The sequence below is a fragment of the Anabrus simplex genome, chromosome 9 (assembly GCF_040414725.1).
Source record: "Anabrus simplex isolate iqAnaSimp1 chromosome 9, ASM4041472v1, whole genome shotgun sequence".
NCBI lineage: Eukaryota > Metazoa > Arthropoda > Insecta > Orthoptera > Tettigoniidae > Anabrus > Anabrus simplex.
In genome coordinates, this window is record NC_090273.1 from 55758570 (window position 1) to 55830658 (window position 72089).

Here is a 72089-nt window from a genome sequence, read left to right on the forward strand (position 1 = left end):
AGGTTATTCAAGCTCTTTATATGTTTGCAAGATCATTAGTGTTTAAGGACAAATTCTTGATTAACTTTGTGTTTCATTTTTAAGGCATCAGGGCAACAGGAAATTGAGCACAGCAATATATTGTGTAGTATACTCTGGGATTTATAATGCATAACATTATTTTTAAACATTTGAAGTATTTTGATTATGCCTCTAATTTCAAAATTATAAAACAGTAGACTATAAATTATCCAAAGCAACAACAATGATTTTGTCATAAAATGTGGAGGTATTTAAAATAATTTTACATTTCATGTCTTAACCATAAGTCAAAAGAAATATGCGAACATTTTTGTGAATTTACTGCAGTAATGCTATTACATATTTTATGAATATTACATATTTATTTACATCCTAGAGGACCCCTGCTGCTACGCAGCATTCGTTATAAATAGGTGAAACAATTCGTCTTGATATGCCGGCCGTGATCATATTATTTTTCCTGCCCCTCTCAATGGTTTTATGAACATTTAATACGAAGGGCGTTATGATATGCCTCAGTTCGTAGTAGGAATTCATCCGTTATGACGCCATCATGCCGTCTGTTTGGTAAAAATCTAACCATATATTCTCTTTCAAATCCTGCAATTCTTCCATATAGTACGTATGTCTTGTGAGCTCATAGGTTAGTCTCGAAGGAGCGTTTTCTCCCACGCAGAGCAATTCTTTATGATTAGTGCTTACACTCTTTCTAGTGCAGCTAGGTTATCTTTCGATAGGTGTTCCCAGAAAATGTCTAAGGCGTATGTCATGATGGGGTCTGTTTGTACGTAGACTTTTTTCTCTTAGCAGTATGTAAGTTATTAGGAAAGCTCTGCCATCTGTTGAATATACTTGGAAGCTAGGAATGGTCGGAGAATCAAAGAGTTTCAAGCCGGGAATAGTATTATTCCGTGATCAGAGGAAGTGTATACTCTCTGGCTTGACAGGTAGTAATCAAACATGGCTGCATGCAATGACAATAATAAAGATGAAAAACATATGTCATAATGTTAATGAAAGTGTTAGTCGGTTAGCAACCTTGCGGGTTCGGGTAAGCCTTTACCTGCAATTATTGGAGTGACCATTTAATCATTTTATTTTATGATTACTCAAAGCCGGCTGAACTTAGAGACCTATCAATGTCTCATAATTCACCGGTAGGTAATTAAAGAGTGAGTAAAGCAAAACTGAAAGAAACCGGTCCAGTAGAACGGACGTCCGGATTTGCCAAAGCGGTTTTTAATAAACTCTTTTAATATATATTTTGTGGATGTGACATATTTAATTACATATTCCACTAATATTTACTACATTTTTATTTTCATATTTGGCACTTTTGCACTATATATAAATTGGGGCCCTAGACATGAGTTGGCCCTGAGGTTCACTCAGCATACACCAAAAATGAGTACCAGGTTAATTCCTGGGGGCAAAAGCGGGCGGGCGTAGAGCTAACCACTCTACCCCATAAAGTGCCGAGGTTACGGATAGTGGAAGCCTTTACCTTCCACCCCTCCAAGGACCTTCATGGCCTGTACGGAGATTGCTTAACTTTGTTTTTTATAGACATGAGTATAACAGGAGAGATAGGCCTAAGCCTGCAGTATATCATTCCTTACACAAATCAGCGACGGCAGACAGTTCTAAAATTCCTCCTATCGGGAATTGAACTTCGGTTCCTTTCGGTTCTGTTACTGATTGGGCGCTACGACTCGTGACTGCTACCCACTAGTCCACGCTTGTTCGAGAAACGAACTCCACCTGTCCTTGTTCATTTGTCTATATAAATATTTTTATTCAGCTCCGCCCCCACAGAATTCCATCTCCACTCAATCACTACCTTGACTTTGATAACCACTATGCTCTCTGCATGTAATTCATGTTCAACAACTCGTAAATTATTAGAACATGTTTATCTAGGATCTTGAAGGCATGTAATTTATTTAGTCAATCAGTGTGTCCCTGTTAATCTAACAGGTCTACACATCCATCACCAACTAGGAGACAGCATTGCATGTAAGAAGAATTTCACATGCAATGTGTCCCCTTCCAATCGAGGGGGCGGAATGTTGACTTTATACCTGTCATCTTGTTGAAGTTCATACAAACCTCGACTCTATGGTTCTCCATTGATACGATTTCCCAGCATCATTTCGACGTACTGATAAAAAACTGGACTTGTGTGGAGGCATTAAACCGTTATTGATACATTCCATATAAGGATCTGTGTTCATCAGAAACTGGGTTGAAGCTGTTGTATCTTCGTCCAGTTAAGTGCTCTTTGTGGAAGCGTCGTGCTTTCCACGCATTACCGTACGCTTCAACGTACAGTAATATATTCTCCCCCCTCCGTTCCCGGAAAAGAGATTCAGTGTGGTTTTATGTACGTGTTGAAAGTGGACGATTTGGTTTTTATTTCCTATACGTACTTTGCAGTGACAATTCATATTTTTGTATATGTGCTGTGAGTGTTCATTGTTCATGGAGGATCATCAAATGTTGTTACAACAAAGATCAATTAAATAATAAAAAGTTCAGTAATATATTGACGAACTCGTCGACGGAATACTTAGTGGTTGCAGGTGTATAAAGTTGGGGCCTGCAAAGATTGCAATGCAGACAGTCCCGGGGCTTAAATGGGCCCGCACAGACTTCGCCCGCAAGCATGCATGCATGCATGCATGCATAAATAAATAAATAAATAAATATTTAGGGTCAGGGTATCGGTTGCATACAAAACTACTGGCTTTAGAACTGTTTCATAGTGACGTACTGTACCCTTCTTGAGTTCCTCCGTTATTGACTGGATGTCATATGTTGCCACGGCTGCCCTAAAAAATATATATATACTTACCGAAGGTATATGAGATCCTCTTCTCAGGAGCGATCAGTCCCCCTTCGTCTAATAGGGATGCATAGGGGTAGTGATTTAGGAGAAACTACTCACTATGTTAATTACGACACAGACTGATTTCAATTAAATTGTGTATATAAAATTTTAATGATAAAATCAAAAAAATGAAGATAATTTTATAAAATGTTAATTAATGTGAAATAAATTCTGTTGATAGCATGTCATTACATTATGAGACTATATATATATATAAATATATTTATCTTAATACCACACATGACCACTTCATTAATTAATTACAAAAAAATTTAATTATTTAAATTTTATATCAAATATTAATTACCAGATTTGTTTATCAAATTCCTAGATACCAGTGTAATTGTACACATTACCAGAATAATAGTGTACATACACTGACTGACAGAGCAAATGCAACACCAAGAAGGAGTGGTCAGAACTTTATGCCAATTGCAGGTTAGACTGACGTCACTGAGGTATGCACATGATGTGAAATGCGCCGCTGTGCTGCGCACGTAGCGAACGATAAATGGGACACGGCGTTGGCGAATGGCCCACTTCGTACCGTGATTTATCAGCCGACAGTCATTGTAGAACGTGTTGTCGTGTGCCACACGACACGTGTATAGCTAAGAATGCCAGGCCGCCGTCAACGGAGGCATTTCCAGCAGACAGACGACCTTACGAGGGGTATGGTGATCGGGCTGAGAAGGGCAGGTTGGTCGCTTCGTCAAATCGCAGCCGATACCCATAGGGATGTGTCCACGGTGCAGCGCCTGTGGCGAAGATGGTTGGCCCAGGGACATGTGGCACGTGCGAGGGGTCCAGGCGCAGCCCGAGTGACGTCAGCACGCGAGGATCGGCGCATCCGCCGCTAAGCGGTGGCAGCCCCGCACGCCACGTCAACCGCCATTCTTCAGCATGTGCAAGACACCCTGGCTGTTCCAATATCGACCAGAACAATTTCCCGTCGATTGGTTGAAGGAGGCCTGCACTCCCGGCGTCCGCTCAGAAGACTACCATTGACTCCACAGCATAGACGTGCACGCCTGGCATGGTGCCGGGCTAGAGCGACTTGGATGAGGGAATGGCGGAACGTCGTGTTCTCCGATGAGTCACGCTTCTGTTCTGTCAGTGATAGTCATCGCAGACGAGTGTGGCGTCGGCGTGGAGAAAGGTCAAATCCGGCAGTAACTGTGGAGCGCCCTACCGCTAGACAGCGCGGCATCATGGTTTGGAGCGCTATTGCGTATGATTCCACGTCACCTCTAGTGCGTATTCAAGGCACGTTAAATGCCCACCGCTACGTGCAGCATGTGCTGCGGCCGGTGGCACTCCCGTACCGTCAGGGGCTGCCCAATGCTCTGTTTCAGCAGGATAATGGCCGCCCACACACTGCTCGCATCCCCCAACAGGCTCTACGAGGTGTACAGATGCTTCCGTGGCCAGCGTACTCTCCGGATCTCTCACCAATCGAACACGTGTGGGATCTCATTGGACGCCGTTTGCAAACTCTGCCCCAGCCTCGTACGGACGACCAACTGTGGCAAATGGTTGACAGATAATGGAGAACCATCCCTCAGGACACCATCCGCACTCTTATTGACTCTGTACCTCGACGTGTTTCTGCGTGCATCGCCGCTCGCGGTGGTCCTACATCCTACTGAGTCGATGCCGTGCGCATTGAGTAACCTGCATATCGGTTTGAAATAAACATCAATTATTCGTCCGTGCCGTCTCTGTTTTTTCCCCAACTTTCATCCCTTTCGAACCACTCCTTCTTGGTGTTGCATTTGCTGTCAGTCAGTGTATATAATAACAGGTGGATCAATAAAATAACAATAATAATAATAATAATAAGAAGAAGAAGAAGAATGATAATAATAATAATAATAATAATAATAATAATAATAATAATAATAATAATACCGAGCTCGATAGCTGCAGTTGCTTAAGTGCGGCCAGTATCCAGTAATCGGCAGATAGTAGGTTCGAGCCCCACAGTCGGCAGCCCTGAATATGGTTTTCCGTGGTTTCCCATTTTCACACCAGGCAAATGCTGGGGCTGTACCTTAATTAAGGCCACGGCCGCTTCCTTCCACTTCCTAGACCTTTCCTATCCCATCGTCGCCATAAGACCTATCTGTGTCGGTGCGAAGTTAAGCAAATAGCAAAATATTAATATTACTGATGTGAAATGAAATTTATGTTTCGCTAACTCAAATTAATCCTTGGAATACTATTAGTCATCTATCGAACTTAATATAAGATAATAATAAATATTTCTAAGATATGTAAATAAATAAATATATTGATAATAATTAATTAATAGAATTAATGTTATTACTAAAATGCATCGTAAATTGTTTAAAAGAACTTGTAAATATCTCCACAATGTATCACTAATGCCTGTATTTAATTTTGGAAAGCCAAAATGAAAAAATAAAATAGTAATAATAATAATAATAATAATATTATTATTAACGGAAATAATATGACGACTATCCATAAATCAATGTTCAGAAATGCTATTAATAATTCCCCCAAATTCAAAAAAAGAAATTTACAACCAAACATACTAGAAGTTACAGTAAAAAATATTATTGTTTAACTAATTAAATTGCAATCAAATTAATTAATTAATTAATTTCGTAGCTGACCATTATAAATCATGAATATTATAGTTCCAAATCTTCCAACCCCACATTATCAACTGAATTGGCAACGCACTGAAATCATAATAATATTGCAATAATAATAATAATAATAATAATAATAATAATAATAATAATAATAATAATAATAATAACAATAATAATAACAATAATAATAATAATAATAATAATAATAATAATAATAATAATAATAAATGAATATTTTTAGTGGCTATCATTAAATTGATCATTAAGAATATTAATAATTGTTGTCCACCAAACTCAATATTGTTGATAACAAAATATTTGATAGATTACATAAAAATATAAATGTTAATATTGAAATAATTAAATTACAATTTAATTCTCTATTTCTTTATTAAATCCACAACTGACTGTCTAAAATGATTAATATTATGCCTCATTAGGCCTTCCAAATAGCCTGTGAATTACACCGCGGAGATACTAAAATAATGATAACAAATATTAATAATAATAATAATAATAATAATAATAATAATAATAATACTCATAATAATATTTTATCCCGACACAGAAATATAGTCACTATTAATCCACCATACTTATAGACCATTATATGTACGTATCTGGTACCTCAGAACATTCATATTACAACCATCCATACCATTGATAACCAAATTTCATTAATAGAGCTTACTGAATTTCAATTTATAAAACAATATTTGCCATGATAGATAACAAATCAATGAATATAACTGATTCACTGTGTAAAGGCGTAAACATCATTCTTCCAAACAGGTTTTGTGACATTAATACTAATAATAACAACATTGATCTGAATGAAATTGTTACTGACTTCTCGTATGCAATTCATGATTTATAATATGTTCTTTACAAAGTACAATAAACGTTAATTTTAAACCTTAAAATTCAGTAACAGCTATGGTATTTGTTGTTGCTGTATGAGAATCTAAAACTTTGCTTTACGATACGTGCGAGTGTCTATCCTACGTTAACTTAAATTAATTTGGAGAGAAATATACTCTCCCACTTGAAATAAAATAGTTTCTAAACTACTCTACTATATACACCACGCGAGATGCACAGCCAAAGCAATAACCTAGTTCATAAATTAGTGTTAATATATACATAACATATACATTGAAAAATCCTCGTATCGTTAGCCTCACACCAAATTATTGGTTTATTCCAGCGTCCAAATGATTATATTTCGCTGACCATGACAGTGTAATAAAAATGCACCAAGTAATACCAATAAGGATCGTGGCAAAAATAAAATATTTTCCATTAATAATAATAATCATCATTCGTAGTGATCAACGAAAGTAGTTCCTACTAGCGAGCCCTAGCAAGCATTCACAATAACTCAATTGGGTGTTCACTGTTGCCAACATAATATTGAAATTGCAATCAACGTGTATAATAACTTCTATCTCAATAAGCGATATTGTGTCACAGTTAAATAGTATAAACGTCATTTGGTCCTCTCAAATCATATATTATCTTTGACTGGTTTATTTCCCCACTATATTTATCAATATGAAGTTATTTCCACTTCAATCTGCCTGTATTCATTAACATCTCAGCTATCACGCTGGATACCTTTATTTCCAGTCAACCTACGGAATATGTTCACCATATTTCTTATTTTTCCTTAGCAAATAACGTCGTGTATCACTCTATTATCTTATATATGGACCTTTCAACATCTCGAACATATTGCCGTCACCCAACATCGCGTCTCTTGCTCAACAGCACTTTAACTACTCGGAGAGAAATTAAATATTAGTATTGACCACCCAACGGTTTAATATGGTGCTTGCTGTGACCAAAATTAAAAAAAAAAATATTTTCGTCACTGTCAGCTAATCAGAATTTTTGACAGTAACTCATAGACGTGGTTTCATCATTAATTAACTTCATCATTCATATACCACGGTATCCCCGTCTGCATTTAACAAATAAAATACATGTATATATGAATTAATAATAATAATAATAATAATAATAATAATAATAATAATTATAATAATAATAATAATAGTACAAATGTACAAAGCCGATCATTTTAACTACCTCTAAATAAATGTATTTTAGACGATGCAAGGTGATAAAACGGTACTTCCAGCCTATATTACACCTGATATTAATAATAATAATAATAATAATAATAATAATAATAATAACTACATTGATCATGAAACAAATTACCCTAAATATCTGGCTGTGTTCTCGGGTCCTTTTTTTTACATTAATCACTCGCACATTTACATTTTTACATCTAGATAATTTATTAAAGAGAAGCTTTGGATTCTACAATTAATATGAGATTGGTACTCACATTATCAGCACCATTCGTCACCCACCACTCGAAGCGGCCATGATGGTTTATAGATTCATGACAGACATACTTATTCCAATCTTCATTCTTCCAGTATCCATAATTTGCTTACGTACTAATTATCACCAGTATTACCACATTTGAACACGTATTCTCTTGATGATAACACTGATATAAACAACTTATAGTATCACTAAACATTTACAATATATGCAGCTTACACAGTGCTCAAATGCCTGATGACACAAGCATGATTTACTTTGCTGGGCGCTCGTTCAAGTTTACTTCTGGTGCAGTGAAATCTCTCGCGGTATCTGCTCTCCCTGTGCCTTTACGATACAGCTGTGTAGGGTCTCGCACCCCCGACCTAAATTCCTGGTAGATAGTGAAAGTATGTCCTTCTCCGCACACTGTTCTAACCACTAAATGTCTGCTCCCAGTAGCAGGCAAAGATATTCTCCCCTCAATTACAGTTCCGTGCCTATTTGAATGTCAAGCTTCTCTTACGGGCCAGCACATTTACAGTCATGTTATACGTGATGTAACTATTGTACAATTTCTTGTCTCATTTCAACAATACGTAGATTGAACATTATAAAATATGTTGATATGTTAATCAGCTCAATAATATGATTATAAACACTTTCCAATACAGCTTGTACTATAAAACTTGATTTCACCTATATAATTTGGTGAATACACTTAGCTCACTGCTACTTTACCCGAAGACAGAGCAAAGGCTAAAACACGTCTGGTCACGATGACACTCCGGATGCTGACTGATAGCAGAAAACTGCTTCTCGAGGTTGCTTGGCGCACTCATGGGTGGAAGAATACTAATTTTGACACACAAAAATCCCAACTGACCAGCGCTAGAGTAGCTCCTAAATAAAATTTACTCAAAAGATGAAATGCCTTGTACACAAAATTTCCATAGTTGCTTGTTACCACCGTAATGCAGCGTGATCGTAGAACTGTTCGTAATTTATCTCACAGTATCGTTGGCGTTACCTGGACTATATCTCGTTCTACGCTAAACTCCACACTGGCAAGGGATGCCCACTGTTGTTACTACCCAGTATCTGAGTACGCAAATGTTTCAGTTTATTTCCAATAAGACATTAAGTTAGTCAAGAATTATTTCAGTAAATATTGATATCCTATTGTGACACAATCTTCATTAATTATTGGCCTGGATTGCTAATGAGCTACATACAATTTTGTCGCGCTACTTTGGAAAATATTTGAATTCAGTGATCTGATTGGAGCACACATTACGTTATTCAACAGCATGGACGGGTCTATTCCAAATCAAGGGAATTCAGGTAGTTAGGACCGCGATTTTCTGTCTCTCTCATTCCCAGTACTTTTCCATTACTGCTGCGTAATTTCCAAAGCCTGCGCAACAGCAGATGTTCTGGAGATAACAACTTATTTTTTGAGAAGAAAGGAAGCGAGGGCTTCTATTGAAGCTTTGTTCTCATGCGCTGGCTACTAGAAAATTCTAATGCTGTCCTCGTCTTGACCTATCTGACTATTACTATTCGTTAATAAATATAATTAATAAAATCAGCCAATCAGACTCATCTGATGGGTGCAGTACCTTAATATTTTGAGAAAGGGATTTTTTGTTTGTAGATCGTGCGTGACGTTTAGTAGGCTATTTCATATTTACCTATTCCTTCCCTACGTGCTTCATTGCCTAGTCCATTTTTCATAATGATTGCATCCAGATACCTAAGGGGAGTCGTAATTCTGTATCTCGTCAGTGTTAAAATAGCCGAATAAATGAACTTTTTTCTCTATAGCCATTGAATGTAGAAAGGTGTTTTCAATATAATGTTAACTCATGTCTTTTGCAAACACTGATCTAGAACAGCTTTAAAACATGTGCTACAAAAATATTTATATATTTTTTTAAATATTCCAAATTTTATTTTTTATGCAGATATTTTATTGTAAAAATAAACTATTTGAGAAATGTCAACCAAAGTAGATCCACACTGCCACATCAGTATCACAAAAAAATTGGTAAACATTTCATGGAAATGCACCCAGCAGTTTCGGAGAAACGGGAGCATTTGTTTCGGAAATAGTCATTTTGAGTAAATTGCATTTAAAAGTAAAGATTCCGGTCAAGCTGGAGAGTAGAAGCTTTAAAATCCTTCGTCAAAACAACACTGCGTCTTTCGATAGCAGCTCAAACAGGGTACCTAAATAATAAAACAGATATTTCTCTTTAAAACACTCGAAACCACAGCCTTCTAGAGTGAATAGTCCCTGAAATATGTGTAAATCAGCGATGCTTTGCACAAAACGCGTCTCGAAATAGAAGTGTAACAATATATTATTTTAGTAAATATTCGAATTTTCGAATGAAACAAATGCCACATTAAACAGAATGATTCACATGTTAATAAAATGTGAAAAAGTGAAAATGTCAAAATTTGTCGATTTGGGCCTTTACGGCTTCCCTTACATTTTTCTACTTTCCTCTAGTGAGAGAACTTTGTTTCCTAGCAGGTTGCATGTGTTCAAGGAAATTTAGGCTGATTCATCCGTTATTTTACATTCGTGTTACGTTAGATCTTGAGCTGACTGGCGTTATGACACTGAAAAGAAGCGGGGGCGAGTGTTTAGAACAATTTCTTGCTGATATTTTTAAAATAACTTCGATTGTAAATATTTCCCACAAAACTTACTTTAAATATTTAAAACTTTTTAAGCCATTAAGTTTTTTTTAAAAGAGCCAACGCTGAATGACATAATTGCGGATAACATGGAAAACTCAGTTCAGAACCTGTGATCTTGGGATTCGAAAACTGACAGTCTACCGTTAATCATTAATGGAATCCCGTGGTACTAATCAACGATAACATTAGACTGATTGATTTCTGTACATCGACGTGTGCTGTTCTCTCTTCTGCTGCCACTCATATCTGCTATATGGCATTACTTTGTAACTGCATAAAGACCAGCTCGTCAACAATGGGCCCAAAGCTACAACAGGATTTATAAAGAAACTTCATAATTTTAGTTTTAAAAGCCATGGCGCAACAGCCCGAAGGGCCATCGCCTCCCAAGCGACTGCTGCTCAGCCCGAAGGCTTGCTGATTATGAGGTATCGTGTGGTCAGCACGATGAATCTTCTCGGCCGTTAGTCTGGGCTTTCTAGACCGGGGCCGCCATCTCATCGTTAGATAGCTCCTCAGTTGTGATCACGTAGGCTGAGTCAACCTCGAACCAACCCTTGGATCCCTGACGTAGCCGTGAATTGAAACCTGGGCCTCCGGGTAAGATGCTGGCACGGTACCCCTACACCACGCGGTCGGCTTCATAATTTCATACCATGAATATAAATGACTAAAATTCGCCTTATATTTTATAATAACAACGTCAAGCTTTAACGAGATGAAGTACAGAAAAATTCCGAGATCTCTGACTTGTCTGAGGTTATACGCGACGCATAAAGGGCGTCTTTTAGTGAATTACCGTAATTCTTATGTTATTTCCTTTGTGCTCTCGATTTTATTACCCTTATCTCTATTAATGTTAGAAAGAAACAATTCAAAGTTCAAAGCGACATTTGGAAGGATGAAAGGAGCAATCAGGAAGAAAAACTTACTTGTTCCACTTAAACGACGTTCGGACGGTATACGTCATTAATAGAGGAAGACATAAAGATGTGAATTCTCTTTTACTTTCTTCTGGAAAGCTTTAGTAAGTAATTTTATTTTACGGTGAAGAGTCAAAATAATTACTTCTTCGAGAGAGGAATATCACAAATTAACTGTTCCCCTGGAGGCTGGACTGTATTACATTCATTTGTAGCTCGGTGAGCAGAAAGCTGTGTATCTCTGCGGGAGAGACGTTAGACTTTTCAGAACTGGGTGACATTACAGAGGTAGCCTACTGCTGTTACTTCTATTCATGGTAGACGGTGATCAAACGTTCCATCGACGTCAACATTGGTTTTCAGTCGTAAAACTGATCATTTGCCGTTAAAAACATTCCAGATCATTCTGTTATTTGCGGCTTCCTTAATCGGTTCATAATGTTGTGCCTGGATTTCTTTTAGAATTTGTTTGAGGAAGGTATATCCTCAGAACTTCCCCGTTGTAGTTTCCCTTCATTGAAGCCATAGTTATTTTTAAATTTGAGTGGCGCATTGTATGATCAGACTGTGAGGTACTCCGGACCTACAGTCTGCAAAGGATTGACCATCGTTGGTTCACAGTGTCTAGAAACCTAGCTTTCGAAATTTTCTGTTTTCATGTCACATTTATCATTTTACGACACCACTGCATTTCTAAGGCTTCAAGACGACTTTTCATTTTTGTTCAGTGTCCATGTTTCAGAGGCATACGTTGAGCCTGTCCATACAAAGGCATTCTCAGTCGGAGGAAAAGACTAAGTTGACTGGCTATCAGTAATTTCTGTCTTTTTTGCTATTGGGTTTACGTCGCACCGACACAGACAGATCTTATGGCAACGATGGGACAGGAAAGGGCTAGGAATGGGATGGAAGCGGCCGTGGCCTTAATTAAGGTACAGCCCCAGCATGTCTGGTTTAAAAGTGGGAAACCACGGAAAACCATCTTCAGGGCTGCCGACAGTAGGGTTCGAACCCACTATCTATCGAATGCAAGCTCACAGCTGCGCGCCCCTACCCGCACGGCCAATTCGCCCGGTCTCCTAGATTTTGAGCAATAGTGATGACTCATTCGCTCCGTCTATGTCCCCCTTCCTCACTTAATCAGCAACGCTCCACCATCCGAGCAGAGTTGAGCCGAGCTTAGCCGAACCTCCCCGAGACAAAACGCTGCTCCGAACAGAGACAAGTCGGACTGATGACGGTGCACAGAACCTCTGGGCGTTTGGGCGTTTGAGACGCTCTGTTCTAGACCCCATGTCATCAGTTTTCCGTCGTACCGGGAATAGTGGTCTGTTCAAATGGGTGTGCAGAATTTCACGTTCATACTCATGTTCTCCCTCCTGCCCTCTTACTCTCTGCGTCGTTTTTTCACGTGCACAAATACGCACATAAATAGAATAGCAGACTTACCCTTCGATCAGCTGTTGACAATCCCTGTCTAACGGTTTAGACTATATGGTTCTATAGACTCAGGATTTTTAAGCGGTAACAGTTTTTAAAGGGTTTGCAAGGTAAAATCGAGCAGGTCAGGAGTTTCAAAGCTTGGTACTGATGTTGTGGTTTTTCATTGAGAGAGGAGGAGACTTGTTGCACTTTGTCCACTTACTGTGCAACCTATCCCAGCTTTGCAGTGGAGAGATATCTTTTGTAGGATGATCACTTCGGTGAGAGTGGGATAGTAACCTACTGCATTGTGAATTCAATCCCTTAAATGGGTTTCAAATCCATGGCACAAAATGGAATCTAACGAAGGTCGAACGATTTGGATGTTTCTTTGCCATCAAATGTAATACAGTTTATTGCGACATAGCTTTTAACTGACGTATTGGATATAGCTACGAAATCTGACGGCCCCGTATAAATTCTTTATAAACACTGTATTAGAAACATCGCTTATTTACAGACATGTCGTATAGAGCAATGTGTTTTTTAAAATCACATTTTCGGATAAATGTATCGACAAATACGCGCAATATTGATTTTTGTGTGTTACGCGTTTGGAGATATCTGACAACAATGTTAAGCTCTTCAAACACTTTCAGATGTCGCAAAAGAAAAGTCGCACATAATACAGCGATCACAATATGGGGGCAAAAACGACAGCATCGCATAGGAATTGGGTGTATTACACTCAACGATTACTACACTATTGATCAATTTACATAGTTGCTACTTCTTTCCTCGTTAAAAATAAATAATAAAAATAATCTATGACCTCAGCTACCATGTGCAGACATTTCAATTTGACGCCATCTGGCTGTCTGCTCGTCAATTTCGACATTTCGTTTTACTCTAGGCCCACTAGATGGCATAGTAAACCAAATCTCACTTGGGTGTCTAAGGATGAGATTTAATTAATGTTGTCAGGTAAACACCAAATATGACACCAGATATCTTTTACATGCCGACATGCTGGCTTCCGCATCTAGAAAACTGTGTCAGCCTCACTGCACATCAGGGCAGTGCAAGGCGTTCTGCAAAGCAAGCCCAAATTCAGACGGCTTCACTGCAACCATTACCGCAACTCTAAATATCATATCATCATCATCATCAGCATCGACTCAGAGGCCCTTAACTTGGGAGCGTGGGTTGGTGACCACGGGGCCCATACCTGAGTTCTGACATTGCTTCCACTTTCTTGCGTCAGCCTCCTCATTTTCATCTGTTCTATCAGACCACCCTTGGTCATTTCTACTTCTTTTCCGACCTCGACGGCATTCGGAATCTTTTACTTTCACGCCCGCCGTGACCCTTATCCTTCTTAGGCCGATACTTTCATTTTTCAAAGTATAGAACCCTTTCCATTTTTGCTCTCTGATTACTATTGATAGATCATCATCATCATCATCAAACTAACTTTCTCGCTGAAAACTTCTCAAAATCAAATGAATTAAGCTCTAAAAATCAAACGAACATTCCAAACACACCTGAGAATTGTTATTAATACGTCACATTAAAAAAATATCACTCTCACATCTATTTTAACAAGCCGTCCACCGAGCTCGATAGCTGCAGTCGCTTAAGTGCGCCCAGTATCCACTATTCGGGAGATAGTGGGTTCGAAACCCACAGTCGGCAGCCCTGAAGATGGTTGTCCGTGGTTTCCCATTTTCACACCAGGCAAATGCTGGGGCTGTACCTTAATTAAGGCCACGGCCGCTTCCTTCCCATTCCTAGCCCTTTCCTATCCCATCGTCGCCACGAGACATATCTGTGTCGGTGGGTCCTAAAACAAATTGTAAAAAAAAAAAAAAAAAAAAAAAAGAACCAGCAGAGGAGAGTGTACGCGCGCCTGTATCGGAACCTTAATTAGGCCTAAACAGCCCTCCACCGAACAAGTTCGCCGTGCGGTTAGGATCGTGCTGCTGTGAGCTTGCATTCGGAAGATAGAGTTCGAACCTCAATGTCGGCATCCCTGAAGATGGTTTTCCGTGGTTTCCCATTTTCACACCAGGCAAATGCTGGGGATATACCTTCATAAAGGCCAAGTCCGCTTCCTTCCCATTCCTAACCTTTTCCTATCCAATCGTCGCCATAAGACCTATCTGTGTCGGTGCGACATTAGACAGATTCTAGAAAGGAAAAAAGGACAAATTGGGGCAAAGGTATTCGGTTATATGAATAATGATGTTATTGTTTCTACGTCCCACTAACTACTTTTCACGGTTTTCAGAGACCCGGAGGTGCCGGAATTTTATCCCGCAGGAGTTCTTTTACGTGCCAGTAATTCTACCGACACGAGGCTGACGTATCCGAGCACCTTCAGATACCACCGGACTGAGCCAGGGTCTAACCTGCCAAGTTGGGGTCAGATGGCCAGCGCTCCAGCCATCTGAGCCACTCAGTCCGGCGTTTGTATGAGGAGGAATTAGGGATTGGAATAATTAACCAAAGGAGATGTTCGATAAATTTCGAACTTCTTTGAAATGATTTAAAAGAAGACTAGGTGAACAAATGATGGAGAATATGCCACCTGAGCGAATGCCCTACATGCTGGACAATGATGAATTGTAACAGCTCGAACAGGTTCTTTAAGCGTGTGCGGATGAGTCGTGGACGTATAATCTGTCCCACCGTGGCAGAAAATTCAAATGCTATTTTTCCTAACTCATCCGTCTCATAGTTTTGTCGTTTGTACGAGGGCTGTGAATCAAGTACTGGCAACGTAGTCCAGCCTGCCCTATAATACAAAGTCCTGAAATGCACTCATGGAAACGGGCTGCATCCTAGTTCACCATTCGCCCACTAGGATCGCGTTCTTGCCCCCTTGTGTTCGCATGCCCGTATATGTCAATAAGTAAATTATATCCTTAATAAACGGAGATGAATGTTTTTGCGAGTATTGACGGTACTTCATTTATAGAGCGGTGCTTGGATATGTCACTGAAGTTCCAAAATTTTCCTTTTGAGAGACTTCTTATCAAGTTCCAAAACTTTCTTCTACTGGAGAGGCTCGAAGCAATGTTGTCTACTAGAGGTCTCACATATTTTTGAAGTAGAAAAAGAGATGATTTATTGTCTTTACACTTCTTACACTTAATTTTACTGATGAACATGTCTTTCGGAGAAAACATATACGTTTTAGTAACTCCTTTCGGGGGAAGTACTGCACAGCAGAGGTGACAAATTCCGTTGTGCACTGCAGAAGTGCTACAAACGATAATTTTGGATATATGGGGGCTCCTCGATCATGAAAACGAATAATACACAATTTTAGACTTTGAGTACCTGGAGAAGAGAAACATTCTAAACAGCCTTCACAGTCCGTTCTTTCTTCTACCACAGGCACTAATTATAATGGTACCATAGCTACAGAAATACCAGCCATTTTAGCTGATGATCTTGAAACAAATTAATCATAGTATAGTAGCCAACTCTTTACAATCAAGTATTGTTCAGGCAGATTTGATGTAATTAACCTTGCACGGGTTTTGTAAAAAAACCAAACCAAACCCCATGGCACTACAGCCCTTGAAGAGCCTTGGCCTACCAAGCGACCGCTGCTCAGCCCAAAGGCCTGCAGATTACGAGGTGCCGTGTGGTCAGCACGACAAATCCTCTCGGCCGTTATCCTTGGCTTTCTAGACCGGGGCCGCTATCTCACCGTCAGATAGCTCCTCAATTCTAATCACGTAGGCTGAGTGGACCTCGAACCAGCCCGCAGGTGCAGGTAAAAATCCCTGACCTGGCCGGGAATCGAACCCGGGGCCTCCGGGTAAGAGGCAGGCACGCTACCCCTACACCACGGGGCCGGCACGGGTTTTGTAATGATAGATATTATGCGCTCAGGAAGCTGGTGAATTTGTACATAATCGTGACTTTCATGCGTTCTATCCTTTTCATCCATCTGGGACTCACTTGATTCTACTAAACTGGTTCGTACAGTGTGGGTGTTCTCTTAATCCCTCTGCTCAACGTTGCCATGTTTTGATGCCGCATTAATCCTAGTATGGAGCGTTGTTTCGATTGCGTCTTTAACTGAAGAAGGGCTCGATGTTATAGCTCGTTAGGTTCCTCGTCAATACATAATGCAAATGTATACTTATGAACTATTTTAGGCAGGCCACAGTGGATTGGGTAGTCAAGATCAATGCCTGATAATTTCCCTCGTGTATCTTTTCACTTTCTCTGAATGCATTTGTATTTTCCTAATATATGACAGGAAATCATTAATTAACCAACTGAGGCGTTCATCTTCAGTGCAAAAAAATGCTCGTTTGTTCTCATTCCTGGAATATGTAGCATTTGAGGTGCTGCAGACTTAATGCGCATAGAACCATTTCATAAAATGCTCCATAAAACAAATGGTTTATTTTAAACTATGTCTGTCTTTACTGCCCTCGGGACAAACTCCATACTTCTCAAAACAGAGACTGTTTACGGGAAAAATACAATATTTTTCGCCCTTGCTACAATAATTTCCTCCAAATTTGTTGGGAAAATTACTTTTCAGGTTAGTTTCCTTATCAGTTTCATAACTGAAGATTTGTGAGTTTGAAGAGGCCTCTCAAATAATCGCCGGTCACGGTAGCATTATTTACAAAAAGAAAAATGGTCCAGTGACAAATTTTGGGATCACACGATTTTTATGACGTAACTGACATGAAAACTTAGGAACAGATGCCTAGTTTCATCAGCTGGAAGTCGTATCTCATGCGTAATGTTTCCTCTGTATAAAGTTTCGAGCAATGAATATTCCCTGGAATCTTGTGAAACGAAATTTCTCGTGAATAAACCATGACTGAAATTGCGAGTGCTTAACATCAGACGAATACACACATTCAGAATCAACTCACTTCATAATCACGTTTCAAGGCGCGAAGCTGCTAGACAGGGGGCAAGAAAGCGATCCTAGCGGCCCGGCATTGAACTTCAACGTGATCACTTCGATAGCGTCTTACGGGCTCTGTTTCAAGGCCTTGTATTATAAAGTAAGCAACGGTGCAGACACTCGCAGGAGATCGGGCATGCGCAAATAGGGCATGGATGCGGTTAGGTGGCGCTGTTATCGATGTGTAGTGTGCATTTGACCATCGCCCTCTACTATGGCTGCACTAATACGCCTTCCCAATACAGCGATATGAGCGATATGGGCCTAGAGCCCATTTTAACCGCGGAGCGCTGTTTCGCTGGCATTCAAACAAGATTGTTCATTACAGCACATGTAAAGTAATTTATATATATTTTCTTAAATATTTAGCCAATCACACGGTGAACATATTTAAATCACACCTTACATTAATAAATAATGCAGTGATGAGCCTGTCTTTCCGCAGCGGAAAAAGCCATAAAAAATAACGTCAACGGTACCACAGGAAAGATACAAACACCTGTCTGTTTGAGAGCTACATACGCAGTACCTTTCTGTTTAAGGGTTTTGAGTTCAAGTATTTCGATCTTTCAAAGATCTCTGTTGTTGATGTGGCTATGTTATTTAAAAATACAGGAATAACACACACGCACATAACTTCATTAATTAACTGTGAATGTGCGATTTCAGGGCAACTGAAGTGAGGAGAATCCCGCAAAAAAGACACTAAATAGTCGCACATAGACGCACCAGGATTTTTATGCACATACGGTTGGGCTTTCAGTGGAAAACAAGGAAAAGCCAGAGAGGAATTCAAAGTTTTACGGGAAATGATAAAGATAAGGGATGAGCAGTGACAACATTTATTATAATCTTTAAGAGAACAACAATAAATAATTTAAATGATTTAAACAATGATTAAACTTGAAAATCAGGTAGCGTACACATATCCTTGAGCCAAACCGATCACCGGCTGTGCACATAAATGTGAATATAGATTAAAGCTGACAAAATTCAGAATATCTGAAAATTATGTTAACTTGGAAGGCTGGTCAAAGCCAGACCAATATTAAAATGTAACAGCGTAAATAGATATTAAAGGCATAAAAAATGACATAGTTAACTATAAAAGTGATTTGCGTAAACAATAGATTAACAAAGACTCGAAATTTAATGACGAACTTGAAGCCAGACTTGCAGCATTAACTTCTCCACCAGGGAGATAACAATTGAAAGAAATGGTTGCCAAACATTAAAACTGGCAAATAAATAGTCCAACACTGCAGTGCTATAGAAAAATCTTCGAAGGCAAACATTTGAGTAAAATATGTCGTCTTCCAAAAACAGACATGCTGACAAAAACGTAGATTGAAATATTCATAAGAGTAAGGCACGATTTTGTGCAGAATGCTAAGTCCAAGCTGGCATTAATGGAATTCAGTAAAATAGAAGTGCCGGACAGGCCAGCTGCAGTAATGTAGAGAGTGCTCGGCTTGACATGCTTTCGTTCACACAGGAGAGCAAGCCCAGGTCAACGGCCCCAAGCAAGACGAAATGTATGCATGTCGTCAAAATGCCGCCTCCAAATGCGCGGCGAAACTATCAGCCTGGACGAGAAGTCAGCATAGACGTTGCCGCGTATCGGCAGTTATGGTGAGCTGCTCGTTGAGAGTGAGGAGCCGAATCGTGGAGAACGTGATGAGTGGCAGTCCTTAAGAAGCACTGCAGCAGGTTCCAGATCCGACAAAATGTAGCGCTGCAAGACTAACAGTAGTAATTACTAGAAAGTACATGAAAAACCTTATAAAAATACAAAATAACGAGAAAAGAGAAGTCCAGAGCACATCCAGAAACTATTCGACTTATCCTAAGGAAAAGTAACACGCATGGGTGAATAGCTGGGAAGAAATAGCATTTGTTAGCAAGATTGTCAGGAAGAAAAGGTTGTTGAGCTTTGTTGAGGAGTATATAGAAAAATATTTTGACATTTGGAAGACCGTTATTTTTGCAGATGAAAAAAAGCAATGTTTTCGGATCAGATGAAAAGTTTAGTGTCTCGAGGAAACCAAGTGAGGAGTTGAAACCTAGCAATCTATGTCCAAGTGTCAAACATGGTGGAGCTAGTGTAACTATTCGGGGGTGCATGTCAGCCACTGGACCAGGAGAGTTGACTTTCATTGATGGGACCATGAAAAATGTGCATCTAAATATACTAAAAGAACATTTACAACCTAGTGCTCAAAGGGTTGGAATGCTTGACTGATGTATTAACAAGATAACGACCCGAAGCACAAAGCTCATAAAGTACGGATGTGGCTGCTGTATAATTGCCCAAAAGTACTCGTGACACCTCCACAGTTACCAGACTTAAATGTGATAGAAAATCCATGGCATTACTTGAAAGTAGCGATAGGAAAACGCCAGATTTCGAACAAAGATGATCTGAAAATGGTTTTATGTGAAAAATGGAAGAAAAGTTGGTACAATCTATGCCTAACAATTAATGAGCCATGAAATATGCTAAAGGTGTCCTACAAAATACTGACTGTTAAAAGCATTGTGTTATCAGAGATCGCTCAGGAATTACTTGATGGTATATGCGTTTTATTTTGTCCTGTTTCATGTATGTTTAAGAATAATGTGTTAATTTTCTTTGGAAGAAGAAATAGGAGTTAATTTACTTTGCGCCTTAGTAGAGACTAAATTATATTCTTTTATATTACAATTGATTTCATATACTGGCTCTATTTTTATTACGAAGACGATTGCAAGTGGCTATGGGGTTAAGATATTGATATTTTTCTGGCAGTCTCGTGTGTGGCGCTGAATACTTCGAGTGTCAAGTATTAAAACTAACATTACCTTACCTAAGCTAGCTGGCCTGCCGCCGTAAATTGCTATTGGGGGAGGGCCTACAGCTCCGCCCAGCTCCCAGGAAAAGGAAGCTTCAAGTGCATGCGTCACCCAAGCTACCTTCAATTTCGCTGGGGTAGCTCTCTTTTGCGTCGGCAAGGAAACCCAGCCCGCTGGAGAAGCTGAACTGCGGTAGTAAGAGCGGATTTTCCAGACAGTTGTACTTGGCTTGACTTAGATGTTCGCAATTTTTAAACATTATAAGAAGCGGTCTAAGGAATAATTAGAAAATGTTAATACAAATTTCTTTACCCCAGCAGCGCTGGGGTAGAGAGGGTTCAGTGCACGCTACTGGTTTAGACGTATTATGTTCAGTCTTCAGCCCTAAGGCTGGTTGGATTCTCAACAGCTCCACCATCAGCTGTCATAGATGGCCTAGGCAACACTGAAGAGGCGTACTAGGGAAATGAGGAGTGAGGTAATTTCTCGTTGCTTTCCTCACCGAGCAGGAAGTTGCTATTACATATCAATCTGCCAAGCCCACTGAAAGGCATGCACCAAACGACCCTATAAGCAATGTTTTCACACCATTCATAGCACGGACTGGCTGCATAAGGAATGGCATTACTAGCATCGCTCATACCTCAGCCAATTTCGTATTTTCAAAGCCAAGGATAAGACTGAAACAGATCAGTGAAAGTAACAAAATTACTCTAGCCCATACCAGAAGACATAGTGCACTATAAACACAAGGTCCTGCCAGCAAAGGCAAGGTTTAGGCATAGGAGGAATAAAGAGCTATACACGGAAGAAGAAAATGAAGGGATGTCAGATACAATCAGAAAGAAGAGAATTAAATTTTCGGTCACATAATGAGGATGGAGAACAGCTGATTGGCAAAACGAAGATGCAACAAGGGCAGGAATGGCAACCAGTGGATTCAAGGAGGAAGGAAGCAGATATGACAGGGATGGAATATAATACAAATCAGAAAATTTTTAGTAGATGGATATAATATTCCAAGGGTTTTCAGGAGAAGAAGAGAGGAAAGGAAATAGCATATGGACACAAGAGAGGAGGAAAGAGTAAAGTGAAAAAATGAACTATTGGAAGTCAAGAAAAGAAGGATCAAGATGAATGCAGAGGATTACATCTCGTGTTCGTTAGATGGACGAAATTGATTATGGTGATAATAAGAATTGTAATAAGAGTTATGTCTGTACATTGTTCAGAATGTAAAAAGAATGGTATTTCATTATCGGCCGTGTCCACAGTAAGAAGGGAATGCAATTCTTATTTGTCTGTCTGTCTGTCTGTCTGTCTGTCTGTCTGTCTGTCTGTCTGTCTGTCTGTCTGTCTGTCTGTCTGTCTGTCTGTCTGTCTGCCTGTCTGTCTGTACGGGCATGACGAGAAAACGGCTGAAGAGAGATTTATGAAAATCGTTACGTAAATTCTAATGCGTAAAGGCTATGAATAATTTTCTGTACGCTGAGTGAATATTCATGTTATTAGTGGTCCTATCGATAAATAGGCCGTATCATAGAAATATACACCGCCGGAGTCCACGGCTTCTACACCCTTGAAGATTAAAAGGGACAAATCCTAGTATCTAAAGGCTTTACATCCAGTTTATTCAACGTGTACGATCCCCTTTCAAGTTGCTGCAAACGTGTATTCCCAGCATTCGCAATGATTTGCACATGGGAAGAATTTTGCCACACAGTGAATTCACGGACTACTGGGGAATTAGCTCATATATTACCATTACTTCTTCTTCTTCCTTCTTCTTCGCCCCGTCTACCTCAGGCATTTCTATCGTCTTCGGTACTCGTTCCAATTGTCTTACTTCATTTGAGTCTTTTCCTCGGTACTTCGCAGTTTCTCTGACCATCTGAACCCAATCCATCCGTGGACGTCTTTTTCTTCTGTTTTCCTCTCGTCTAGCCTCAAACACTTACTTAGATTTCCTTTCGACATCTATATAGACCAGGTGTAACGGACTCTTCACTTCACCGGCAACTACTGTTATGAACCTCGCCACGCACATAACCTTTTTCTACTATTAATATGGACTTACCCTCATCAGGATACACACCGCATTTTCTCTTGAACTGGAACTTACATACTTATGTGAATTTGCACACATCATACCTTGCACGAACTCTGCTCTATCCACTTTTACGATCTATGATAAACTAACTTCCTTTTCGCTGCCTGACGTCATGTGACATCGCCCGCCTTGTCACGCATGCTCCACTAACCTCTGGAATTTTCCAGACATATTTCTCATTATTCCACACTATAAATACCCGGCCTTCCTCTGAATGTGTTGAGATGGACGTTGGCCTGTGTGGAGGGAGGAACCTTTAACGTCATCTCCGTCCTTAGCGACATGTGCCCTGGACTCTCCATTTTCGGACAGAACTACTTGGTTCAAGACGAGGTATGACAAACTGATAATGTCCTTATTGTAAATACTTCTATGTTGCATTTGGAGCTATTTTCTTTATATATTCTAACTGGGAGCAGTGCATTTCCAGGCCGAGATTTCACTTGTATTTTCTATATCTAAGCCTCTATTGACTAACTAGTGACAATTTGCTTTCCAAATGTGCGTGTGGTATATCGGCAACTCTGCGACTCCTATACACACTTGTGCTTAATCAGTGCTTCACCATTTATGTTTTTGCATACCTTGAGACTGTTTCATTATAGTATACAGTGACTTACGCCAGTATGACAACGTTAATTTGTGCCTATTCGGGTGATAATTGAAGAGGTGGCAACTTTCATATTACCTTTAGACTTTTGCTTAGAAGACTTCATGGTGGTATACTCCAATCTGGTAACTGTGTACATCCTTTTCTTATTCTCGTTGTTCAACATTTCTCTTTATACCCTACTCATCCCTTTCTTGTCCATCCCTTTCCTCTCCTGGCCTATTTTCTTATTTGCTTTCATTCTCTTGGATATTTTATTCTTGCTGTAACAAATTTGTATTACATGTGGTTGGGAAAATTCCGTACTTGTACAGACTTCTATTTATCTAATATTGTAAGAGCTTGATTTAATTCTTCTAATATATCTATTTCCAAATTTTATCTTGGTTTCTCATCTATTTTCACCCGTCATGTCCCTTATTTCTCCTGCCATTTTCTTTTAATTTTTTAAAATATTATCTAGTATAGTTTCCACTCCGCCATCTGTGGTTATCCTGGAATGCTTATTGGAGAACTTTGTTTTTTTACCACGGCCTCCATTCTCAATTTGGCGTTTTACTCGCTGCGTAAATTTACTGTCTACCGTTTGAAAGTACTCGGTGTCACCGATACTTTGGATTTCCCTCGGCTGGATTTATGAATATATATATATATATATATATATATATATATATATATATATATATATATATGCATATACCCCCATAAAAGGGGTTACACAGGTGACCAAACTACGTTGACCATTCAGCCAGTGAGTCGGATAAAAATAAATAAATAAATAAATAAATAAATAAATAAATAAATAAATAAATAAATAAATAAATATTACGACATTAAAATTTAAGGCCGTCCTACCAAACTATTAGGGCTTGGCCTGCCATGGCGACTGTTGCCCAATCAGATTGCCTGTAGGTCCTAAAGTACCACGTGGTCATCTTGACGATATCCTGAGTAGCATCGCTTTCTTGACCGGTACACTGTCTCATATGAAGTAGCGCCGTAGTTGCTTTCACGAGGCTGCATAAACCCCGTTCCATTCCTCCGTCTAGAACTAGAACCTCGAGAATTGCCGAGGATCAAAACCAGGATCGCTAGATAACACACACACACACACACACACACACACACACACACACACACACACACACACACACACACGCACGCGCGCGCGCATTATGTCATTTACAAATCTTAGTACCGTTAATGTTCCACATCGCCTATTAATTAGCGAAAATTACACCGTGCTATTCATATTTGTAGCTTTAATTTGATGCTTTAATATAGTTTTCAGAAACATATGGTTTACAATTTCAAACAAAAATTACTCATATGTTTTCGGTTTCCGGCCTTACTGAATTACGATTTCATCAGAGCAGTCATTTTTCCGTAATTTTTGCTGTTGCTTATTTTCTTAACTGATAGGAAGGAAGGTTCAAGGAGAGAAGTTCTCACAGTTATTTATTTCCCGTCTGCCGATACCGTGGTACCCTACTGACAGTGGTGAATAACAAACACTTGCAATAGCTAAATCTGAAATTTCATAATATAGGAGATGGGTAGAGCTGTGGAATTTAGCATTGTAGGGACTAGGAGCAGACCGTTACAACAGGAAAAACGAGAATGACAGATGCTCATATTATTATTTTCTACCAAGGCACATTACAATACTTGAATGGTATTCCTAATTCAGGTATAATGATTGTATTGTGAAAATGTCTCTAAGACATATCAGATCTTATCTTCGCATCAATCCAGTCTCTGTAGCCTGAAACACGAGTGTTGATCGCTGTAACATTGACAGGACGAGAAAAGGATTTTAATGTTCGTGAAAAACTCACAATTCCAACCTGCAGTCCGTCCATGAAGATAGGTCCGCCGGAATCGCCCTGAGGAAGAAAAAAGAATTTTACTAAAAAGGTAAGGGATCAAGGTACATTAAATACTTATCAGTTCTACATTTAAGGAAATATACCGTACTAACGAAGGAACACATACATGTGTTACACTCGGATTCGGTTGAAATTTGGTAGGAATATTCGTGGGAGGCAGTAGAATGCTAAGGTGAAAACTGCATGTGCCCAGCGCAAGTTTAAATGCCAAAATTGAACAAATAAATAGTCGTAAAATTAGAAGTGCCGCGGGAGAATCGGGGTGTGGCGGAGAGGTAGGGAGGAGCGAAACAACGGACGTGAACCAACCGGGCTGCGTCGAGCCCATAATGTACTATTACTAGAGCCCAGAAGTTCAGGCATTTATTTTGGCTAAAGTAGGCAGGCCAATAATCACTTAAACTTAAAGAAATAGTCGGTAAAATGATTAAAATAGGCATTTATAACGACAAAATGGGTCCTAAAATAATAAATATGGCTTAAGTCACTTAATGCACATCTGCATCCCATTTTACTACTTAATCTTACGTCCCCCTGTGGGTGGGGGTGATAGAATAACAACGGTATCCCCTGCCAGCCAAAAGACGTGACTAAAAAGGGGAACAGGGGCTCTCACTTGGGAGTGTGTATTAGTGACCAAGGTGCCCCTAGCTGAATCTGGCGTTGCTTCAACTTGTTTTTGTCAGGTTTCTCTCTCTTATCTTTCATACCCAAACTCATTTGGTCAACTCTTGTTCTTTTCCGACTCCGACGGTATAGCCTAATGTTTTCGCCTCTTAGGGAGTTTGTTATTTTCACGCCCTTCGTGGCCCTTTCCTTTCTTTTGCCGATACCTTCATTTTTCGAAGCGTCAGACCTCTTCCATTTTCCTTCTGATAGTGTTATTTAGTAACAAAATTACTTAGTAGGAAATGTCGACTAGCCCACTCTAAGGTAATGTAGTGGGAGTAATATAAATTCTAGGGGTTCTAATGGGCCGAACCCCTAATGTTTATGCAAATCTCATAGCATTACCGTCGTGCAGGTAGACTCCAGTTATTACTCGCTTCAGCAAGTTTGCATTCTAACCTATTACTGCATAAACATCCGGGCCCTAGTCATGATGAGGATGAGTTCAAAGCCAAGTTGATTCCTACGCCCGTTCAAGAAGATGCAAAGAAAGCAGCATCAGTCGGAGCCATTTAGGAATAGAGACTTACACTGTGTATTATGAAAAAAGTAAGTTCCCAAGATAATGGGCAACCACCTACTTCCTTTGACATTCAGTTGTATGCCATTGCTTGACTATAAATTACGTTCGGCATGTTGCTCACTGCAGATCCGGCCCAGCAGCTTGGGTCGTGTGTAGGGCTTCTAGGGAGCATCACCTTGTGTAGGATGTACTGAATTTATGAAATACCAAACTAGTAGGCCGTGCGGTTAGCGGCGCGCGGCTGTCAGCTTCCATCCGGGAGAGAGTGGGTTCGAACCCACTGTCGGCAAACCTGAATATTGTTTTCCGTTTTCACACCAGGCAAATGTTTGGGCTGTACCTTAATTAAGGCCACAGCCACTTCCTTCCCACTCCTAGGGCGTTCCTATCCCATTGTTAAAATAAGGCCTATCTGTATCGGTGCGACGTAAAGCAACTAGCAAAAAAAAGGGAAAAGAAACAGTTACTCGCGGGATGGTTTAGATTTACGAGAACTTTAAGCAGTAGCTTAAACGATCTAACTAGAAAATAGCCGTAACAACTTGGTACGCAATTAAGTTTATTAAACCAGTTCCCTTTCTCTCCTATCCGCTCCCAAAATGGAATACCAAGTTGTTGCCCTTGTAGAATGTTGCAATTGAGGTGAAATTCTTTTCTATGTGCTAATTTTTTAATGGTCGATCAATTCCCTGGTATCGGCTATTCCCTAGGCGATTTCCCCTTTCGTGACTATAGCCTGAAATTTAACAGAATGGATCCTGAAAACATTTTCCTTAATTTTTAAGTCAGAACATTTTTCTTGTAGGTAATAGCTGAATTGGTCCGTATCTACCACAATATGTAACAGATATTCCAGTGATTTCCTTTATTTCTTTTTACAATTTGCAGTCACTTTCTTAGTCATCTCAGCACTTGCTTTAGACTCATATCTCGAAGGTTTCGTTTCTTCGAGGTTGACTCATCCAACGAACGTGTCTCCACGCCATAGAGGTGAAACACATTACGAAACCAAATTTATTTTTTCGGTGTCTGTTTAGTTCGGAACTCAGTTTTATAAGGGATATTCGTGCCCCATTCACGCGCGTGTGTGTGTGATCCAAGTCATTGCTAACCGTAGTTCCCAGAAATGTATAACCTCTGCTCATTCCAGGTATAAATTCCCGTATTTGATGTGCTGCTTCTTCATAGACTGCAATGTTCTCTTATTTGCAACGATATGTAAAGAGTAAAATTCGCTTACTTCTGATATCTAGTCCTTTGTTTGTTGTATATTGTCCAAGGAGTGAGCAAGCACAATCGTGTCGTCAGCATGACAGATGTAATTTAGACGCTCATTAACAACCACTCACTCAAAAAGCTTCTTAAAATAACGCGTCCGACGGCAAAATTTAGGAGTAACGGGAAGACATACACCCCTTGTGGACAACACGTTGAGCGGCAAGTGTTTCAAATTTTACTCCCACACTCCAATCTGCAGCAAATTCTTAATATGTTGTATATCTCAGAACTATATTTTTATTTGCCTGAGTATAACAAAGTAATCCTAGGCTTTGATTTCCTCGTCCATTGCCCGCTAAGAAAACCCTGAGCTTATATCGAAAGGATTCTTGTTGGAATTCATAAGTGGCCACGAACGTTTTCCTCACATCACAAAAGACAATATATCAATATATTTTGTTTCGTATTCCTCATAGCCCTTTTTCTCTATAAGAATGCCTCAGGTATCGACTGAGTGGCGTGTGTGCTCACGAAACCAAGAGTAGTAGACTATTATGGGCTTTTGGCAGTAACTACAAGCCCTGGAACCACATAGGGCCCTCATGTTGAGGAACCAACAGAAAGCTAATGATCTATGTGAATTATCTTAAACCATATTGTGAAACATGCAAAGTATGTGTTGGGTATTGTACATTTTCTAGTTAAAGTAAATGTTTTAGTGACGTTTGGAAGTAGCAGCTAGCGATGCGTGTCCTTTCTGAACGGAAACCCATCCCAAGTTCTGATAGTTCACTGTGGTATTAGGGATCAGAGTTATTTATGGCAATGTCAAATTTATCGAAGGAATTTTATTCTATATTGTTGATTCACGGAGTCTATCACAATTTTAAATACTTTAAGGAAGTCGGATGTAAGCGACAAGGCAAAATACTTCATCTATATTGATCATTCCCCTGATATGCTTACTGAAGTGGCAGAGGTTTGTACGCTTTCACTAAATTGGGTAAAAATACAGTGAGCAGCTTAGATTGCGCCGATGACTTAGACTTAAGGATGGAGTGTGACTAAGTTTGTAATGTTATATCTTGGAACAAAGTGTCAGAGTACTGATCTATTAATGAAGACCAGTCGGATTGCAACAAACAACAGGGAACTACCCAAAGAGTGCTCAGTTTCTGAAAAGATACTTACCGGGCACGCAGTTCCTGTAGCACGAGTGGGATAGTGGCACAGAGCTTTACTTGGACTGAATCCTTCTTTTTGGCACAGTGTTTGGTCGACTGGAACGTGCTCCAGTTTTTTAAGATATGGTGCTGAAAGGTCTACTTCCGTCTGAAAAAGAAGTAACAGAACAAGAAGTTGGACGTGCTGACAGTTCTCAGTTGATAAATAGAGTTAACATCACTTAAGTTAATTTGTCAAGTACAGTATCTTCATATGTTGTTATTTGGTGATGGTGTGGTCTGCTTAAATGTAATAATTTATCAAAAATCCTCACTTATCAGCTTTCTACGGGTATAACCGCTGTCAAGTGAGACAAGTGGCGGAGGTAACGTTACCAAGACAGCAAAAGACTCGTGAATGGAGATACAAATATGCGCTGGTTACACCGCAATGTTGTGAAGACTGAGATGTTCGGCATGAGATGTACTGTAATTGAAATACGGTTTGTTCGTTCAGCATGTGACAGATGTGTTCACTCTTGGCACAATATTATAACCTCCAGGTTCAAAATGTAATAATAAAATGTCGATGATGAGCGTGTATGTGTCGTCTTCATCATCATTTCATCTTCATCACGACGCGCAGTTCGCCTAGGGGAGTCAAATCTAAAGACCTGCAGCTGGCGAGCCAAACATGTCCTCGGACTCTCCCGGCACTAAAAGCCATACGCCATTTCATTTCAGTACTCCTTCATGGGACGTGTATACTCGTGATCAGAAGAACTCCAGGTGGAAAGGAAAACGGGTAATTTTTGAGCGTAGATTTTGGCCAACCCTGAAGATGAGGAAGAGCAAGCGAGGCAACATCACAGGTGTTCGTCTTCCAGCAACTGTGGCTTGTAACGTTACGTACTCAGAGGTCACTCCCAACTCCATTTTCTCTGGAAATGATTAAGATGTTTCTATGGTCAAACATTCTGGCTATTCCTAATAAATGAAAATAAGTAACTGTGATTTGATTTGAAGGAATGTGCACGATGTAAGCCCGCTCCAATACATATTGCATTTAAGTGTTTGATCAGCGCTGGAAATAACTCCATAGGAACGGTTTTTCAAACGCAACTGCATCTCTGATAATCATTATTATTTAATGCCAGGTTATTTTTACTTTGGTTTTTAAGGATGAAATGCGATGATATTATTATTATTATTAGTAGTAGTAGTAGTAGTAGTAGTAGTAGTAGTTCACCCTATGGGAAATATTCTCAGTAGTTACTTAAAATTCAACGGCTGTATAAAGGTTGAAAAAGTGGTCAAAATAAAAAGGAATATTTTTATACAACACGACAGTTGGTGAAAAGAAAAGGAAAGAAAAGACTAACCTACCTAACACGTTTTCCCCTGTGAATAACTTCTGGACCTGTAATATACTTTCGGCAATATAGAACAGCACACGGCACCTCGATCCATTCGAATACTCATCATGATCAGTCTCGCATAAACATGGTTATCTCATGTAATTCAGTGTTTCCAAACTGCTAAAACAACGAAGTTGCATATAGATATTAAAATGCTTCAGTAGTCGGCGCTTGTTATAAGTTTTCAGTGCTTTTACTCTACCGTCTTACTCCCGTCTCTCTCTTCACTCACGTTGCGCAGGGGAAAGGGGTGTGGGAACACAAGGACACATCTGACCGCGTGAAAAGTGCATGAACAACTCATAACTCCACAACGATTGGAAGTTTGATAAAACACTCCTTCCTCCTTCAAGTGAAGGGAGTATCCTTGCATTACACTTACCACTTCCTACACATCATCCGTCATGCCTTACACATCAGAGGTGAGGAGGGGCCGCATTGTAGGTATGTGGGAATGTAGTCATCATGTATTGTTGAAGCGGTCAGTCCCTCAGAAGACACAGTTCGGTTTTCGATAAGAACATACCAGGAAGAGGGCACGGAGGGCCTTAAAACTCTCAGACAATCGGGGCAACCTGGGGTGACAGCCAGGGAGCAAGACAAAGCTGTTTTAGAAGCCAGAAACGAAACTACTTTCCTTCTAGCTACAAAGCACACCAGAATCTTAGGCCTGCCGGTGAGTGCATTGAAAGTCCACCGGCGTTTTCATGCTGCTGGCATCTATCTCCGAAGGCCTGCCAGAAATGAGTCCTTACTACTGAGCACCAAGAATCACGCGTGGCTTTCTGCCGTCAGTATCTTCCATCGCAACAAGACTTCTGCGAGTCTGTTGAGTGGTGCTACAAGGTTTTTTCATCAGATGCCGATGGCAGGCTATCGATGTGACGACCAGACAAGACGTGCAATTCTCCTCAACATTTTGTTACTGAGTGGAAGAATTAGCGTGGGATTTTGGGGGTGGATGAAAGCCAATGGATTAGGAAATTTGGTGAAAGCCTTATATAGAATGGACTCCGAAGAATATAGTCTAATTCAAGACGAGTTCTCTACCCCACGGAGCATAAGCACGAAAACAGCAGCGTGTATACATCCCACACCACCAGAACATGGTTGTTGGAACCACCGGAAGTGTCAACATAGGACTGTCCCGCTAAGTCACCTAATCTCAATCCCATAGAATACATATAGTCGTTGATTTATTTATTTATTTGCACACTACAGGACTTAGTGTCCCAATTACAGCGGCAACTACGACAGATAAGCTACAATCAATATGGTGAAACTTATATCTAAACTATATTCTACAATTTTATCTAATCTCCTATAATATTGATATAAAATATGAAAGTATTCTTCTGAAGACTAAAGAACCCTATGTTAATGCGGTGGAACAACACACGACAGAGTAAAATGATAAAAATAAATGAAGCATTATATTGCGTAATATTGATATAAAATATGAAAGTATTTTTCTAAAGACTAAAGAACCTTATGTTAATGCGGTGGAACAACACACGACAAAGTAAAATGATAAAATAAATGAAGCAATACATTATATTGCATTATAGAACTTCACCTTACAATTTCCCCTATTTTTAGGACTTTATACAATTGCGCGATGAAGTTCAGTTACAAACTCACTCAATGGCAAACTGAAGTCAAGGCCATTATTTTTCTGAATGGCACTGTTGAAGATACTGCAGAGTCTGTTTACCGGCGATTTATCATGGGCACACGTCCTGGATTTTTCATTTAAAAATGTTATGTTATTTCTGGAATTGAGGCGATGTTCATGGAAATTTAGGAGAGAAAGTAATTCAGGATTATCAATAGCATAGTTTACAACTTTAAAAAGAAATTTTACTGCATCCTTCCGTCTGCGAATTTCTAAACTCTCCACTCCGAAATTTAGAAGGATATCACTATAGGGTACCATACGAGGATAGCAGCCAGTTTTTTATATTGTAAGTATTTTAAAAATCTTTTTTGTAATTTTTCAATCTGATAAACATATGTTTGACACCTAGGACTCCAAACGGTGCTGGTATATTCTACTTTTGGTCTTACTATGGTATTGAACAGATGGATGCAAGTTTGTGTGTTTTTGAAGGATTTTATATTCCTGATAATGAATCCTAGGATCTTGTACGACTCAGCTACCACTTTCAGTATATGCGAATTGAATGTAAGCTCGTGATCGAATAAAACCCCGAGGTCTTTCATCTCGCAAACCGATCGCAAATCACTGCGACCTAGCTTGTAAGTGTAGTGGACGGAAGTTTTCCTTCTAGTGAACGACATCGATACACATTTTCAACATTTAAGTACAGTTTATTTTCAGTCACCCACTCCAGTACACTTTTCAAGTCACAGTCGTTTATGTTTTCAATGACTTTGAACACTTTGAAATCGTCGGCGTATAGCAGACAGCTGGAATATTTCACTTGTTCAGGCAAATCATTGATGAATGCGAGAAAAACTAAAGAGCCTAAATTTGACCCCTGAATTATTCCTGAATTTACAGGGTATTCCTGAGAAGAATGTCTCTGGAAAGAAACGAACTGCTTCCTGTCACTGAAAAAATGCAACAGTTGTTTCGAGAAACCGAACAGGTTTAACTTACTTAGTAGAGCATCGTGATTAATTTTATCGAATGCTTTTGCGAAATCTGTAAATACTACGTCCATTTGTCCGCCCGTGTCAAGTTCTGTGGACACTCTCTGAGTGAAGTTAACCAAGTTTGTGACTGTGGAACGTCGTGAAAGGAAACCACGTTGTTTGTCTGATATAAGAGGTCTTATATATATTGTTAGTCGATTACATAACATAAATTCGAAAAATTCTGCTATCGCGGATAAAATAGAAATAGGCCGGTAGTTGTTTATTAGTGTGGGATCCCCTGATTTAAGTATGGGCCACACTCGTGATAACTTCCAGACGGATGGAAATATAGAGGTTGTAATAATCAAATGATAAATAAATAGAAGTGGATGCTTAAGAACTTCTGAACAACCTTTTACCACATAAGATGGTACCTGGTCTGGTCCAGCAGATGTTTTAGGTTTCAACTTCTTAAGTGCTACTTAAACCTATTCTAAAGCAAAGTTGTTAATATACAATGTATCGTTAGTGTAAGATGGAGCGTTAGGTAGGCCTATGCGATATTGTGCCTTATGCGGGGAATATACTAATTGGAAGTAGTCCGCAAAGCCTTCTACAATTTCATCTTTAGTACCTAGTACGTTATTTTCATATTTGTAAGTGTCGCAATCCCTACTATTAATTCTCCTATTTTTAACGTATGCCCAGAAAGATCTAGTGTCATTGTTGATACCTTGTTCCACTGTCTCAATGTATCTTCTGTGTGCGGACTTAATTTCAGATTTAATTTGAGCTCTCAGAATTTTATATTGACTATCATAATGTTCCGTAATGTGCTTCCGCTTTCTGTAATATTCTTTTTCTTTCAATTTTCGAATTATGCTATCTGTAAACCAAATGGGGTGTGTTTTGCCGTTACCTGTTTTTTTTTCGTGGGAACCGATTCGTTTATAGCTGAATAAAGGTTGCCGTAAAAACAGTCTACTGCAGCATCGACTTCAGTGCATTCATAGAGAGAGTTCCAATTCCTCATGAATAGTCGTTCGTAGTTCGCTTTTTTAAAATTATATGAAGTCTGGGGCGTAGTGTTAGGTTTAGTCCGACGCATTGTAATTCGTAGCTCTATTTCTAAGGCCGGGTGGTGTACATCCTCTGGCAGTAGCGGGTCTGTGCTCCTTGTGCATTCAATATTTGAAATATTTTGATTAGTCATAACTAAGTCTAAAGTTTTTCCGTTACAGTTTGGAACTGAATTACATAAGAAGAGATTATGAAGATTAATAAAATTTCTTAATTGCTGACTTTGCGTATTTGTATTCAAATCACTGTTCATGTTACTTATTGATGGTATGTTGAAATCGCCGACAATGACGACATTACTGTTGTGTAGCTCGTAATGAGATTCTAGCCATCCAAATATTTCACTGTAGACAGCTGATTTTGAGGAAGGAGGTACATACACATTACCGAAATACCATACCTTTCCTTGAATGACAACTTTCAGTAAGAGCCCCTCAAAACTATTTGTGACCTGTTCGGCCTTGAACACAGTTAATCGTCTCCTTACAGCAGTGAGCACACCCCCCACCCCTCCTAGTGCTACGGCCAGCCCTGTACACTATAGAACCTCGTTGAAGATGTTGGTTTCAGGAAAGTGTTCAGCAGTGCTTGTGTGCACTATCACGGGAAGCTTGAATCGCGAAAAAATCTTAAATCTACGACTTTAGGTTATAGGTAATCCCAGCATCCAGCGCAGGTACAAGAGGATGATCATGTACATTTATGAGCAAGAAACTATGTTCATCAAATTCGAAGAGGACTGCGTCGTGGGTAAAGTTACTAGGAAGGGTGGCATAGGACAGAGTGGTACCACCTCATCACAATGTTTCATGTTGGTGCTGGTAGTTGCGTTCAGAAGTTTATTTTGGGATAAGAAAGCCTTAACTGATGGCATTTTCGTCTTCAGCACTGTTGCTGGTGACCATGAAACAATCCTGCAAGAATTTAAAATTTCGTACGAAGTTTTAACACTAAAAAGTATGAAATGACGTATGGGTTTTAGTGCCGGGAGTGTCCGAGGACAAGTTCGGTTCGCTAGGTGGAGGTCTTTCAATTTGACGCGCGTAGGTGACCTGCGAATAGTGGTAGTGGTGGTGGTGGTGGTGATGATGATGATGAAGACAACATATTCACCCAATCCCCGTGCCAGTGAAATTAACCAATGTGGTTAAAATTGCCTACCCTGCCGGGAATCGAACCCGGAACCCCTGTGATCAAATGCCAGCACGCTAACCATTTAGCTATGGAGCCCGGTGTTTTAGCACTAAAAGTTAACCAGAAGAAAACTAAAAGTGCGATCCAAGACAGGTTGTATGTATTACGAGCTCACGCTGTTCCAGAATCATATCTGATTTTGTTTTTCAGGATACGTGTCATACAAGGATGTTAACTACATGTGAGATGCGCTGCTGGCGAAGTTGGTGTCCACCAGCGTAATGCTCTTACTCCGCTCCTTTCAATCATTGTCATGATTTTCCTGGCATCGAAAATCACAAATGATCTTCATGAGGCATTGCTGATAGTTGATGGCGTTGCAGTGATTAGTGACTACGTGCTATTTAAAAAAATGTGAAAATTTTTTGGACACAAAGAAATCAAAGAACGAACATCTTCATTGCACTTTCGGGAGTCCAGTTGTACCAACGACAAACATTTTTCTGAACTCCCAACCACTGCTGAACTCTGGCAGTTTACAATACCTTAGCAGTTTAGAATACCTTGGCAGCTTAGAATACCTTGGCTGCATGATGGAAAGATAAGGTGGGTGTAATGAGGATGTAAATGATACAACCAGTGTAAGGTTAGCTGAAGTGGAACAAAATTCGCCTGTGCCTTGCGATAAGAGCACCTAAAATGCCAGCAGGGGATTCAAAGAAACAATACATCTGATCGGGGCATCCGAAGTGGAGAAGTTTCAGGGTGAGCAGGTAAGATGGTGCACGAGAGTGAAAGAAAAGGGTGAAATCCATGGCATCTGAAGACCCCTTGAGCCTCTACTTACTACCCGGGCTACGAAGTGCAAAAGGGCCCAAGATATGGGGCAATAACAGGAACTTGTCGGGTCCAATGATGTTGACAACAAAATACGACTACGTTCCGCTAATCCTGGAGGGACTACAGCAGGAAGACGAAGTGAGGAGGGAGAAGGAGAATAATATATTCTGCTTGTAAGCTACTCACACCCACATCATCAGTTCATTAGCTTCGTGCAATAACTGGAAAAGACCTCATTGTCTGAGATACAGTAAAACTTTCGTCTTCGGTATTCGAACTATTCCAAGCTTCCTGACGTTTCCAATATGCCGTCCGCGGGTCACAGGAAAAGCTATTACTTATCTTCAAAAACATTAAAGGTACTAAAAAGAACATCACTAGACTGTTGATATAAGCACACTCAAATAATTTGGTATGAGGAAAACTTTTCACCACCTAGATATCGTTATGACCTCCTTTTAAGTTGTTTGTGCAAGGAGTTACAAGCAGTTATCAAGAAACCAGACAATTTAGTTTAAGGAGCCAGCCTGCTGAAATCCAATATTACAGTGCGGACGATACTTACAGACGTTACTCCCCATCCGACCAGAGTGACTTCAGTGTTCGTCAGCTCCTGATCTTGTGCAGGTATTGGTGTGATCTTGCTGTGAGGGTCAATGACGGACATCGGCATATGCAGCTGTAAGTTACGGTACATATTAATTTCTCTGAAAGAAGTGACGTCATAGTACTCTATATTCATTTAACAAAGGTGAAGTTTACATACATACATACATACATACATACATACATACATACATACATACATACATACATACATAAAAACAAAGAAACAAACATAACATACATATACTGTACATAATGCCATCTTTTGAAGATGAACAACTCTAAACTCATTCTATGTTAAGAAAACAATATTGCTGTTATGGTCTTACAAGGAGTGAAATCACCCCCTCTTAGACGCTCATAATACCTCGTAATTAAGGAATATTATAGTGTATTTTATATTGTATTATGAAAGGAAGAAAATGGATCAGGTATGTTTTTGGCCGCAAGTTATTAAAATAAGTACTGTTTAATAAGTACATCCGCAGGGAGGAAGCACAATGGCAGGAACAGCCATCACGTTGTTGCCTTCCTTCATTTTCCTTCTGAGTTGCTCTGGTACATGTAACGCGTAATCCGTTACGCTGTGAATAGCCGTAAGCTTATCACTGTTGAAGAGACTTCATCTATTTATTTATGTGTGTGTTCTAATATTCTTGTACTGTTCAGCAGTTGGGACTGAAGATTTTGATGCTGTGCTGTACAGCGATACATCACGGCATGACTTGTACTGATATAGAAATTCGCTATGATGTTTATCTGTGCTTGGTTCTGTTATTTAGCTTTTGTTCTTTAAGCGCATTTTATTTTTGCCACATTTTTACCACTTTTTCGAAAGCGCATTTAATTGTTCACATTCTTTTCGTGGGTCGATTCGACGGCACAGTGGTACCCGGTGTTGCCTGGGCAAATTTATTAAAAGCAATTAACTGCACTGCCCACCCCGAGCATATAAATATATCTATTGTCTATTTTCTCCCAGACTGCCTTGATTTTTAATACTGAGGTTTTGTATGTGCAATAGTTTGTCCATGTTGCTGTAAAAAAACCTAAATAAGCTATCTCCCGCTCTATAGCCCTGCACCCTAGATTTCAAAAAGTAATTTACAGCTTCATCCTTTTATTTTGAAATTAAGTACTGAGTTTCACCAATATATAAGCAACGGTTTACCCATAATGCTGTTGAGCAGAGCCGTTCGATATGGCAACATTGTTGTCACAAGAGCAATAATGTTTTCTTAACATGGAACGAGCTATACACGAGAAAGAGAACAACCAACCTGGACACCGGAGTTAGTAAGTGAGGCTCGGACTGTCACGAGCCAGGGAGCGGATGATAGATATTTGAGTAACACGTACTTAAGACAGTTTTCATGGAAATATCATAGTTTAAATATTTTACTTGTCATAAAGGACTGAGACATATATGTAATTGAATTGTACTTTTTTCACTTTTTTTCTTCCTTTTTCGCTGTTTTTAGAGGAACGCAAAGTATAATCTGCCGATAAATTAAGTTCGGATGTTATTATTTCATTAGGAGCTGCCTGGCTGAGGCAGTAAAGGACAGCGCGGTTCATCCGGAGTGGCTTGGGTTCGATTCCCCGTCAGTAAGTCGAACAACCCAAGAGACGAGTGTGTCACTCCCGGAGATGCACATGACCCCTGAGTTTCACCCAGTCTACGCCAGTTTGTCCTCTTGAAATTCAGCTTTATCTTCATACTATGAGCTTTCCTACATTTACAACTGAATTCAAGCTTATTCATCTACTAATGACATTCCACGCCATTTTCTCCACTTACAGTTTGAAACTTACCACTTAGTGGAACAGCTTGTTTCCTTACTCCCAAGTATTCCCAGGCCAAAGTTAGCAACATGTTCATAACACTACTCCTTTGTCGGAAATCAACCAGAACAAATCGTGCTTCTTTATTTTAGCTGCTCTGTTCTCGAATCAGTTAGTACTTACATGGGTCCCATAGTCTGGAACCATACTCTGACTGTGGTCTTACCAGAGACATGTACGCCCTCTTCTTTATGTCCTTACTATCCTAATAACCATGTGAAGAAACTCACTAGAAAATTGAATCTAGCGAAGAAGTCAAGCAAGCATAATTAGCAGTCATACAAATTTAATTGAAAACAAGAAGGCCGTTTTAAGGCAGAAGCAGGTTCCAAAAACTACATTCCAGGAATCATTAATGAACAAGGGGAATGTGTATGTGAGGATCTAGAGAAAGCATAAGTATTCCGTCAGCTGTATGTAAAGATTGTTGCTTACAAGGATAATGTCTGGATAGAGGAGGTGATTAATACTAACGAAGTATTGAAATTTACGTACGATAACAAAGACATTTGCGATAAGATACAAAAGTTGAAAACTAGAAGAGCAGCTGGAATTTGTAAGATTTCTAGGAATAATCTTAACACAATGGGTAGGGATATAGTGCCATACCTGAAGTACTTATTGATTACTTTTTGCACGAACAAGCTGTACCAAATGAATAGAAAGTTGCTACTGGGCGAGTTGCCCGTGCGGTTATGGGCGCGCGGCTGTGAGCTTGGATCCGGAAGATAGTGCGTTCAAATCCCACTGTCGGCAGCCCTGAAGATCGTTTTCAGTGGTTTCCCATTTTCATGCCAGGCAAATGGTGGAAATGTACCTTAATTAAGGCCACGGTCGCTTCCTTCCAACTCCTAGGCCTTTCCTATCCCATCGTCACCAGAAGACCTATCTGTGTCGATGCGACGTAAAGCCACTAGCAAAAAAAAAAAAAGAATGTCGCTATAGTAGCTCCTGTATATAAAGGAAAGGGCGATAAACATAAAGCTGAGAACTACAGACCTGTAAGTTTGACATGTCAGCTTTGGGAAAGCATTCTTTCTGATTATATTAGACATGTTTGAGAAATTAATAACTGATTCGACAGAAGCAGCATGGGTGTAGGGAAAGTTATTTCACTGAAGCTCAACTTGTAGGATTCCAGCAAGATACAGCAGATACCTTAGATTCAGGAGGTCAAAGGGAAAGTGTCACGATTGAGCTATCTAAGGCATTTAATAAGATAGATCATGGGAGAATACTGGCAAAAATGTGTGTAAGTGGACTAGACAAGAAAATAACAGAATGGGTGGCTATATTTCTAGAAAATAAAACCCAGAGAAATAAAGTAGGTGAAGCATTATCTGATTCTGTAATCATTACGAGGAGAATTCCTCAAGCTAATGTTACTGGACCTTTATGTTTTCGTATCTATATATCTATATCTATCTATCTATCTATCTATATAAAATAAGAGTTTTGTCTGTACATTGCTCAGAATTTGAAAAGAATGGTATTTCTGTATCGGTCATGTCCACAGTAACAAGAAAATGCATTTTTTACTTTTCCGTAATGTCTGTCTGTCTGTCTGTCTGTCTGTCTGTCTGTCTGTCTGTCTGTCTGTCTGTCTGTCTGTCTGTCTGTCTGTCTGTCTGTCTGTCTGTCTGTATGTACACGCATCACGAGAAAACGGCTCAAGAGAACTTAATGAAAATCGGAATATAAAGTCGGCTGATGAACCGCTACAATCTAGGCTATAAATTATTTTAATCACGCTGAGTGAAATGGTAGCTTAGGGGAAGGCCTGAAATTTAATTCTCAAATATTTATGTTATTAGTGGTCGTGTCTTAATGATAATCGTTAGACAAAGATGGGAAATAAGTCGCTACAATATAGGCTATACACGCTGAGAAAGATGGTAGTTTAGGGGAAGGCCTAAAATTTAATTTTCAAATATTTATTTTATTAGTGGTCGTATCTTCACGAAAATTGGTATGCAAAGTCGGGGAATAGGTCGCTATAATCTAGGATATCAATAATGTTATTCGCACTGAGTGAAATGGTAGTTCAGAGGAAGGCTTGAAATGTAATCTATATATAAAATAAGTGTCTTGCCTGTGCATTGCTCAGAATTTGAAATGAATGATATTTCTGTATCTGCCATGTCCACAGTAACAAGGAAATGCAATTTTTACTTTTCCGTAATGTCTGTCTGTCTGTCTGTCTGTCTGTCTGTCTGTCTGTCTGTCTGTCTGTCTGTCTGTCTGTCTGTCTGTCTGTCTGTCTGTCTGTCTGTCTGTCTGTCTGTCTGTCTGTCTGTCTGTCTGTACACGCATCAATAGAAAAGGGCTGAAGAGAATTTAATGAAAATCGGTATGAAATGTCGGGTGATGAACCACTGCAATCTAGGCTACAAATTATTTTATTCACGTTGAGTGAAATGGTAGTTTAGGGGAAGGCCTGAAATGTAATTCTCAATAAATAAGTTATTTATGTTATTAGTGCCAACGGCCGTAGCCGTGTTGAAACACCGGATCCCGTGAGATCTCCGAATTTAAGCAACATTGGGCGTGGTCAGGAGTTGGATGGGTTGCCACGCGCTGTTGGTGGGGGGTAAGGGAATGGAGGAGCCGAAAGGAACTGGTCACCCTACCGCACGCAAACTCCGGCTCAGGAACACCTCTGCGAAGGTTCGGACCTGCCTTCGGGCAGAATAACCCTTACCTACCTATGTTATTAGTGGTCGTATATATAAATACTACATAACTAACATAACTTTAGTTATGTCGTAAGTTAGTAGTACTTATGTAAGAAGTTATTAAATTTCCGATCACTTGTCTTATACATTGTTAGCGTACCTCATATAATCAGAGATATTCATGAATTTGGATTTTTGTTACTAGGTCCATATCAGCGCCGAGTCACGAGAAAATGGGTACACAGAATTTAGTGAAAATCGGTATGTAAAGTCTGAGAATAAGGAACTACAGTCTATGATATCAATAATTTTGTAAGACACCCTAATATCACACAGTCGAAAGAAAACTAATGTGAAGGCCTGCAATATAGAAAGCTCATAAACTTTAGCAACAATAACATTACATTGACCATTGTTTGTTGTGATGTGCTTTTTGTCTTCTGTTTCCTCTCATCCCCGATAGATAGGATTACTGCAGCGTACCGAGTTTTTTTAAATTGGCTTGACGTCGCACCGACACAGGTAGGTCTTATGGCGACGATGGGATAGGAAATGAATAGTGGTGTGAAGGAAGCGGCCTTGGCTAGGTACAGCCTGGTGTGACTGGTGTGAAAATGGGAAACCACGGAATACCATCTACAGGGTTGTCGGCAGTGGGGTTCGAATTCACTATCTCCCGGATGAAAGCTCACAGCTGCGCGCCCCTAACCACACGGGCAACTCGCCTGGTCATACTGACTGTAACAGCCTGCCTGTATAATGGCGGGAAGTAGCTGGGGAGTAAGATAACTTTCTTCTTTAGCATGCCATTCCTCTGGTTCATACATTTTCTGATATATCTGGTACATAACACACTGGTTCATCATAGTATTCGAGCTATTCCATCCCTACTCTGAGGCACTGATTGGAATGAGTAGTGTGCATATTTAACGGAATAATGATAGAGGAGTGTTCACGGCAGTCTGCGACCTGGTTATTCCAGCTCTGGAACTTTGGACTCTTAGATCGGCACCGTAGTACTGGTCGTTGAAAGTGAGAAAGTGTTAGGCTTTTCATTTGATCGAGTATTTTATATGATAACATTGCTTTCAATCGCTACATTCCTACTGACGTTTTTGTAATGACCTATGTTCAATTCAGTTAGGAAAACCACAAAGTCAGTCTTTTTGAGAATTCCGTAGCGAAGCACGGGTACATCAGCTAGTATATATATAAAATAAGAGTTTTATCTGTACATTGCTCAGAGTTTGAAAAGAATGGTATTTCTGTATCGATCATGTCCACAGTAACAAGAAAATGCAGTTTTTACTTTTCCGTAATTTCTGTCTGTCTGTCTGTCTGTCTGTCTGTCTGTCTGTCTGTCTGTCTGTCTGTCTGTCTGTCTGTCTGTCTGTCTGTCTGTCTGTCTGTCTGTCTGTCTGTCTGTCTGTCTGTCTGTACACGCATCACGAGGAAACGGCTGAAGGTAATTTGGTAAAAATCGGTATGTAAATTCGGGGGGTGAACCGCTACAATCTAGGCTGTAAATCATTTTATTCACGCTCAGTGAATAGTTTAGGGGAAGGCCTAAAATTCAGTTCTCAAATATTTATATTATTAGTGGTCAAATCGATAAATACTACATAACTAAAGTGATATAGAATTAAATTTCTGATCATTTATGTCTTATGTATTTTTACCGCACTGGCTATGATAACACAGATAGTCATGATTTTGAATTTTTGTTCCTAAGTCCATATCAACGCCGAGCCCCGACAAAATGGATAAACAGAATTTAATAAAAGTCGGTATATAGAGTCGGGGAATAAGAAACTACAGTTTAAGCTATAAACAATGTTATTCACCCTGGGTGAAATGGTAGTTTAGGGGAAGGCACCTAAAATTTAATTTTTAAATACCCATGTTCTTCGTCCTATGGAAAAGTACTACATAACAAAAGTTATAGGGAATACAATTTCCGATCATTTATGTTTTATTCAGTTTCACCGTACCGACTATGATAAGAGTGGTATTTCAAAACCGAAAGACAATTAATAATGTGAAGGCCTACAATATCGAAAGCGCGTAACATTGATCAACAATAATATTACACTGGCCGTTGGTTGTTATGTTCTTTGCCTCTTATGCTGACATTCAACTCCGATGGATGGGATTACTGCTGCGTACCGAGTATAATAGCCTAACTGAATATTGGCGGGAAATAGCTGAGGAGTTAGATAACTTTCTTCTTTAGCATGCTATTCCTCTGATTCATACATTTTCTGATACTGCTGGTACGTAACACACTGGTTCATCATAGTATTCCAGCTTTTCCATCCCTACACTGACGCGCTGTTTTGAATGAGCAGTGTGCACACTTTAGGGCAGAGGCTCACTCAGTAGTAGTAGTAGTAGTAGTAGTAGTAGTAGTAGCATACTTAGATACTTTCTTGCAGCTCCCGCCAAAACAACTCTTTCCATTCATCACATGCAATTTGTCGTGCGTAGCCTGAAAAGATGTGAAAAGGGCGGGATGTTGTGTTAATGATAAATTCAGCGACATTATTTAGCACGTTAGCACAGACTACGAGGGGGGGGGGGCATGTTTTTCAGCTGGCCATTCCTTGGTGTGTGAGCTAATAACCATCCCCCATTTCACGAGATTTCTGCCCTTCCATTGAGTTGCATACCCTCAGGAAATTTTCGCTCTCCATTTTTTGAGCTCCCTCACGACCTCGCCGCCCGTACCCAGCACGATTTTGATTGCAATGTGCATAATGCTTTAACTGTCTACGTCAATGAGCCATCGGTAGCAATCATAACTATGTGAGACTTATACCCATGCCTCACTCCCATATATAAGCACCGGTTTAATTATTGTTTTGTAGAGAGTCAGTTTTAATTTCCTGCTTAAATTTTTACTTCTCATAAGGGGATTCAGTGCCCTGTAGGATTTGTTGGCAGCCTTAATTCGATTTACAATATCTGTCTCAACTTTATTTTCTGATGTTATTACTGAGCCAAGATATGTGAAGCGATCTACTGCTTCAAAGGTGTAACCATCCACTTGGAGTTTTTCAGTGTTCCTTCCATTTCTCTCCGTTACCATATATTTAGATTTAGCCTCACTTATCTCCAAGACCAAGGGCCCAGCCGCATCTTTCAGCTCCCTCAAGGCAGTTGTAAGTGCCTCGTTACTTCTAGCAGATATCACCACATCATCTGCATAAGCCAAAATTTGAATCAGTCTAGTGTAAATATTACCACCCGGATTAGTAGTTACTGATCTTACAGCTTTCTCCAACACTAGATTAAATAACACTGGTGATAAGGGGTCTCCCTGCCTTAGGCCTTCTTCGGTTCTGAAAGATCTTGACAGACTTCCCTGCATTTTTACCTGACTTCTGCTGCTCTCCAGGGTCATCTTAGTCAATTTTATTAACTTCTGTGGGAATTTAAACTTCATTGTTTCCCACAATGTCGATCTCTTAACTTTGTCATAGGCTTGTTTAAAATCTATAGAAAGATACCCTAGTCGAACGCTGTATTCATATGTCTTTTCCAGAGTCATTCTCATGGTGAAAATATGGTCCATCGTCGATCTTCCAGGTCTGAAACCAGCTTGGTACTCCCCTATAACTCTGTCTGTTCTACTACTAACTCTCTTTGTTATGGCTGTAGAGAGGATTTTGTATACTATACTCAGTAAGGATATACCTCGATAATTTTTGCATTGCATGCGTGACCCCTTCTTATGTATAGGACATACTATATTTGCTAGTGTCCAGTCCTCCGGCATTGTACCTGTTTCCCATACCTTTTTAATTATCTCGTGTATTTTCTTCACCAACACTTCTCCTCCATGTTTTACCATTTCTGCTGTTATGAGGTCATTCCCTGGGGCTTTACTGCTCTTCAATTGTTTTATAATATCTCTTATTTCTTCAATCGATGGTGGTCCCATATCGTCTTCATCCTCATCTCCATTCTCCTCATCCATCTCTTCCTCCTCACACTCATCTCCATATTCACCCTCCTCATCTCTCTCTGAAGTTTCCATACGGTCTGATCCTTCTTTTTCTTCATTTATTGGCTGACAGAAAGTAATGTTTCAAAATGTTTTGCCCATTTTTCCAAAATTCGTTCTTTCCCAACAATTAGTCTATCAGTCTCATCCTTAAGTATATTCACTCTGGGTTGATATCCCTTCTTTACTTGTCCAGCCCCATGGAAGAATTTTCTGCCTTGTTTGTTTTCAAAATTCTTCTGGATTTCATCCACTCTCTCCTTTTCTTCTATTCTTTTCTTGTTCCTTATCAATGTCTTTGCTATTCTCCGTTTCTCTTTAAAAACTGCCATATTATGTCGAGTGGGTCTCTGTAGCATTCTTTGTCGGGCAAGATTTCTCTCTTCCAGAACCTTATCCACTTCTTCGTCATACCATTTATTTCTACTCTGTTTCCTTCTCTCTCCAAGTACTTCCTGCGCCGTTGTATTTATTGCTAGACTTCGAGAGAACAGCCGAACAATTACTCTGGCGATCTAGATTAATCGAGGAAGATAATTCACAACATGTTCAGGCGTAAACTTCAAAGGAGGTTAATTAAGTATTCTTTCTATTCTGAACAGGAATACTTCGAAATTAGTAAGTTTTGTATTGATAGTGTGAGTGTAGTAACCTAAGGGGGCGAAACATAGACCCTGGGATAAATGAGGAAAAGACAAGCTAGAAGCAGCTGAGATGTGATTTAACCGAACAAGCTGGACTGAAAGAAAACTAACACTTCAGTGCCAGGGGAGGTGAATAAAAATAAATTCTAATCAGAGAAATAGAGAAAATAACTTAAAAATTTAAGCGCTTTTAGTCGTTAAGATTTTTCATTCGTGAAATTACCAGCGTTTTGCCCCAGTGTAGCAGTGGGTTGGAATGCTGTACCTACCCAAGAAGTTGGCAGTAGCGCGCTGTTGAGACACCACCGCAAGCCTCCTATGTAGCACAATGCAGTGACGGCGCACTAGGGGAAGCTTGTGCCTCCACCTGTATAAATCCCTGCCTCTGGCCTATGTGAAATCGTTTGACCACTTAATGAGACTCAACAGTTTCATATGGAACATTAGGGGCCGATGACCTTCGATGTTAGGCTCTTTTAAACGACAAGCATCATCATCATCGTCATCATTATATGGAACATCATGGAAGGGGAGGTTTTTGGTAAAATTGGAAAAGGGAGAGCAAGACTTTCATACAACAATAACCTTAATATAATCACGAATTCAGCTCGTATGAGGAGATGCTATCAATGTGTATAGAAAGTTGGTTGCAGTGTCAAATCAGAGGCTTGCGTTAACAACCCACATTGAAGCAGGTTTTGAAAAACGACTGAAGAGTGGTGCAGTGTTCATAGATCTTACAGCCGCTTATGATACGGTTTGGAGAGAGGGAGTTGTGTATAAGTTTTTTAAACTTGTTGGATGCAGAGTAATGTCACAACTCATAAACAACATGCTATCAGATAGATTGATCCAGGTAGTTATGGATAACAAACATAGTAAAGTTAAAAAGCTCAACAATGGTCTCCCTCAAGGATCTGTGCTCTCTCCATTGCTGTTTAATATGTACATTGCCGATATACCTAGTACTGCATCACGCCAATTCGCTTACGCGGATGACCTAGCAATAGTTACTCAGCAATCCACTGTGAATGAAATAGAAGCAATTCTGAACAGAGACCTTGTCATTTTGAGCGAGTATTTTGATAAGTGGTGTTTGATACCTAGCACCAGCAAAACGGAAACCTGTCTATTTCACCTTAATAACAGGCAGGCGAACGTTACTTTGAATGTTTCCCTCGACAACTCTCCCCTACCACACAATTCTAACCCCAAGTACCTTGGAGTAATTCTTGATCGGACGCTATCCTTCAGGAAACATTTAATGAATACCGCTACTAAACTGAAGACCAGGAACAATATCATTCAGAAACTTGCAGGTTCTACATGGGGAGCATCAGCATCCACTCTTAGGTCGTCAGCACTGGGTCTGGTATACTCTACAGCCGAGTATTGCTCTTCTGTTTGGTTGAATAGCCCTTATGTTAAGAATATTGATGTTGTTCTGAATCAGACGATGCGCATTGTCAGCGGCGCAGTCATATCTACTCCTCTTTTCTGGTTGCCAGTCTTGAGTCATATAACACCTCCAAGGATTCGCAATCAAAATAACCTAATTCGCGAGTTCAGGAAGATAACAATGAACACAAGTCTTCGCATTCATGAAGACATGGTTGTTAGGTATGGACGTCTCAAGTCAAGATCTCCACCCATTCAGACTGCAAGGGAACTCATCAATAGGAACTTTAACGGTTCCGATGAATGGCAATTGGAGTGGACCAACTCAGTTCCAGATGAATGGCAGACCCTCTGTAGTCTCCAACACCCACCACCTGGTTTTAATCTCCCCAGAAGAACTTGGGTTCTTCTCAACAGAGTCCGTACCAATCATGGACGATGTGGGTCATTGTTGCATATGTGGGGTATGCCCTCCTCCCCTGAGTGCGACTGCGGTGAGAAGAAACAGACCATCCATCATATTGTCACTGAATATCCTAGGAGGTCATACTCCGGTCAGCTAAAGGAGTTTGTGTGTGCTTCTGACGGGGTTGTACAATGGTTGGACAGCTTGGATTAAAGTTTATGAACTGTTTTAGAGATTGGTTGATTGTTTAAGGTGTCATATTGTTTGTTATATTTTAGAATATTTTTATGTAGAGTTATGTACTAGCCATAAGCTAAATAAATAAATAAGGGGCTTTAGTAAGCAATGATAATGACGATGATAGTATATAATTTAGTTATACTTTACTCACCTTAGTTTAGTTAGTGATACTTTAGTTGCTTTAGTTATACTTTAGGTTGTAAACATTTCATATGTTTAAATTTTATGTAAAAATTACATTGTATATACATGAAGTAGTTAAGTGTAAGAAAGGGCCGCGAGCCCTAACTTCGCCACAATAAAGACGCTATAATAATAATAATAATAATAATAATAATAATAATAATAATAATAATAATAATAATAATAATAATGCAGAAGCTATGATATGTTTCTTGGCAATGCATTTTATATGTAAAATGCTTAATGAACATATAAATTCTTTAATTCTGTTCGAATGATGACCGGCAAATTCACTTGGGTATGGTCACGCTATACATTCAGATTCCGATTGCAGAAATGTGCATGCATTAGCCGAGAATCTTTGGGATTATGAGGATGATGGGAATAAAGCAGGAAGAATGATAACAATAAGCTCAAAAGGTACAGGGCGGAAATATGCAACGGGGAGTGAAGTAGTTCCGTAGAAGAAACGCAGTTCGATGAAATGACAAAGACTAGAAACTGTGATACATACTTCTGCACAAGGAAGTGGATGATAGAGCATCATTTACGTAAGAGACAAACAGGGGTATCAAAACATTCTATAGACTGATGAACAAACAAACTAGAAAAGGAACAAAAATCACAACACGCCAATCCTCTCAGCATTTGCTTTAGAAAAGTCGAATTTTAGATAAGCATCTCCCCTTACCTCCCAGGATGATTATTCACAAGATACTGGAGTTACAAGTATTTAGATTGCTAATATTTTGTACTCACCCTAATTAGTGCGATGTCATTATGATAGGGCTGGTATTCCTCGTGTATAATAACATCTGTAGACTGAATGCTCTGAGAAGATTCCTTTGTAGGAAAAACCCTCACAAAAAGGAACTGCAGAGAAGGATATCTAAAATAGTGAGAAATGTAATCAGAATTAATTTTACCATACGATAGACACCAGTTACTTCAAGTTGTACTCATTAAATGAATGAATAAACATACTTAGAAACGAGGCAGTGTGCTGCTGTTAGCACCCAGTGTTCGCTGATCATGGATCCTGCACAATCCTCCCTCATCTTAAGAGTTCCATTCGAATAATGTGTGTCGAGGTATACCTGAAATGAAGAAACAATGCGTATTACCATCAGTACGGTAGAGGAGACGAACACATGCCGCCGTAGGCGAAGTCATGAAACAAGATAGACGTTACTGGAATCCAAACGAACTCCTTTCATCAGAAATTCCATACACAAAGTCGGAAACACATTTCGTAATGTTTTGAACTTCGCGAAATTGCATTCGTCTCGTCAAGAATGGAAGTATTGTTATATTATTTGTTATACCTTGAATCAAGGGATCACCGTTGATTTTTCTGGAAACCCGAAACTTTCGTATCTCTATGACCCTGGTAGGTTTCCCAGACCCGCTCCACGTTCCTTTATTATAGTCGTCACGTTGCCCAACCTAATATTTATGTGTGTGTATTGGCGCAGTTCATCTGATGTTTATTGTGTGTTAAGGTTTTAAAGTGCCGTGTAATTTGATTTATTTTCCTCTTTTTTTAACGGTGTATCGTGTAACCACTGGAATCCGGTTACAATTTGTTTTCATGTTGCTAGCGCCATGGCCAAAGCACCCCAAAATTCAACGTTCGGGTCGTACTACGTAACCTCATTGAAGAACGTGTAGCTATATACTCCGAGCTCTTCACCCAAGTGTACAAAATCTTAGGCCTTGAAGGTGTATAAAACATATTATATCTCCAAACTCACATTAGGTTTGCGACATTCTGCTAATTGGGGTTTCCATATAGTTTTCGAATCATCAATACAGAGGGGGCCAGAAAAATGTACTCACCCTCTGATCGTGAATATTAATGGAACAAAATATCATACCGTTACAACTCTTGCACGGGGGGCAGGTGGCCGGGGGGGGGGGTATTTTATGTGTTCCAAGTGCCCCCTGTTAGCAACCAAACAACTTCGATGCCGCTGAGCTTCTAACCGAACTACGGCTGTCAGTGTTGCCGATGTGATAGCCGCACAGGACGCTTGCATCTCGTAGCTCGTTCAGTGTGGCTGACTTCTGTTGATAAACTTCATTTTTCAAGGTCCCCATAGGTAGAAGTCAAGAGGCGTAACGTCTGGAGACCGTGGTGGGTACTGAACAGCTCCTCTTCGACCTAACCCTCGTACAGGTAGATTTTCATCCAAGTAGGCTCTGACATCTCTGTTGTAATGAGGCGGAGCGCCATATTTCATTTCCAAACACCTCTCGGATGGCAGGTAATATCGATACAGCATATAAAGGTACACCTCACCAGTTATGGTGTTCGGCTCCATGGCTAAATGGTTAGTGTGCTGGCCTATGGTCACAGGGGTTCCGAGTTCGATTCCCGGCAGGGTTGGGAATTTTAACCACCATTGGTTGATTTCCCTGGCACGGGGGCTGGGTGTATGTGTTGTCTTCATCATCATTTCAACCTCATCACGACGAGCAGGTCGCGCACGGGTGTCAAATCAAAAGACCTGCACCTGGCGAGCCGAACCCGTCCTGGGATCTCCCGGCATTAAAAGCCATACGCCATTTCATTACCAGTTGTGGTACCTTCAAAGAAGAATGGACCAATCAAACAGCGTGGTGATAGATCACACCATACATTAACACCGGTTAGGTTGACAGGTTTGTCCACGTAAATGTGAAGACATTCAGGGCCCAGTACACGCAATTGTGGCGGTTTACAGTACCATTCAGTTTGGTTTACGCCTCGCCAGACCTGATAACCATCCCTGCAAACCGTTCATTCTCGCGAACCGTGCCTTCAAACCACTCGCAGTATTCTATCCTTCGATCCGGATCATCGTTCATAGCATGCGGCGATCTTGGTATGTACACTTTCCACTTTGCAGCCTTTATAATTCGTCGTACGGTTGATCGGCTTACCCCGCTTTCTCGTGCATCCTGGTTCAAAGATTTTTGAGGTGACCTAGTAAAATTTTGTAAGACAGCAGCGCTGGAAGCTGGACTTGTTGATGTTTTTGGTCAGCCAGACCTTTCCTTACGAACATGTTGAACAGTGCCGTCGGCTTCAAATTTATCCCGAATACGATAGATTGTACGTGTTGGTGGCTGACAAGGGGGCATTTCCTACTCGTCACAGCCGATTTTGCTCAAATTTATAAAACATGCAGGGCTTGGCTAGAAATGAAAGTACCCGAAGTGGGAACTCCAGATGGCCAAGCGTATAGAAAATACAAACAAAAATAAAAATGTTGACGCCGCTCTTGCACCGTATAAGCCTCTTACGTTAGTGCGGACGCCGAGGAGTAGTTGGCGTAGTGGTAAGAGCTAGCTCGGACTAGTAATTCGATGGTCGTGGGTTCGACTCCCCGTGTGGAGACTGTCGAGACCATCGAATTACTAGTCCGAGCTCTTACCACTACGCCACCTACTCCTCGGCGTCCGCACTAACGTAAGTGGCTTATATAGTGCAAGAGCCGCGTCAACTTTTTAAATTTTATTTTCTAAACGCTTGGCCATCTGGAGTTACCACTTCGGGTACTTTCATTTCTCGCCAAGCTCTATATTTTTTATAAATTTTAGCGAAATCGGAGGTCGACGAGTAGGGAATGCCCCCTTGTGAAGTCCGTACACATTACGCCAGTGCCGTTGTACCCCCATCACGTTTTCGCACTTACAGTACCACTTCAATACGGCCTTGCGTTGCTCAAACGACAATCTTACTTCATTGTCATTGCTGAAAAACGTGCGCCAAGATTGCCGTGCCATTCACGTGACCTCCATCATCTGTTGCGAAAACCATGGACTACGCTACTGTGCAAGAATTGCAACTATATGTCATTTTGTTCGAAAGATATTAACTGTCAAAGGATGCCTATACCTTTCTGGACTCCTCCGAACAGCATTTAGGGCTTCCGACTAGGTGGCAGATTCCCTATCAACTGATTACCTAACATTTCCTTAAAAGTTTTCAAATAACTTGGAATTTCATCAAACCTTACCCTTAATGATGTATGCACTCTTCGTCCTATAAATGAATATTTTTGTATACTCCGTTCTACGAAGTAATAATAATCTATACTAATATAATAGATAGTGACAATTTTGTGAGTTTGTATATATCTGAAGTGTAATCTCAGAAACTACTGGACCGATTCTAAAAATTATTTTTGTAATGTAAATATACATTATTCCTGAGGGGCCTGGGCTGTATTTTATTTTCAAAACAATTCGAGTTGGGGGCGACGGGGGGAGATATAAAAATACTAGGCTAATATTGGCAAAATGTCGATTTTGTCGTACAAGGATGAAAAAAGCTCATTTTAAGCCCCTTGACACAAAGAACAAAACTCGGTAAGCCCTAAGCGCCCAAAAACCATGTTTTAAGAAACTAAAACCAACCGTTATGGAGATATTGGCACCACACTCCCCCTGATCCGGGAATCGGATAAAAAAATGAACTGCCGTAACCATGACAACGTCAGCTCAAGATTCTACAGCAGCGAGATTATGCATGTACGTTTGGGCATAGCTGCCAACCAAAACTGGTACACATATGACTTACCACTCTACTCGGACGGGGATTGATAGGGGTAAAGTATAAAAATAATAGGAAACGACCTATATTAATGCAGAATCCAAAGTTTTGGGGGTCGCTGAGGTGAATAGCCACACTCCAGATACATTTTAAGTCCACGATCAGCCCCATTGGCACGGCGGTGAGAAGGGGCGGAAAAGAATGTGTCCAAAATGATCGAGATTACGGATTAGGGATGAAAGTACGTATGTTCCAGCATTGCTCTCAACTAAACTTGATACAAATACGACTATCTGAAACCAAAAAACAACTGTAGGGACAAGATACCCCTAGCACCCAGATATTAATGTCGAATCCACAGTTTTCTCTATCATGTAGGTTTTCTAGTTTCTTCAAGCAGGGAACTTAACCACCCTACTGGGTGTAATATCCTAAAAGCAAGCACGGGTGTGGACCTTCGTTTCCTTTTTCATAATTTTCTTGTGACTAAGATTTTCAAATTTTCAGCGGTTGAAATTCTTTCTTCCTAGTCACAAGGTAGTATGGGGTTATCCCCTGTGTCTGGGCCTCATGTCCCATTAGGTTTTATTCTTATGTAACATCGTGGGATCGCTTGGGTGCTTTCAGCATTCCTTTCTCTTTCTCTTTGGCCTTTTTTTTTTTTAATCAAGTTGATCTTGGCTGACATTGTAGCATGAGTTTAGGTGATTATTTAAGGATTATTCCCGTTCATATTTACATTATGGTCGCCAACCCTGACAAATAAAGGAACAGCGAGTTTTCAGTAGTGGTTATACTGGGATGTGAAGGCTCGTAGACCAGGTGGCAGGCTTCGTATCAGTTGTTTTCCTAGTCTTTTCTTAAATAATTTGGAAAAACATCGAAATTTATCGAAAAGTTCTCATCATACATTATTGTATTCACTAAATCCATTTCCTGTCTTTGCATCAATTATATGATAGGCCTACCTATTTTCTTTTTTATTTCGTTATCATTTATTGGTTTAGTACTAGTTTATTCTCTTCGTGCTCTAGCGAATCTTCACTTTAATTTTAATTCCCATGGGAGATTTTGATATATTTCCATTTCGTCTCTGGAATATATGAGGAATCGTCTAGTTTATGAAGACCAATGTTTTCCTTTTCTGGGATCCTTGTAATAATGAAATGGTTTAGCTGCCACCCTCGTTATTATTTTCGGTTTTCTTCTGGATTTCTTGTGATTTTTCTGTGATGATTCGCCTTATTTCAATTCTGATTATTCCCCATATGTCTACTTGAAGTAAGTTACCGGATTTTATTTTGCTCTCTTTACACCACAGACAATGTCTGCGTATGACCGTTACAGAAATCTATGCGACTAAATTGATAACAACATTAATGAAGTTATCAGTGTATCTCCACTGGGTGCCACACAGGTAGAATTTGGCTCTGACCCACCGTTATCTTTAGCAGTATAATTCTGAAGGTCTACGAATGTTGGGTTTATATTTCTATCAGACTAAAGGAGAAGAAGAAGAAGAATACAGTGCTACATCCTGAGCTGTCCTGTTAGTAACAAATAACTAAAGATGATCACAGTTATTTCCGGAATACAGAAGTGTAAACGAATATAGAATATTATGTTTTATATTACACATTCCGTGTTTCAGCGAACTAAAAGAATCTATAGGCTTCCATAAAAGTAAAATTTCCTGTTATTATCTTAAGTAATCAGTGACCATCTGCGGATAACTTCCACATTTGAAATAGAAAATTCTATGCAACTGTTTGGCGTCCACGATTGAAAAGACTACGGATTGGAGATAATAATCCAAGGATCTAAAAACTTACCAGTCCTGGAAATTCACTTTTTTCAGCTTTTACCCCTCCAAGAATGCGATTATTGATCTTACAAACATCAGCACCTGCGAATAGAAATAGATTGGATAGTTACAACGTGTAACAATGTGTTTATATTTAATAATATTTGGGTAAGTTGGGATAACGAGGAAGAGATTATGAAGTGTACTTGACAGGTGTTAAGAAGGGAAGGGCAAAGTGTGGAGTAGGGACAGTTCATCAGGAATACTATTGCACTCAACATAATTTCTCTTCGACACGTAAATGAGCGAACGATGTGGATAGATTTGGTTTTTGGAGGAATTAGGACGAGAACAATCTGAGTCTATTTACCATATGAGGGTGGAAAAGGGGATAAAATTGGCAATGATTTATGAAACACTGTGGGATATCGTACTCAGGGTCAACTGAAAGGACAAGGTAGTGCTAATTGGCGATTTTAATGTGCAAGTTGGAAATATAGCTGAAGGATATGAGAAGGCGATAGGTAAATGTAGGAGGGTATGGGAGGTAATATGAATGGGAAACGTTTACTGGACTTCCGCGCTATTGTGGGAATAGCAGTGACGAATCGATTCTTCAACATACATACATACCTACATTATCATTAAAAACTGTTATGTCTTTCAGCGTTCAGTCTGCAAGCCTCTGTGAATTTACTAAACGTCGCCATAATCCTCTATTTTCAACCAGTGCTGCGTCTCATTTAGTTCTATTCCTCTTATCCTTAAATCGTTAGAAACTGAGTCTAACCATCGTCGTTTTGGTCTCCCTCTGCTTCTCTTACCCTCCATAACAGAGTCCATTATTCTCCTAGGAAACCTATCTTCCTCCATTCGCCTCACATGACCCCACCACCGAAGCCGGTTTATGCGTACAGCTTCATCCATCGAGTTAATTCCTAACTTAGCCTTTATGTCCTCATTTCGAGTACCCTCCTGTCATTGTTCTTACCAGTTTGTACCAGCAATCAGGTTTGTCTGCGTGTACTCCGGTTATTCCCGTTATCTTTCATTCCAGCAACACTCTCCATTACCCTTTCATCTGTTAGTCATTAATCATAGCCCCAGAGGAGTGCGACAGCCTTCGGTAGCCGGCACAATTCTTATCCTAGACGCAAGATGGGGGCTTCATTATTTCCATCCCTGACCCGGCCACTGACTGGAAAACAGGTTGTAGGTTTTTATTCATTCATTCAGGAAAGGCATACTAAAGAAGAAATTTATCTAACTCCCCAGCAATTTCCCGCCAATATTCAGGCAGGCTGTTGTATTCGATGAGCAGCAGTAATCCTCTCTATAGGAGATGAGTGGCAGCATAAGAGACAAATAACATCACAGCAAACAATGGTCAATGTAATGTTATTGTTGATACGTTTTATGAGCTTTCTACATTGTATGCTTTCACATTTAGTTTTCTTCCGACTCTGAAATGCAACTCTTACCATAGTCGGTACGTTAAAACTGAATAGAACATTAATGATCTGAAATTGTACTCTCCATAACTGTTTGTTATGCAGTACTTTTCGATAGGACCAATAACATAGGTATTTAAAAATTAAATTTTAGGCTCATTCCCCTAAACTACCATTTCATCCACGGTGAATAAAATGATTTATAGCCTAGACTGTAGTTTCTTATTCCTCAAACCTGTACACCGATTTTCATTAAATTCTGTTTACCCACTTGCTCGTGACTCGGCATTGATGTGGACTTCATGAATATCTCTGTTATCACAGCTGGTACGGTAAAAATGTATAAGACATAAATGATAGGAAATTTAATTCTATATATGTATATGTAATATTTATCGATAGGACCACTAATAACATAAATATTAGAGAAGTAAATTTTTCGCCTTCCCCTAAACTCTGAAAGGCATAGCATTCTATAATAGAGGTGCTCACAGTGGGGATTTCGTTCTGCGGGCTCCCAGCACTGTAAGTGGGCGGACTGGTAGGTGATGAGCGCAGCGTAATGTATTCAACCACAGTGACGTTGTGATTACGTCACAGGCCGTGAAGGATGATCGAAGTTCTCCCAGTCACTTCCGATCATTGCTGCGAACCCGACTTTGGAATGGAGTCAGAAAATAATGAAAGAAAGGGGGAAGAAATCCACGTCATTTCCAATTTACGTTATAAGAAAACAATCATATTCATTGCAATTTAAATTTTTTTACCTGATACAATAAAGAGTTAGCCCTCCAACCTCAAATATTTTTAATGTACGTAATGAATTACAGTTTTCACTATTATATTTCAACAGGTGCTTTAGAAATAGTTTGAATACAATACGGAGTTACGGCGGTTGCTTGTGGTTGTTTGGGTTTAAATTATCTGATAAACTCACTAACAATCCAGTCATGCTTACTGGTTTTGACCATCTGCTCCCAACGTTGTTCAGTTGAGCATCGTGTGTGTGTGTGTCGTGTAAGACCTGTTTGACACAGTGCGTGTTTACTGCGTTGGTTCTGAACAGCGAACAGGAACATGAACGACCAAAAGATAAATGTAAAGTTCTGTTTTAAGCTTGGCATGACACCAAAAGAAACGCATGCGATGCTGGTACGTCTTTATGCAGATCAAGCACTGTCCTTGAAGTGTGTGTACGAGCGGTTCGCCCGTTATTGAGGAGACCGGAAAAGTGTTTCTGACAAACCCGTAGCGGAAGACCGGCGACCACCGTCAGTGACGAAAACATTGAGAAGGCGAGGACATTAATCACGAACAATCGGCGATTAACTGTGCGCATGATAGCGGATGAATTGCAGATTAACCATGAATACGTGTGACAAATCGTTACCCGGGAATTAGGGAAGAGGGAAACGTGTTCTCGTCTTGTGCCACATCACTTGACTGACGATCAGAAGCAGGCACGTTTAGAGTCTTCAAAGGACTTTGTCGGATCGGTGGATGCGACACCACATTTCTTGAACTGTATCGTCACTGAGAATGAAACCTGGTGTCTCAGGTACGACCATGAAACGAAACATCCCCTATACTTGCCAGATCTCAATCCTCCAGACTTCTTCTATTCCCATGACTCAAAATCCCTTTGACGATTTGACGACATTCCTGACATCCAACGAAAAGTGAGGAGGCTTTTGAACACCATCCGAAAGAAACCCTTCTGCAAAGTTTCGCCGAACTTTGTCGCAGGTTGTATATTAATTTTTGCTCAATGAACAACAGGAATTTTTAAAATGAAAATACTGTCATTCCCATGCATGGAATTGTAAATCGTAGCTTGTACGCTTGAACATTGTACTTTTATGGATGGTAACATAAATGTTATAATGTGTCAGTTTTCTTTGAATGAATAAATATACGAAAATAAAAGAGACTGTTTATATCGAGCGCAGTACAAATCAAACCGGAATATTTTGAAAAATTCAGTTTTTATTGCTATTATAGAATTTTATTTTAAAGAATGTATCCCAATCAGCACCTTGGTGAGTAATGAAGGAGAGCGTCGAAATTACAATCGAACGTCAATGCTCCCTCGATTTCGTGCAAAGTGTGTTTCGGTCTCCCACTTGACTGTAACGTATGCTTGCTACGTAAGCTGCCGCATTTACGTCACGCCAGCCCGGCCGCACTGGGCTAGCCTCAACACGCTCCCAGCTGAACATCTCTGTTCTATAATGAAAACGTATGTATTTACAATACAGCCCGTGGGAAAATATGGTTTATATTCTGAGATTTGTTTCATTTAGATGAGATATAATCAGGTGCATGGAATTGAGGCAATTATTATTATTATTATTATTATTATTATTATTATTATTATTATTATTATTATTATTATTATTATTGGGTATAGGTAGTTTCTTACATGAAAATGCATGAAATCGATTACTCTTGATGTCTTCTCAGTAGTATGACTTAAGATTATACTACTATTTCGATGAAGTAATCAATGTTCGGCATTTCTTCGTAACTTCTCTACCAGCTTTTGATCTGAATGAATCTTTTAGTATCTGATCTATAAACATGAGTTACTGATCCGTCTCTGATCTCTGCGATGAATTCGCGAATGAGAGTGAATACTGAAAAAATTCTTGAAATTAGAATCTACTTGTCTCGTTGTCTTACTTACCCAGTACAGCTGGAAGTAGCAGAAGTAGTAAGGACTTCATGGTGGATCTGGTGATATTTGACAGAAACCTACGCTTTATATACTGTAAGGTTGCTCCAATAAAGTGCGTTACTACCTTTATTACTGTGTACGTGGAGAGCTCAACAACACTTCGGAGAAAGCGTGCTGCACGGTTCAGTCGTTACCGATATCTATCGAGTTTTAAAACTTTTGGTTTATGTCTTTGCGTACCCGATTTCGACGTAAAACCGAGTGCAGTAAAGATAGTCATGAAACTATTTCAGTTGTTATTATTCGGACTGAGGCAATTTTATCGTATCTTCAAGTGAGTGTATTAACATTCTTGGCCCTAATATTCACTGAACGAAATTTTTGTCATTCTTCTAGTCTCTCCTCGCAACATTTATTCGGAGACAAATAAATGATAATCACGTCGTGTTAACCCTTTCACTGGTATTGTTTTAAGCTCCTGTACATAAGTTACTAAACTTGCAACAGTGTTCATTTCTGTCCCGACAGTCCTTATTTTGTGTCCCATTGAAATGGTGTCTGAGTGTCTTTCATTACAGGGATTTTTAATGAAAAGCACAGATGAGGAGTGTCTATTCAAAACGTGCTATTTCCATTTCATTTCTTAAAAAAGTATTTCGTCCACACACATTGCATTAGCCAAATACTATTGAATACCATGATTAATCCAGACCAGGAAATTGTAATTCCTTACAAGTAGTAACATACCCTATCATGTGCCTTTTATTATACGTTTCCTTGTGATTTTTCACTACTTTCTTAGGGTGAAAATAGCGCGTTATGAACAGGCAGTCCTCAATTTTTATTGGTATAGGACCGGAATGGTCTGGAATGTTGTTCGATTCGGCTGTGAGGAGGGGGATACCTAGAAGGAATCTGATTATTATTAACAACGCATACATTACATTTCGGAGATATTTAATGCGAACCGTAGCACACAAAATGAATTAAGTTTAAACCCAAAATACATAATAATAAAATATAAGAAAATCATTACATGAAAACGAGATACTAGGTGCGACTAGACCAAAACAAGAAGGTACAACTAGCTTGATGTCTGCACCGCCCATTTTGATAGACATGTTAATCTTCTGGGATTCTTGCCGTGTCAAAGAAAACAAAAGGGAAATTCTGTACGTTCGATTGATACTTTGTTCCTCTTCTTCAGAAGAGGAATCATAATTTTCTAACAATGGCGATTTGAACTTAAAAATACTTTACCGTTGCGCGCCAACCTTTCCATTGGGAAATGACGATGCCACCTTACCTCAAAGTAAGATGTTTCCAGTGCAGTTTGTCTGTGTGTTGCGAAATGAGAATGAACAAAGGCGTTCAGGAGGAATATTATAGAATAAATACGTAAAAAGGAGACAGCCAAGGACTGACTACGACAAATAAAATAAGATCAAAATAAGAACGAAAGTGAGTAAAAACGGAAAGGAAGTAAAAAGGTATGTGTGAGGGGGGGGGGGGGGGGTGGAAAGGACGGACATTATAAGGAAGTTACAGGAATTTATTTATTTATATATGTATTTATTTATTTATTTATTTATTTATTTATTTATTTATTTATTTATTTATTTATTTATTTATTTATTTATTTATTTATTTATTTATTTATTTATTTATTTATTTATTTATGTCTTCTTCCTCTTCTTTTATCGATGTTGGCCAGCTGTGGACCACGTAATTAACTCCTCATGATTTAAATTTTCTTTGGCGCCAGTACTCCCTTCATCCTCCCGCTTGCTGCTTCTTTCCTTTCAGTCGTCCATTGTTGTTTCTTCTTGGTCGCTGTTTCCGGCTCTAGGAAACCCTTAAATGTGTGTAACATTATTCTGAAGTCGGTTCTATTGTGGATGTCTTGATGTGTGATGTTCATTTCTTGCAAATCCTTCTTCGTGTTAACAAACCATTTTTCATAAGAGCTGCCTTTCCTATTAGGCTTATTGAAGTGGTTAAAGATTTTCTTGGCAAGTCTGTCATCAGGCATTCTTGAAATATGTCCAAAAAATTTAACTCTTCGCTTTCTAATGGTATCTGAAATCCTGCTGCATGTTTTATATATTTCTTTGTTACTGCGTAATCGGTATGTGTCAGTACATTTCTTTGGACCGAGGATTTTTCTTAAAATCTTTCTTTCCTTCTTCTCAGTTTCTTCAATGTCTTTCCTGGTTGTTAATCCCAGGCATTCTGAAGCATACAAGCACTCTGGTTGAATTACTGCCTGATAGTGGCGTAGTTTTGTCCTAACAGGGATCGCTTTCTTGCTGTACGTGTTTTTTGTAAGGTGGAATGCAAGCTCCATTTTTCTTTACTATTTTATTTATTTATTTATTTATTTATTTATTTATTTATTTATTTATTTATTTTTTAAATTCGTTAGGGCCATCTATGGACCACGGTGCTTGTGTTTTAGCTGTTTCTTGAAGTCATCGTCGTTGTTTGCCACAATTGGTGTTCTTAGCGGCTGGTTTGGCAGCTGTTTTCTTGTTGGTACCTCGAGCTTTCCTGATGGCCCAGTAGTCCTTCATTTTCCGGCTAAATTCAATCTTACGTTCCTCAGACCATTTCCTGGTCTCGTCTTTTGGTCTGTGGGAAACTTCTGTGAGGGATGTTACAAAGGATTTAGTTTTAAGAGTTGTATGATAGTTACTCCGATCAGCTATGTCGTTTTGATTTATGTGGAGTTCCGAAAGGTCCTTCTCCACTTGCTTCATCCACACGAACCCAGTAGCTTTGCCCTTGTTAGCAGCCTTGAAGATCCTATGAGATAATCTATTTGAGTCCATTCTGGATAGGTGTCCGTAAAAAGCCAGTCGCCTTCTTCTGATGGCATCTATGAGATTTTCTTGGTGTTTATATAGCTCACGATTTGGTTGATACCATCGGCTTCCATCTGGTAAAATTCTTGGTCCCACTATCCGTCTCAGGAACTTTCTTTCTTGTACCTCGAGGGCTCTTAGTGGGGTCTTCTTAGTTAAATATAGACACTCTGCTGCATAGAGGACTGACGGTCTGATTACTGCATTGTAGATTTATTTATTTATTTATTTATTTATTTATTTATTTATTTATTCGTGTCAGAAGTAGGGTACAAAACAGGAAACAATAAAACATAAAGAAATATATGCATGAAATGGACACAAGTATACAAATATGTGTTCATCAAGTAACTTCAAACAGTTCCCCGCCAAAACTTAGCCACTTCGAGAGCACTTGAATTAACTTGAGTCAAATCACTCATTGTACAGCTGGGTGGACAACATAAGAGATTTAACGTTGTTACAAATTCGCCACAATCACACAGAACTGTCTTGGTTCGAAAATGCCACTTACATAAGTTCTGCCTTGTTCTTGCAACTTCATCCCTGTCTGTTCAGGGACTTCCAGATTGGCCAGTTCTCTGTGTGGCCGGGAGGTAGAGATTCTTTCGGTTCCGTCGATTCAGACAAATTACTAGGTCTCTCGTTCCCCATAGAAACTAATGCTTTTGCAACTGTTCCTCGCAGTGGTTGAGTAGTTGTTAGGAAGCCCGTTCTCGATTTTATTCTCCTTTCAGCAGGATGATATCCGTAGAGTGTGTGAGAGGTCATATTAGATGACTTTCTGCTTTCATTGTTCGCAGCCACTTCCCTTCTGATATCAGATGGAGCAAGCGCAGCCAGATAGTTCAATTTATTGATGGGAAAGCCGTTGATAGATGGCCATGAGCGGAAGACATACAGAGGCGGACAGAAGTATTCAAATCTATGGTTATGCAGCTTTAAATGTTGAATTGCACGGCACAGAAGGTGGGATTATGTATTATTTCGGTATTCCACTGCTACGTGATTTCTTTTTCATTTTCAGGTTTTGAATTTACATTTTGTTAAAATATGTCGACTTATGTCGATACGGTTTCACACTGACAATGAGATGAATGTAGGAATTATGTGGTTTTTTGTTGTCTACTGGCTAACTATGGGTTAAGGTCGCTGTACACAGTATCACAGTGGTCAAATAAGATGGTCAAATAAGAGAATTAATCGAGTATTGGCTGTATTATTTTGTTGATAGAGGCAGACATTTCCTGGCGTTTTACAACGGATGGAAGAATTGATACACTCTCGAACAGGTACAGTTTACATACGCTGCTCACGAGATACCTTCGTCGATCATAACGCGGATATTTTCTACTACTCTTCCCTGTGCAACTTTTGTGTCAGGTAACGCAACGTCAAGTAGATTTCCACGTTTAATACAACGTAAAGCTTTCTCCTGGCCTGTTATGATGATCTGGATTTTATCAGGGTTGAATGTAAGCCAATTCTGTGTATCCCCATTACAAAGTAGTGACAGTTCAAAATTTAGTTCTAGTGCGGTTTCCAAGTGTTTGTAAACCTGCAGATTATAGGTATCTGTATGCTAACTAGAGACTGTTAATGCCGCATTAATATCAGAAGTTTGAGATGTCCCAGAGCCATTGAGATCCTTAAAAATAACTCAAGTTTACGTTAACTTCTATCAAAATTGTGTAGGTTTATATGGACACACACGAATATAGCAGGCAAGATACTACTGTACTCTATGTAGTAAAATAAGTAAAGAACAGTCATCAACAACACTTAGTTGTATTCTAATTATTACAGGTTAACTGATACAATAGAATTTGAGGTAAAACTACGTTACTGTTCTTTCCCCACCTACCCCCTGCGGGTGGGGGACGCACATGTAGAATACACCCGCGGTATCCCCTGCCTGTCGTAAGAGGCGACTAAAAGGGGCGACCAAGGGCTGACTGAATTAGAACCATGAAACTAATTTTGAATCGTACCATCACGCGGGGAACACCATAGGTTGCCTGTACTTGCGAGTAGTACCACTAAATTCGGTACGAAATAGGTTTGTGATTAGTAGCAGTTAAAGCCTGGCCTGGTGGATTCCAGTACCCGTGCGTCGTACCCATGTGTGCAACACCACCGCGGGTCTGGGCGTAGCCTGTGAGTTGTACCACTATATGAGCAGCACCGTGGGTCTGCGTTGCCTGTGATTAGTACCCACTATGTGAGGAACACCACGGGAATACCGGCGCCTGTGTTTAGTACACCTAGGTGAGGAGCCTCATCGGTTTGCGTTGGCTGTGAGTTGCGCCATTGTGTGAGACACACAATAGGTCTGCGTTACTTGTACGTATTGAAATACTTGTGAGTAGTACCATCTTTTGTGGAACACCGTGAGTCTTCGCTACTTCTGATTAATACCCCAACATGACACATACCATGGTTCTATTTTACTCGCGATGGATGGATGGATGGGTGGATTTTGCACCCCCTTTAGACACCAAGCATCATTGTGCTTTATAAGTGGTTCCTTGGTCGGTAATAATGTTATTTTCGATCTGTATTGAGTCCGATCCACTGGTTTTTGTTTGTTTGTTTTGTGTTTTGTTGAGTTCCTGTCCATCCATTCATTCTTCATGCCATATTTTATTTTTATTTTGGTCAGTGGATGCCTTTGCAATTTTTGTTCTTTCATTTCGTACCATTAGGGGCCGATGACCTTCGATGTTAGGCCCCTTAAAACAACAAGCATCATCATCATCATCATCATCTTTCCCCACTTACGCTCTAACAGAAATTAAAATTGCTGAAATATCGAAAATGAATGAATAGAAATACAGGGGAAAACGTCAACTCGCTCGGTATGATTGATTGATTGATTGATCCATCAATTGATTGTGCCCCGCGGTTAAGGTCGCACAACTGTGAGCTTGCATCGGCGATATAGCGGGTTCGAACCCCACTGTCGGCAGCCCTGTAGATGGTTTTCTGTCGTTTCCCAATTTCACACCAAGAAAATGCTGGGGCTGTACTTTAAATAAGGCCACTCCTAGGCCTTTCCTGTCCTACCGTCGCCATAAGACCTACATGTGTCGGTGCGACGTAAAGAAAATTGTTAAAAAATGATTTGATTGATTGATTGATTGATTGATTGATTGATTGATTGATTGATTGATTGATTGATTGATTGATTGATTGATTGATTGATTGATTGATTGATTGATTGATTGATTGATTGATTGATTGATTGATTGATTGATTGATTGATTGATTGATTGATTGATTGATTGATGATTGATTGATTGATTGATTGGTAAACAGTCTGCACCATATGATATTCACATTTCTTGTATAACCGCGTGTGTATGATTTGCCGAAATACTTCTGAGTCCGTGATGCATAAAAATAAATCATACGATAATCATGATCATAGTTGATCACAGCTACACAACTAATATTTTAGTTATAATCTATTTCTGTGCGAATGATAACTGTTAAATGTGGGCATGAATTACTGTTTGAATACGAGAAAGTCAGGATATCCATCGTTGTTTCATAAACCTAACTGAAAATTTCTTATATACCCTAGTCCCGACTGCTAACACCCTCGTTGCTGTTCGAACAATGTAGTCCTTGCCGATAACAGAGCTTTAAGCTGATGGATAACAAATATCTTCTGTTTAAGGAATGGGAATAAAACTTATTCATTGCTTTCTTTTTCCTTTTTTAATTTGGTTTACGTCGCTCCGACACAGGTAGGTCTTACGGCGACGATGGGAGAGGAAAGCCCTAGGAGTGGGAAGGAAGCGGCCGTAACCTTAATTAATGTACAGCCGCAGCATTTTTCTGGTATGAAAATGGGTAACCGCGGAAAACCATATTCAGGGCTGCGGACAGTGAGGTTCGAACCCACTATCTCCCGGATACAAGCTCACAGCCGCGCGGCCCTAACCGCAAGGCCAACTCACCCATTATATACATTGCTTACAAATGGTCCACGCATTATCTGAGTTTACGTTTAATATTTCAGAATCAATCGCGTAAACTTCATTACCGAGCAGCTGTCCTCCGAAAAAGTACCTCGTATTTTACGATTACTCAGTGGTGCCATGGTAATTGTTAAAGTCACTTTCAAAGAAATTAACAGAGCTTGATGTTCAGCCTTAACTGTTATTTTTATGTAAACTATTTTAGTGTATTCCGTGATTCATGACACACTTTACGAGTCGCGTTAAGTAGTAAAATATGTTTTTCTTGCGTTACTATCGTGCTATCTACAATGTATGTGTCACGATATGCGAGGCAAACATTTTGTAAGTCCTTCTGTGGCGAAGTTCATCTCTCATCAAGTGATCATTTATTTCACATTAGCTAAATAAAATGTTTAAGGATCGAAATAATTACACATTAGCTAAATAAAATGTTTAAGGATCGAAATAATTATAAGAAGTAGTAAGAAGTAATTCTTTATCACTGGCTCGCTAGACATTGTGAGAATAGCTGAGGAGTTTTTTGTTCCCGAGATTAACGTAAACATCATTATCGGCCCAGTTTCCTTACAAGGGGTTGGGACGTGGTGGTCAACAATTCCAAGTCCTTTGTTAATATCGTGGCTGCACCGGAAAAACCTCGTATCCCACAATGCCCTCCCTATTCATTATTCTCCTCAGGACTGATCACGCCTCGCAGTCACAGCTGGATACTCAGTCCATTAGAACAAGTTTCATTGAGTTCGTTTTCCTATGCTGACGCGTAAACGAAAATGAACCTTAAATGCATGCCTACAGCGCGGTACAGTAAAGTTCACTTTCCTTCATACTTTGGCATACGAAAATGAACACAACGAAAATTGTTCTGATGGACTGCATATCCATACGTGGCTAGAGGCACCACTCTCAAGGAGAATAACGGATAGGAAGAGCATTGTACGATACGGGGTTTTGCTGGTGCAGCGACGATATGTTTTGTTCAGCTTCCCAGGACATGAATGTGGGACGGACATCGGTGTGTGAACCAAATTCTACTCTCGAGGAAGTTTCTTCGCCTCTTTTAATCTCTGACCTTTCTGAAATAGTTCGCACAAAGGGGATCTAGTGCGTGTATCGGCTGCGTTAACGCCCATTCTCTGATGACATACAAAGTTAAACAGAAGAGGGAAGAGGCAATCTCCTTGTCGCAAGCCCGCTACGTACTTCCAAAGGCTCCAGAGCTTTCTAGGTCCTATGGCGACGATGCGATATGAAAGGGCGAGGATTGGGAAGGAAGTGGCCGTGGCCTTAATTAAGTTGCAGCCCCAGCATTTTCCTGGTGTCAACATGGGAAACCACGGGAAACCATCTTCAGGGCTGCCGACAGTAGGGTTCGAATCCACTATCTGTCGCATGCAGGCTCACAACTGCGCGACAGTAACCACACGGCCAACTCACTCGGTGCTCGGAGACTGACCAAAATAATCGTACTGAATACATCGTGTTCGTGACGGTCGCACAGATCATTTCTCTGCTCTCCCAGTCCACTCTGAACTCCTCTAGCGTGTCGAACACATACTCGTATGCATTTTTAAAGTCGACGAAGGTGACGATCGTTTTGTTGAATCTGCGGTTCTTTAATATCGTTTTCAGATTCCATATCTGTTCAGCACACGATCGACATTTCCTGAAACACGCTTGGTACTCGTCAATCAAAAGGTCCGTCCCATTGGGCTTGAGCCATGGAACCATTCCGTGCTTCGTCCTCATTCTGTATAATAACACCTGGATACTTACGGTGTTCTCCATGAGGTACGATCACCCCCTTCAATACAATAATTGAAAATGAGATAACTTTTTATCTTGGTGAAAGTTACAACTTGAGTTTTATCCCATTTACCATCATAGCATTATCCGTGATCCACCTCACAACATTGTCTAGGCTCCCCTACAGTTAATCAAAATCCTTCAACTCATTTACTACTCTGTACAGTATAACATAATTCGTAATTAGCCTTATTAATTATAAAAGAAGACATAAAGGTCGAATAATACCGTCCTGCAAGACCCCTCTCTTAATAACTACGGGATCAGATAACACTTCACCTAACCTAATTCTCTCAGTTCTGTTTTCTAGAAATTTAGCCACCCACTCAAATACTCTTTCGTCCACTTCAATAGCCATCATTTTCGTGAGTAGCTACCCAATCAAAAGCCTTGGATAGGTCAATACTGATAGTCTATACGACCTCCTGAATATAAAATATCTGCTCTATCTTCCTAGAAATAGCGGACGATTTGGCCGTGCGGTTAGGTGTGCGCAGCTGTGAGCTCGCATCCGGGACATAGTGCGTTCGAATCCCACTGCCGGCAGCCCTGAAGATGGGTTTCCGTGGCTTCCCACTTTCAGACCAGGCAAATGCTGGGGCTGTACCTTAATTAAGGCCACGGCCGCTTCCTTCCCATTCCTAGGCCGTTCCTGTCACATCGTCCCCATAGGACCTATCTGTGTCGGTGCGACGTAAAGCAAATAGCAGAAAAACACATCTTCCTGGAATGCTAAAAGTTGAGTCTCACTGGAATAACGTTTCCTAAACCCTTAATTCATTCCGTCAAACCAGTTAGTAATTTCGCAAACGTGTCTAAATACTAATCAGAATGAATGCTTTGCCACAGCTTACAAACAACAAACGTGAAGCTGACTGGCTTGTAATTATTGGCTTTATGTTTTTCCTCATTCCCTTGTACTCGTATTGTAAGTAGGATGTAGTGTTATAATTATGAAATGAGTACAATAGCTAAATTCTGAAGAAATACATAAAACATCCGTCGCCTCTGGGATTTCAGCCATGAAGGAACTGTGTTAGATTACCTTAAGAGAGGTCCATTCAGCGCCGTAACAAATTCCAAAGCATTAATCAAATTTTACACTTTATGAAGTGAAATTTGTATTAAATGTGATCATGTGATCGCTGAATAAAAAATACAATTTAATCCTTTCATCAACCAATATATTTTTAATACGCAAATGGGTAGTGGGAAAACCAGTGAACTCTGAATGAAGTTTCGATAGCGTATTCCTTTGAATTTAGGAAAGCATTATTAATCAGAAACAAAATACAAGTAATAACAATCAGAACTGTAAAATATAAAAATTACAGCTAATAACTCTATGAAAAAAGCAATGTCGGATCACGAATGAAGAAATAGTGAATATGATTGCTGAGAGGAGGAGGATTTGGATAAATTTGACCACAAAAAGAAGAAGAAGAAGAAGAAGAAGAATGTTAGGGCACATCCTAAGACACGCAGGATTTGTTTAGTTAGCTTTTGAGGGGAGTGTAGGCGGTAAGAACGGTAATAGTAGACCAAGGCATGAATATGACGAGCAGATCAGAGTAGGTGTAGGAGGCAGTAGTTACACAGAAATGAAAAGATCAGTATAGTGGCGGGTGGCATGGAGAGCTGCATTAAATCAGTCTGTGGACCGATGACCCAAACAACGACAAAAGCAACATGTTCTGGTACTATTCAGTAAGTAATCCATCATCATCATCATCATCATCATCATCACGTCGGAATTCATGGCTAAGTGGTCACGTCTTGATCTTCGGTTGATGCGGTCTCCGCTTCGATTCCTGGCAGCGTCTGGATTTTAATTTTAAAGAGCTAAATTCTTAGGATTTGTGACGCAATATTTGCGCTGTTCCAAAGTTTAGCGATGTGACGAGTCGAATACTTCAACTCGAGTCACTCGCATTCGGAAACAATACCAACTAGAGTTTGGACTCGAGTTGACAAGTTGACCGGGTAGGGCAGGGAGAGCAAGACAATCGGAATATCTCGTGAAAGAAGCGAGTAAGGAAACTCGAAATGACGAGTCGGGCAGGGGGAGCGAGACGAGACGCCGAGACCATCGTTATGTCTCGTAAAAGAGGCGAGTGAGGGAAACCGAGTGCTTTCTGTGTGCGCAGAAGTTACTCTAATCTGCGAGTTGCACATTTGAGGCATGAAAACGAAGACAATTGTATTAGTAATAGTAAAGTAATGTATTCTCTACCAAAAATCACATACTTGTTAACACTGGCTGGCAGCTGAAGAAAGCATTAATACATAAGAAACCAGAAATAGTGAGTTCTTCTCAAACATAAACCAAATAATAATAGTCTCAACCCTCTGTAAAGAAACTAATTCTGTAACACATTTCACTAAGGCTAAGGAAAATAATGCTGTTACTGGTTTCTTGCTTGGGTTAGGAACCGATCAAAGAACAGAAAGCACTCGGCCGAACTCGGGGCTATTCGGGACATTTCTTAACTTTGCCCTCATGTAGCAAATGACGAGTTGAATACTTCAAGTCAAGTAAATCGTGTTCGGAAACTCTGCCAACTCGAGCTGGCAACCATCGCTATGTCTTGTGAATGAGATAGGATGCAAAAGTAAACAACTATTATTTTTATAATTGAATGAATACTCTATAGATGAACTTCAGTTCCCTTCCTGGCATTTATTAAAAATCGATAAGTCATTGAACAGAAACCATTCGATCTCACCCGGGAGGATTCGGGCGAGTTCGTGTCTCTAACTCGGGAGCGCGTTAGCAAGTGAGGTCTTATCGCAGTCGGCCATGATTCATCTGGACATGCGGCGATTTCTTTATTCGAGTTACAACAGAAAGTCACTCGAGTTGACTCGAATACATGTTTGACTCAAGTTAAACGAGTTGAAATATTCGACTCGTCCCATCACTAAAACTCATGCACCACACAGAGCTCTATCCTCCACCACACAAACATTTATACAAGGCAAACGCCGGCCACCTTTGTCAGAGGGATTGCCATAAAAGGACTGCTCCAGGCTAGCAATAAAGAAAAACCATGGCCTTACAGCTCTGATAGGTCTTGGCCTACCAAGCAACCGCTCCTCAGCCAGCAGAAGCCCTGCAGACTACGAGGTGAAGCAAGGTCAGTGCGACGAATACTCTCGGCTCTTATTCTTGGAGTTTTATGCCGACCAGGCTAGCAATATCCAAACGAAGTAGCTTTAATGTGATTATTATTATTATTATTATTATTATTATTATTATTATTATTATTATTATTATTATGAACCAGGATTTTACGATGACAGGCTGTTATCAGGTCACGCTGGAACTATACGCTTCCGCGGCTATAAAGAGAAACTGGAAAATATACTTCTTGAAGGAAGAATATTCGTTATTTTGAACAAGGACCAGATTAGAGCTCAGTTTGGACCATGCAGCCATTGACCATGATGTCGTAGTAGATCAGCTCAAGCCCATGTTCTCATCGACTTATTCTGATCACGTCTTGGTGATATAAGTAGATAAAAACAAGGTGATTCGCTTTTCGTCAGGTTTTCATTCACTGTGAACTGTTTCCAATGAGCATCGCGCATAGCACGAGACAACCGGCGCCAGCTTGGAATGCTGCTGGAATTCTTCAGGTCAATGTTTCAGATTCTTCAACAGAACTTTGCTCTGTTCGCTACTTAGTGATATTGTTTATTTAGATTGCTTTCTGTGAGTGTGGCGTTAATTCCTTTGATTTTTTTTCCTCCTGGCATTCCGCTTGGTCCTATGTCGGTTTTTTAGCGTCTGTGTTACCTAATAAAATGGCGGAAGGATTTCTTACTCACTGGCCACCTTCCTAGTCTTGTGCTTTCATTGCCGGGTTAAAAATAACGGTGATCCTTGTCATGTTTGTCTTCAGCCCCAAAAGATCAATAAGAAACGAAGGCAAAATCTACAAGAATGACGCTAAATCTGCCGTGCTGCATAGATTACATTGTTAGACTGCCAAAAATGCACCTGAATAATAATAATAATAATAATAATAATAATAATAATAATAATAATAATAATTTTGTCTGTACATTGCTCAGAATTTTAAAGAAATGTTATTTCTGTATCAGTCGTGTCGGCAGTAACAAGGATATGAAAAAAATGAAAATGAAAATCCACAGCCTGTTTCCAGTCATTTGACCGGAATGAATGAAGCCCCCATCTAGCGGCGAGAAGAGGAATTTTGCTGGCTGTCGAAGCCTGTCGCTCTCCTCTGGGGCAATGATTAATGGCTGACAGATGAAATGAAATGATATTGGTGAGCGTTGCCTGAATGGAAGATGACAGGGAAACCGGAGTACTCGGAGGAAAACCTGTCCCGCCTCCGCTTTGTCCAGCACAAATCTCACATGGAGTGACCGGGATTTGAACCACGTAACCCAGCGGTAAGAGGCCGGCGCGCTGCCGTCTGAGTCACGGACGCTACTAACAAGGATATGCACTTCTTAATTTTCCGTCAGCTCTGTATGTATGTATGGGCATCACGAGAAAACGGCTGGAGGGAATTTAATGAAAATCACTATGTAAAGTCAGGGAGGGAGGCACTACAATCTAGACTATAGATAATTTTATTTACGCTGAGTGAAATAGTAATATGCCGGCCCCGTTTTGTAGGGTTTGATTTCCGGCCAGGTCAGTAATTTTCTCTCGACCTGAGGGCTGGTTCGAGGTCCACTCAGCCTACGTGATTAGAATTGAGGAGCTATCTGACGGTGAGATGGCGGCCCCGGTCTCAAAAGCCCAGAATAACGGCCCAGGGGTTGAGTCGTGCTGACCACACGACCCACGTAATCTGCAGGCCTTCGGGCTGAGCAGCGGTCGCTGGGCAGGCCAAGGCTCTTTCAAGGGCGTTAAGTACCGTGGGGGTAAATAGTAATAAAGGGGAAGATCTAAAATTTAGTTCAATGTTATTAGTGGTCCTATCGATAAATACTGCATAACCAACGTTATATAGAAT

At 40.0% G+C, this 72089-nt stretch overlaps 1 protein-coding gene across 1 annotated transcript; it reads right to left on the minus strand.

Annotated features, from left to right (window-relative positions):
- Positions 1 to 25050: 25050 nt before the first annotated feature.
- Positions 25051 to 58542, minus strand: LOC136881034 (chymotrypsin-1). The gene is made up of 7 exons (XM_067153633.2): positions 58449 to 58542; positions 54340 to 54413; positions 48952 to 49064; positions 48727 to 48856; positions 36530 to 36643; positions 28920 to 29060; positions 25051 to 25315 (listed from the first exon to the last, which is right to left on the minus strand). Exons 1-7 carry the CDS (start codon positions 58486 to 58488, stop codon positions 25148 to 25150), a joined length of 780 nt encoding a protein of 259 aa, XP_067009734.2. The 5' UTR covers positions 58489 to 58542; the 3' UTR covers positions 25051 to 25147.
- Between the last annotated feature and the right edge of the window lie 13547 nt (positions 58543 to 72089).

What these genes read in the sequence shown, in the direction of transcription:
- LOC136881034 (XM_067153633.2), bottom strand. Translation starts at nt 58,488, where the DNA reads ATGAAGTCCTTACTACTTCTGCTACTTCCAGCTGTACTGG. An exon ending in GCTACTTCCAGCTGTACTGG is followed by an intron (nt 54,414 to 58,448) that starts GTAAGTAAGACA and finishes TTCTATTCGCAG; the next exon opens with GTGCTGATGTTTGTAAGATC. An exon ending in AAAGTGAATTTCCAGGACTG is followed by an intron (nt 49,065 to 54,339) that starts GTAAGTTTTTAG and finishes TCTTCATTTCAG; the next exon opens with GTATACCTCGACACACATTA.